Below are 72,089 nucleotides of genomic sequence, written 5' to 3' on the forward strand. Positions count from 1 at the left end.
TTAGCCAGGGGGAGTTTTGGTGGTTTATTTTGTTGTCATTTCTGTTGTCCAGGTTATTTTAGGGTTGTAATCCAGATATTGTCTTGTGACTCAAACCCTTCAATCCTCTTATTTTGCCTAGTTTGTTTAGTCTAGTAGCCTGCTTAGTGTTTTCTAGGTTTGTTCTAGGTTTGTAACCCCAATCCAGTTTGTCTGTTTTGTTGTCCAAACCCTTTCACTATCTGTCTAATGCAAGTTTCTGTTTTTTGTTATTTCTAGTCATTTTTGTTTAGTTCTTTTTTCCTTTTATAGTCCTTTTCATGTTGACTCTAGTGACGTGACATGCATGCGTTATTCTCAGCCTGGTTTTAAAAGTCAGTTTAATCATGAAGCAATAAAATAATGTTGAATATGTAAGGACATTTGAGGGAAATAAGTAAAGGCATTTTGAGATCACTTCAAGCCCGAATTGTGTGAAACTGGGGCAGATAGAACATAAAGAACCCCTATAAAAATGCATCCTGCCGCATCAATTTGAAGATAAAAGCAAGTTTGCCCCAAATTTGTAGGGGGTCGTTCGAGGTAATGAGAGTGAGAGTGTTGTCCAATGGTGCTTTGTAAATAACAAATGTAGAAGGTGAATGTGTGGGTACGGTCATCAAGTCTGGCGCAACCAAAAGATGTTACGAATGTTTTCCTTGATTTGTTTAATTGTGTTGTTTGTTGAAGGTTGGAATGATGAAGGCATTTTGTTCCGCTATCTAAACACTTTTTCCTTCGTTACCCTTTTTAAGCCTTATTTATTTTCTTTCATACCCCTCTTTCGGAATCAGTAGCGAATATCAGAAACACAAGCATGAAAGATAAGAAAAGGAAGAAAGAAAGAGAGAAAGAAAAGGAAAGAGAAAGAAAGAAAGAAAAAGAAAAAAAAAGATAAAAGAAGGAAAGAGAAAAGAAGAAGAAAAACAATAAAAGAAAAAGAAAAAAGCAAAAAAGAAAAGAGGAAAAAGGAAAAGAATAAAGAAAAAACAACAAAACAACAAAAGAGAAAAAGGAAGAAAGAAAAGAAGAAAAAGAAAAGAAAAATCATAACAACAGAGCAATTCCTATGTCATAAACTACGTTCGACCTGATTCCTTTAAAGGATACGTAGGCAGCCTCACGGTTCGGTCTCATCAAAATAAAAATCCAAAAGTCCCCAAGCAAGAAACTGGGGCGGAAGTTGTGATTGTTGTAAGAAATCTGATTCCGAAAGTTGTAATTTTGAACCCATGAGAATTATTTTTGAGCCTTTGACATCCTTTCTTTTTAACCCTATCCAAAAGCCCATGTTACGGTCCAAAGAAAGACCTTCCGATAAGTCTTCAAGTAATACCAAGTCAAGCAACAGGAGGTAATTCATATCGGGGGCAATACTCTGGCCCAAGCAGAAAATAATGAAAATAAGAGAGTCTTATTGGTGAAAACCCTCACGGGCACCGTAGAGCGACGGGAGCTGAGAGAAATCCAAAAATGAGAGAGTCTTATCGGTGAAAACCCTCGCGGGCACCATAAGGCGATGGTAAGTTGAGAGAAAGGACAGAATGAGAAAGGCTTGATGGTGAAAACCCTTCGGGCACTACAAGTCGAATAAGGATTGTGAATCAGATTGGATAATCGGAGCATTGAAGTCCAGTTTCATGGTTCAGGGGTATAACAAGAGTCGAAAATCAGACTTATTTGACATATTAGGCCACTTAATCAACATGTGCATGTCATGGTCATTAGAGTTGGTATCCACATATGATAGGTTTCTACTTTGTAGTTTTCGTGTTAGGAATCATCTCTTTCCTTTGTCCATTACTCTGTTCCTTTTGTCTTGCTTACTTCTTCTTCCTGAGTCGGTTTGGTCAAAATAAGTGAAAAATGACTTCAAAATTTGCCACCAGCTTTCCAATTGCACAAAACGGGATCTAGCCAGCACATCAGTGTCATAAGTCAGGAAAGAACAACAAACGCACTGAGTTGGTAACAATCAACATACTTTGGGGTCCATCAGAAACACAAAGATTTGGTATATTTCAATTCGTGAACAGTGCAACAGATAGAGGATGTAGGGTGAATGGGTCAAAGGTATTCTCTGTGATGTGACAAAGAAAGTGGTTAACTAGTGACAAGCGAGTTCTTCCAAACAGAAATCAAAGTTATCATGGCAAGTGAAGGAACAATAGACCTCAAGGCCAAGGCTAGTGATTTAAGTCAGGAAATACAGCATGCGCACTGAGTGGATGGAAATTAACGTGCTTTGGAATTCACGAGAAACACAAAGGTGCAGTATATGTCAACACAAGAGCACGATGCAACAGATGAAGGGTATTAGGTGGACGGATCAAAGGTATTTCTGGTAAAACACAAAGGTTGGTAAATGTCAGTTCATGAGCAGTGCAACAGATAGAAGGAATTGGGTCTGAACAGAGAAGGGGCATTTTCTATGATAAGGATGGCAGCGAAAGTGGCTAGTCCATAAGCAAGCAAGGTCCTCGAGGGGAAATCAGTTATCATGAGAAGTGAAGGAGCAACCGCCCTCAAAGTCAAGGCCACAAACAATCCACCACATTTTTAAACTGAGAAGATTTTTCTTTGATTTGAAACAGGGGCAGAAATCTCGTTTGTTTCGGAGAAACCCTCCGTGGAGAAAGATAGTTACCAAACAGGTTTGATTTTTGATTTTCAGGACCCTCTTGGAAAATGGGACCTAGTTTAAAGTTCAGAAAATAGCATAATCTAGCATAAATGTATCCCAAAAGAATATAAGTTGGTTTAGAAGTTTGCATGTTCGAGATAGGATTCAATTAGGAGTTTTCAGGACCCCCCTGAATAATGGGACTTAACTTTAAGATTTCGATTAGATAACAACATTTAGCGTTTCTGCTGTAGGGTAGTATAATTCAGCCATAAAAGTTGTCACTCTTAAGATAAAATTGGACTTTTGATTTTCAGGACTCTCCTGGATAATGGGGAGTAGTTTAAAGATCCTCTTAGATAGCAAGATTTAGCAGAAGTCACACCTGTAGAAGATATAACTTAGATTTTAAATTGTCCAAACCTTGCATCAGAATATCAAATGAAAATTCTAAATATTTTTCTGTGGTTCACTCTTTAGATTTTCTTCCTAAAAAATAGGAATCAAAAAATATCTCTCTCTTCTAGAGTTTTTCCTTAATAGAGTATTTGTTTCAAAGAAAAGATAAAAATACGTTAAGCTTGAGTTTAAAATAGGTTATAGAACATTAAGTCTAGAAAATTCAAAAAAAAAGAGATTTGTTTCTTTTATTTCCCTTTTCTCGTCAGAGTAGTCATTAGGGTAAAAAGAAAAATAATGTTAGTTTGTTTCCTTTATTCCTGATTTTCCAGAACTACACAAAGATCTGATTCATGCGGGGTCATGATATGTAGGCAACCTACATAGGGTTCGATCGAATTATTTTTTTTATTATTAAAAGAATATGAAAAAAGGGAAAAAGCGAAAAAAAGAGAGGTGAAATTGTGGGATGTGAGATATGAGAGAAAGAAAAGAGTGATGATGAAAAAAAAGGAAGGAGGAATGAAGAAAAATGGGCAAGCCAGCAAGTGCTAGAAAAGCAAAGAAAATAGAGGTTGAAATGAACAAATTGGTATGATGCCAACTGATCTTTATACCCTTGAAGTCATTTTAGAACCGATAACTGTGGCTAGGTGCATTGCACATAAAGTGAGATTATCTTATGTTAAATGCCCTAACGCTAACGTGATGATTTCATTTTGTTATATTCATATTAGAAGGGTGGATGGTTTGTGGTTTTAAAGTGGTGACTCTTCTCTACAACATAAGGTCAAAAGGCAATGACAGACGACAACAGAACTGAGTTGGTTGATACCGGTGCTCGAAAGTAGTTGGTTGAACAGAACAATGGGTTGGTTGAAGAGGTAAAGATGTTAAAACAACACATGGCTGACATGTATCAGACTTGGATGTCTGGGAAGGTACCACCCCCGCCACCACCTAGCCTCCTAGATGTCGTCCTTACCCAAGCTCCGAACACAATGCCAGATGATCCTCCGTACTCTCCAGATCTACCCGCTTATCACAGCTTTCCCAACCGTCTTAGTAGCTCCATCACTCATCTTCAAATTACCTTTCCCAAAATGGCCCTCCGGTCTTATCCACCATTCTCAACAATGAACACTTGTAAGCACGTGATTTTTGCTTCACGGACAATCGCTCCAAAAGAAAACAAAAATAGTGACAAATGACTCCGCTGTACAATTTTTCGATTTTTCGTGCCATGTGCTGTTAGTCATTTGTGGTTCGGTCCATGTTGCATTTGATCTTATCAATCAAAATAGAACTTATGTCTGTCATGGTAATCAAACCGTAATTCGGTCGTTGAAAGAAAATTCAAAAAATATATATATGCATCGTTCGTTCTAGGTTGTGATTTAACTTACTTAAACATTTTAATTTGGTGTGATAATTGTATTGAAGTGCTACATTGTGTTTATTTTTAATTTCATTTTTTCATTTTGTTTCATTTTTTTTAAAATTAGGGAAAACAAAAGAAAAGAAGTGATGAAAATCGGTTTGGGCCCAAGAAATAAAACAAAAATAGGCCCAAACCGGCACACAAGTCCAGTCCAAACATGAGCTGCCCAGGCACCTTCCGAAACGATGCCGCATCAGGCATCTGATCTGAGCAGTTCAACCACACCCATCCAACGGTCCACATCCGCACTCGTAACCCGACCTGTTTAGCCGGTCCAACCCAACCCCTCACTTAAATCCAAACGACCCCGTTTTAATGCAAAACGACCTCGTCTCACCCCTCACTAACAGATCCAAGACGTTGAGATCATCTGATCTAACGGCCCGGATCCAATCCTCTACTTCGTATATAAACCTTCCCTCACACCCCACGTCCCCTATCCGAACCCCCCTTCACTCATCTCCTTCACCAAGCCTTGAATCCCCGAAACCCTAGCAGCAGCCCTAGTTTCCTTTTCACCAGAACCCGGCGGCATGAACGCCGGTGACCTCCTCCTGAACACCCTAGGACCACCTCACTCTCCTGAACATGGATCTGTTACCCCCTAGCCTCGAATCACCTTCCTTCGTCTCGAATCTTCATTTGAAGATTCGAGTCGAACTCTGACCTATACCAAACCTCACCATCTTCATACCAGACACTCCCCTGACCTCCCTCGTGACCAAACCAGGCTTGGTTTGGTCCGAATCTACCCACAACTCTTAGAATCTCGAATCTGAGAATCCAAACCCTAGAACACGAGGACCTAAGGAATCCGGCCAGTCTTAACAGGGGTTTGAGGTCTAATAGACCTTAATCAAGGTGTTCTCGTTTGAGAACACCCTGATTAAAGTTTGTTCGGCCTCAAATGGTCAAAGTTGAGTCGGACTTGGGTCAATTTTGTTTGGACATTTTTTCGGTAAGTTTTTCTTTACTTTTCTGTTTTATTCGAGTGATAATTAAGTTGTTAGCATGCTTTGTTGTGATTGTTTGTTATTGTCTGGTATTTTTCTTAATTTCTTCCATCTCTGTCAAAGACCTTTTTATATGGTCGATTGTTTTCTGAGTATGTTTTGAACGTATCATGTGATAAACATGTTCGATTAGGACAGTCGTCGCATAATTAATTCATATAGGTTCCCAGTGATTGATCAAAAGTTGTCTGAAGCCCTTTGGGTCCCTATACGTATTTGTTTATATGAACGACTGATTGTTACTTGTTATAATTAGTATAGTCGACTTGATAAACATCGTCGATTAACTTCCTACGATTGAATGTTCAAATATTCTAATTTGTACAACTTCACGTAAGTGAACGAACCTGTTGACTGTTAATTGGATGCTCGACATTGCCTGAATTTAGCCTATAACTGCATTGTAAACAATTAAAAGAATTAGGCTATGGCAGTCTTGAATTTGAACTTCCAGAAGTTCAAAAGGCCCTGATACTGCAGTGATGCAAGACAGTAAAAATCGAGGGCTAACAGGGGTCTGGGGTTTGAAAAGAACAGAAAAAAGCTTAGTTTAAATGAGCTGACAAGTAGGGTACTAAATTAGGATTAAATTAATGCCAATGGGGAACAAGACACAAGAGTATGGGAATTAAAATGAATACTTAACTAAACCCATGACTCTTGATTAAAACAATAAGGCCAAGCGTGGGGAACAAAATGGCTGGCATCAAAAAGATGCTTAGGTATGGGATTTAATAGGTATGGACAGTCTGCAATTGGCAGAATCCAGGCAGCTTGGCTGCACTAGTTTGTTGGCTTATAAATAAACTGTTTTCAGAACTTAAGAGGGGATGGAAATTTTAGTCTTGAGAGGGGTCTTGTGAGTTGAAGAAAACTGGAAAAAAAAGCAGAAAGAAATTTCCAGAAATACTGTAACTGAACACTGTCCAAAAACTGCACAAAGAAACCAAGTTGGTTATCCTAACTGGGGCTGTTATTGTTCCATTAAGAGAAGTCTGTGTATCTTCAGCTGTGATTGCTACTGCACTGAGTTTCTGTGTGTTGTACATTGAGTTTTAGTTTCCCTGAGTGTTTGAAACTGTGTTGGTTGTTTGCTGAGCTTTGGTGGTTATTGAATTTCTGTGGCTATAGCACAAAATATTCTGGTTCTTTTCTCGATTGGTCTTGTTTCCCATCCTGTTTCCTGGGATTATTTGTCTGTTGCTCGACCAACGTGTGAACTCCATCTTTGTGGATGTTTGGTTGTTGCTGTGTTGGGCTGTATTATCTGCTGTTGTTGTGCTTGCTGCGTACCACTCAGCTGATCATTTTCTTCCTCTTTTTGTTCTCTATACCAGGTACATAAATATACTACCAGTGTAACTTGAAAGTTTGAGCATGAATGTAAAGGAGAAGATCTGCAGATGTTTATATATACATAGACTGTTACATTAAATATCATGAACTGTATAATAATTTTCATTCCTGTTTGGATAATAGAAGTAGCCTGCATGCTTAGTATATATAAATGTAGATTAGTTGAATGTTAGTTTCTATATGTATGCTGTTAGGTGAAAATATTCTCAATGCAATGGGTTGTATCTTAGACTTAGTTTAATTGTGTCGTATATTCTTTAATGTAGGCCAAGCATGAAAACTATCCACTACTAGTTAAGTTCCCTCCCTTCTGATAAATGGTCTCATATAACTGGTAAACCATACTTTAGAACAAAGAACACCAATCTTGCAATCTCAACCTCATGAAGGTCGAGCCCAGGTCAAAACAGACCAAGCAGGCCCGCATCAAGCTAGCAGTGGCCCAGGTCTGGCCCATCCCGCATAAACTGGATTTGGGCCGTAATGATCAATCAGTTGTCCGTGCGCGTAATCACGTTTGCTTATTCTGTAAAAGCATTTTGAATCCTGCTATAAATAAGCCTACAAGCATGTAATCAACTAGGACTATCTCTGTTTTCTACTAGTAAAGACAAACGCGACAAGAAACGTAGTTGCTATAGGATATCCTTTTAAAATAAGGACGAGATGAGCCTCGACAAAAATAAAGAAAAACGCACAAACCGCGGGGCCCTCGTTAGATGTATATATCAAAGTATCCAGTTTCCAAGGTGGGTCGTTTAACAAATCTCACGACCCTCCCGGAATAATAACGCGATAGCCTCTTTAAGCGCGTATTTAATAATTTTACCTTCTTAAATTCGGGTGCACATTTATGTGACTCAAATCCAAATCTCGACGGATTTGAGATGTGTTTCTAATCACGGGTACATTGATTGTGACGTGGTTCGAGATGCGTGTCCATGACGTCGCAAATTCCTTTAAAAAAAACAAGAATGAGACGAGCCTCGACAAACAAAAATACATAAAAGCTGCGGGGCCCTCTAAATGTATGTATATATTAAATTATTTAGAATTCGGGATGTGCCGGTTAACGAATCTTTACGACCTTCCCCAAAATAACAAGACGCTAGTTGCTTTTAGGCGCGCCTTTTACAATTTATTTTCCTTAATTCGGGTGCATATTTATGTGACCCAAATCCAAATCTCAACCGAGTCGAGATATGTCGATAACCACGGGTGCATCCACCGTTGAGCGATCGTGCTAGAACCACGGAACTCAGATAATCAAGCCGAATATAACAGTTGAGCGATCGTGCTAGAACCACGGAACTCGGGAATGCCTACCACCTTCTCCCGGGTTAACAGAATTCCTTATCAGGATTTCTGGTACGCAGACTGTAATATAGAGTCATTCTTTTCCTCGATTCGGGGTTAAAATTGGTGACTTGGGACACCCTAAATCTCCCAGGTGGCGACTCTGAAATAAATAAACCAATCCCGTTTCGATTGTCCTTTAATTGGAAAAAACTCCCCTGCACCTGTCGGGTGCGGAAAAAGGAGGTGTGACAGCTCTGGCGACTCTGCTGGGGATTCCTTTGACCCAGAACCATCGGTTCAGGGTTAAGAATTCGAGCTTAAAATAATCGTTATTATTTGGCTTTATTTATTATCTGATTTTATTACATGTTTTGTGCCTAATGTGCTAAATGATGTTTTTGTCGCTTTGATATTATTTGAACTGTAAATAAACTGTGCCGAAACCCTTCTCTTCTTACCTTTGGGGATGTGCTTACTGGTTGAGACTCCCTATTTTGTTAGTGTCGTACCCCAAATAAAAGAGGCTCGGAAAGTTTCTAAGCCGGCTGGCTTTTTGGTTCCCGGAAAGGAGCTCCTTCCTCAGCTCGAGTTGTCCGCTCGGGAACACTGTCTAGAACACCGACCCAGGTTTTGAACATAGAATAATGTGACTTCATGCCGGATCCCTAGTAGGAACGCTTATTTGCATCACGTTGCATTTGACTTAGGGGACTCAACACAGGGGTTGGGTCCGTCTAGGAATAGTAACCTGAAACAGAGAAGACCATCCTGATGCATTTTACCTGCTGCATACATATATTTGTTTCAAACCTGCATGTCGACCGATTCCTGAATCTTGGGAGTGTTGAAAAAAACAAAAAGAGACCTAACAGTTAAGGCACTAATTAATTCATTTTTGGAAAATCGTTTGTCGAAAAGAAAATGAAAAAAAAAAGTCTTTATTTTAGTTTGGAAAATAGGTTATTTTATCTTTTTTTGAAAAAATGAAGAGTTATTTTGCCTTGTTTTCAAAAATGGTTTGTCTTGCAATAAAAAATGGAAAAAGAGATGTTTGTTCATTTAAAACGTACCCGAACTACGCGGGTTTGATTCTCACCGGATGTGAGATACGTAGGCAACCCTCATCGGGTCCAACCCCGCCTTTTGATAAAAAGCCAAAAACAAATAAATAAAAAAAAAACATGTCAAATATTTTTAATTTTGTCGTAAATAAGTCTAGTGATGTAACTTCCCCCTTTTACAAAAAAAATAGCAAAAACAAATATGTCAAATTTTAATTGTCATAAAGAAGTCGGGTGTCGTTGTTTTATCAAGACATAGCCGAATGTTCCCGAAAGGGACGCCGGAAGGCTGACTTTGCATAAACAGCCACCTTTGGGTCATTTTTAAGACTTGGTCCAGTTGACCCACACATCCTTAAAAATCTTCGTCCCCGAGGCATTGAAAGGCCGTGTCTGTAATGTTGAATTTTCTATTTTTGAAAAAATGATAAAAGAGTCATAAACAAGTCCGGGTGATGCCGCTTATGTCAAAAATGGCCAAATGTTCCCGAAAGGAACTCCGGAAGGTTGCCTTGGTATAGACGGCCACCTCGTTTTTTTTCTCACACAACCTTAAAAATCTTCGTTCACGAAGTGTTGAGAGGTCGTGTTCAGAAATCCTTTTGAGAAAAATCGCATATATTTTTGTTTTTATCAGAATAAGTTTCGTTTGTTAAAGTCTTATTAATAAATGTGCAGAATGAACACGACTCCAAATGAACCCTTTTCAATCATGAATAAAATCCCCATCCAATTGCGGCTCTGGTGGAATGATTTAGGCAAAGAAGGGCATGACGAAATCAAGAAGTATCTGAAAGGCCTCACGAGTTTGTTGGATATCAGGCCACGGGGAGATATCATAAGGGCACTAGTCCCCCACTGGGATCCTGCGCACAATGTCTTTCATTTCTCGGACTTTGAACTTACCCCAACTTTAGAAGAAATAACAGGGTATATCGGCAGCGCTGAGACTCCTTTGAGGCACAAATATCTGATTGCTCCAAGAGCTGTAGCAATACACCGGTTTCTGGACTCCTTAAAGATAGTCAGAACAATTCATAACCCTGACTTGGCGAAAGGTTTTTGCAGCATGAGTTTCATATATCAAAGATATGGTCACATAGGAGGATTCGACAAGCCAGAAAACCAGTTATGCAGCAAAAGTAATCGTCAAAAGTGGGAAGAACATAGACGGATTGCTTTCATGATAACTTTCTTAGGACTCTTAGTATTCCCAAGAAAAGACGGGAATATTGACATAAAGATAGCAGGGGTCGTCAGTACGTTGCTTACACAGAAAGATAGTACGTTGGCGCCCATGATAGTATCTGATATGTTCCGGGCTCTCACGTCTTGCAAAGCTGGAGGAAGCTTTTTCGAGGGTTGCAATTTGTTGTTACAAATGTGGATGACCGAACACCTATGTCACCGAGCCCAGTTTCTGAGCCACGGATCAGCTGAAAAGACCTGCATAGAGGAGTTCTATACCAGAGTTAATGAGACCTACCTACCTGAAGGAGTCATAGCATGGATCTCATATCTCCGTACCCTCGACGCCAGTCAAATACAGTGGGCGCTAGGATGGTTACCGATCGACGAAGTCATATACATGCCAGCAGCCAGGCCCCATTTTCTCTTAATGGGACTTAAGATCATTCAACCATACGTGCTGCATCGGGTTTTAAGGCAACTGGGAAGGTGTCAGATAGTGTCGAAAGACGAGGATCTAAGCACCCAAGTGATTGAGATCAGTCCCGATGGCCAGTTTCCTGAAGCAAGGGTTCGCCAAATTTGGAGCCAATGTCAATACTTAGAAGCAAATACTTGTGTAATGAATCGGGCAAAAGGGGAAGTTTCGCCCGGGTATCAGGCCTGGTACAAAGGGGAGACATCATCTGGAAGGCCGACCAAAAGACCTCACCTGCAAGAATTTGCCAAATCTTCACAAGAGCAGTGGGGCTGGTTGGCCAAAGAGCGGGAATATCTTGCCGAAATAGGCAAACTGAAGCAACAAGTTCAAGATATGAAGTTTGAATGCCAATTACAGTCCGCTGCCCACAAGGGAGAAAAGAACAGATTAATCAGAGAAGGCGAGATCCTCAAAGCTCAGATCCGGAAAATGAAAAAAGAGGCCGATAACCAGCTGAGAAGCCGGGCGGATAAAAGATTGATAGCGCGGTTAAAGGATAAGGTTGCGGAATGCCAGGAAGATTTGGAAAGATCCAAAGCTAGCACAGCAAGATTGCGGACCAAGTGGGCAAAAGGTACAATGGCCTAGAGGCAGCGCCTGCAACAAGTCATAAGGGATTATGAACTGAGCATCGGGACATTAAGGGAAACGAATTCCACTCTTCAAGAGAGGATCTTCAAGCAAACACGAGATGCCCAAGCCGACAGAAGGCGATGTTACGATGCAATGACCAGAATGGAAAGACAAATGGAGATGTTCCAGGATCAACTTGCCAACAATGCGCAAACACTAGGATTGAAGAACCGACAGATAAGGCAGTTGTTCACAGAAAGGGACAACATTCGAGGAAGGATCGACGAGATTGGGCATTACATCTACATGAGATGCCTGGCATGCGAGCAAATGCCTCAGAAGACCCTCCTTGTTTCCATCATGGGTTGCGTCCACCGAATCATGAATGAGTTGAAAAGCCTGCAGAGGGACCTCACACCAAGGGCCGCGGAAAGGCTGAATGATGCCTCGCGGGCCCCTAAGTTGGAAAATTAATCTTTGGTTGAGTCTTGTTTATTTGACTTTGTTGCTTTTCCATATGTTGTTTTCTTTTCTTTTAGTCAAAACAGGTTAAGAACTGTGGAGTCTGTACTATTTCTATTCCTTATTTGAAGTAATTTGTAATAGCAAAATTTTGAGAATGAATTTAATGATTTCATAAGAATTTTGTGTTTCTTTACTTTAGGGCAGAACTACGCCTGGTCTGATTCGCGCAGGGACGTGATACGTAGGCAATCCCCATAAGATTCGACCGCTTTTAATAAAGAAAGAAAAGAAAATACAAATAAAATACAGGGTCTCCAAAATACTTTAAAAAGGGACAAATGAGCAAGCCGGGATGACGCATGTTGTTTGAAACAAAGCATGTAGAAACGGTTAACTGCCTAGGAGCATTGCATCCTCTATGTGTTGTGATCAAATCTGTTAAACACTAACGCTAACGAAGTTTGTTGTTGTCTGATCCAGACAGTTAGTTGTTAAAGTATTCTGGCAACACACTCTTACCAAACTAGATCCAAAGGACCGGTAGCAACAAGCATGACTACTTCAGAGAATAGTAACGAAGAAGAAAGGCCGATGGGCCAGTTGTTAAAAGAAGCGATGGAAAAGATTGAAAGGATGGGACTAGAGATGAATGCGATGCAGCTAGCCCTAGCCAAAGCAGAAAAGAGCCCTGAGCCACTGGGACACATGCCGGAATACCCTCACTCCGGCCCTTCCACAAGCCTCCTAAATCCCCGTTATCATCAAGAAAGAAGCCCTCATGATTCCCAAGCTCCACCACCCCATCAACCTCTCCCAACACCCAGTATTCCCACTTTTGTGGGACCCACATCAGCCCCCTTGCAAAGAACGACCAGTAAGCCATTGTTTCAGGCTCACGATACACAATACTATCCCTCCGAGCCTACGTTTCATGCTCCCGAGCCACATACCTACAATCTGCACTTGGAAGTACCGGCAGAGACTAAAAAGCTGGTTAAATCCCCTGAACAGGATGAGGTATTGAGAAAGTTCAAAAGCCTGGAGCAGTCCTTCAGGAACCTGCACGGACTGGGCAACCAAGTCAGCGTAGCTTACAAAGATCTATGTCCTTTCCCAGACGTCCAACTCCCGGCTGGGTTCAAGATGCCTAAGTTTGATTTATATGAAGGGCACGGTGATCCCATGGCACATTTGCGGGGATTCTATAGCAAAATGAGGGGGGCAGGCGGCAAGGATGAGCTGCTGATAGCTTATTTCGGCCAAAGTCTGAGCGGATCTGCACTAGAATGGTATACCAGGCAGGATTCCAGTAGGTGGTATACTTGGGACGATCTGGCGCAGGCTTTTGTAGGTCATTTCCAGTACAATCTTGAGATAGTCCCTGACCGTCTCACATTATTAAGAACTGGGAAGAAGCCCGGGGAAAGTTTTCGCGAATTCGGGTTCCGCTGGAGAGAGCAGGCAGCTAGAGTCGACCCTCCCATGAGAGAGGGAGAGATGGTGGACTATTTCTTACAAACATTGGATCCAACCTACTTTGGTCACTTGGTGACAACGGTTGGAAAATCCTTCAACGAGGTGGTCAAGATAGGGGTCATGATAGAAGAGGGCCTGAGGTCTGACAAAATCTTGAACTACTCGGCACTCAAGGTCACAACCCAGGCTATTCAGAGCGGCACGGGAGGTGCGCTGAGAAGAAAGAAAGAAGAGGTTGCCACGATCGAGGCAAGCAGTTGGTCCAGGGCTGGCAGGCCACACTACAACCAACCCAGACCTCACAGGTCAAACTACCTATACAACCCACCACAAAATTTCTATCCACCTCGAGAACCACATTGTTCCATACACTAGGCTCAAGCATACACTCAGCCTCCGGTTCGCCCGCAATGGCGCGCGCCGGCTCCCCAGAACATATACACGCCACCACAAAACACCTATCCTCCACCGAGGGCGTATAGAAACCCTCCAGGGGCAGGCTTTCGGGGAAATCCAGATGCTAGGAATGACAGATTGCGGAAACAGAGAACTTTCACGGAGTTGGGAGAAACCTACACCGCTTTGTTCCACAAGCTGAGGCAATTGGGTTTGGTTAGTCCTGTCCAGACTCGAGAACCAAATCCCCCACCTCAGAATTTGGATCGATTCATAAGTTGTGAATACTGTTCAGGGATGCTCGGGCATGATACCGAGAAGTGTTGGAAATTGAGGCATGCCATACAGGATCTTATTGACACCAATAAGATCAAGGTCCAGACACCGGAAGCTCCTAACATCAACCAGAACCCGCTGCCAGCGCACCACGAGACTCACATGATTGAGCTAGTGTATGAGGGAGGAGAGTTGAGAAAACCCTCACAAATAGTGATGATGATCCAGGCTGCCCCGAAAGAAGTCTCAACCAGCGGGGGAACGAGGGTACAAGCGCAGGGAGAAGGCGTCAAGCCAGTAGTGATATTGGGAAAGAGCCCGTCCGCCATAACAAGCAAACCCGAGCCAAACAAGTTGGTAATATTAGGGATTCCGCCCACACCTGCAGTTATGTTGAACGGGGCATATAGAGAACTGGTCACCATAAAGCCTGTAGTCCAGCTGCCGATGATTGATAGCAAGGCTGTGCCTTGGAAATATGAAAAGGCGGTGGTGATGTACAAAGTAAAACAGGTGGAAGAAGTCAGTTGTGAAGCGCAAGGGCTGACTCGATCAGGTCGATGTTTTGCTCTGGTGGAGCTAAGAAGAACCAACCCGGTTGCAACCAAGAAACCTGTGTCCGAAAAAGAGGCTGAGGAGTTCCTGAGAAAGATGAAAGTGCAGGACTACTCTGTGGTCGAACAGCTGAGGAAAACACCGGCCCAGATCTCGCTGCTGTCATTACTGATCCACTCTGAGGAGCATCGTCGGGCCCTGATGAAGATATTGAACGAAGCTCATGTGCCCAACGAGATTTCTGTAAACCACTTGGAAACCATTTCCAACAAGATTTTCGAGGTGAACAGGGTAACATTCTCAGATGATGACCTGCCGATGGAAGGTACGGAGCATAATAAAGCTCTATACCTAGCTGTTAAATGTGAAGACTCGGTGGTAACTCTAGTATTGGTGGATAACGGCTCAAGTGCTAATATTTGTCCGCTATCTACCCTGAATCAGTTAAAGATCGACCACGGCAGAATCCACAAGAACAGTATCTGTGTCCGAGGGTTCAACGGAAACGGAACAACCACTGTGGGGGATGTTGTACTGGAATTAACCATCGGTCCAGTCCTGTTTACCATGGAATTTCAGGTGTTAGATGCCACAGTATCTTATAACCTTCTATTAGGACGACCATGGATTCATGCAGCCAAAGCAGTACCCTCCACCCTACATCAGATGGTGAAGTTCGAGTGGGAAAGGCAAGAGGTCGTACTACACGGCGAGGACACGGCGTGCACCATGGGGGGCTCCATTGTACCTTTCATAGAGACCGATGATGACAAGTTCCTTGGGTCTACCAGATCTTCGATACAGTGTCGGCAAACAAAATTTCTGAAGGAGAAATCATCCCGCACCCTAGGGTAGCTGCCGCAACAGTCATGATGGTCTCGGAAATGCTGGGTAATGGATTTGTGCCGGGAAAAGGCCTGGGAGTCGAGCTTCAGGGGATTGTCCAACCTGTCACCCTGCCTAAAAATCTGGAAACTTTCGGATTGGGGTTCAAACCAACCGCAGCAGATAGGAAGCAAGCGCGAAAAATGAAGAAGAGGGTCTGGTTTCTGCCCAAACCGGTGCCACGTCTCTCAAGGTCATTTGTCAGAGCCAGTGCCAAGGGGTCGCCAGTCCCAAAGATTTTAGGACCATTGATTGGTATGGATGGGGACCTGAATTAGAGTTTCGAGAGGCTATTCGTTGATGTCAGTATGGTAGAAGCTGGAGAAGGTTCCAGCAAAACAGAGATACAGTTTGTGGGGCCTGAGGCCAAAACCAACAATTGGACTGTTACTCCTCTTCCTGTCCGAAGGGAGTCTTGGTAGTAGGCTTTGATTTATGTTTTGTTTGTTCTGTTTTGTTCGGATTATTCCAGGGTGTAATCCAAATTTTACTTTTGTCTTGTAAAAGTGTGAACCCTTTTATCCCGCAAGTTTAATAAAGTTCTCTCTTTTGTCCCATTTTAATTTTTGTTTTGTTCTTTTTCTTTCTGAACAGTTCTCTTTTTACTGGTTCTAATGACATGACATGCACAACGGATCTTCGACCTAGTCTAATAAATCAATCTGAATCCGAGTCAATGATGCAAGAGGTCGTTTGTAACGATGAATCTGAATGTGACGAGGATGAAGCCTTCGAAGAGATAAACCGAGAACTGTGCCAATTTGAGGAAAAACCCAAACCCAACCTAAATGACACTGAGGCTGTGAATCTAGGAGACGCTGATAACGTCCAAGAAACCAAAATCAGCATCCATATTGAGCCGAATGTCAGGGAAGAATTGGTCAAAACCCTCATGGAATTCAAAGATGTTTTTGCATGGTCATATGATGATATGCCTGGATTAAGCACCAATTTAGTGGTTCATAAATTGCCCACTGACCCGGCATACCCTCCGGTCAAGCAAAAACTAAGGAAGTTTAAAATAGAAATGAGTGTAAAGATCAAAGAAAAAGTGATTAAGCAGTTGCAGGCGAAGGTCATTCGGGTCACTCGATACCCCGAGTGGTTGGCCAATGTGGTACCAGTTCCAAAGAAGTATGGGAAAATCAGGGTGTGCGTCGACTACCGCAACCTCAACAAAGCAAGTCCCAAGGACAATTTTCCGTTACCCAATATTCATATCCTGATCGATAACTGCGCTGGGCGCGAGATCGGATCCTTTGGAGATTGCTATGTGGGTTATCATCAGATCCTAATGGACGAGGAGGATGAGGAAAAAACAGCATTTATTACGCCATGGGGAACTTACTGCTATCGGGTAATGCCGTTCGGATAGAAGAACGTCGGGGCAACGTACATGCAAGCAATGACTGCTGTGTTTCATGACATGATACATAAAGAAATTGAGGTGTACGTCGATGACGTGATCATAAAGTCTTGGCGTCAGGAGGACCATGCAGCAGACCTAAGGAGATTTTTCCAAAGACTCTGAAGGTATGATATCAAGCTCAACCCGGCCAAATGCGCATTCGGGGTTCCATCAGGAAAGTTGCTAGGTTTCATCGTCAGTCGACGAGGGGTTGAGTTAGACCCATCCAAAATTGAATCCATCCGAGATTTGCCACCGCCAAGGAACAAAACAGAGGTAATGAGTTTGCTGGGTAGACTCAATTACATCAGCAGGTTCATCGCTCAACTCACAGCAACTTGTGAGCCCATATTTCGGCTGTTGAGAAAGGATGCTGCGGTAGGTTGGACGGCAGAGTGTCAGGAGGCCTTTGACCAAATCAAAGGGTATCTGTCTAATCCACCCGTATTGGTCCCGCCTAAGCCTGGGAAGCCCTTAATTCTTTACCTGACGGTCCTGGAAAATTCATTTGGTTGTGTACTGGGGCAACATGATGACACGGGAAGGAAGGAGCAGGCCATCTACTATCTTAGCAAGAAATTCATAGTACATGAGGTCAAGTACACTCAACTCGAGAAAACATGTTGCGCCCTAACTTGGGTAGCTCAGAAGCTGAAGCACTACTTGTCTTCGTATACTACTTATCTCATATCCCGTTTGGACCCATTGAAGTATATCTTTCAGAAACCTATGCCTACAGGAAGGTTGGCAAAATGGCAAATTCTACTCACAGAGTTTGATATCGTCTATGTGATGAGGATAGCCATGAAAGCCCAGGCGCTGGCCGACCATCTGGCAGAGAACCCCGTTGATGAAAAATACGAGCCCTTGAGAATGTATTTTCCCGACGAAGAGGTAATGCATACAAATGAGCTGGAGTTACTCGAAGAACCGGGTTGGAAGCTTTTCTTCGATGGAGCTGCAAATGCGAAAGGGGTTGGAATAGGAGCAGTACTCACTTCTGAAACAGGACGCCATTATCCTGTTACGGCTCAACTACGCTTCTATTGCACCAACAATATGGCCGAGTACGAAGCTTGCATTTTGGGTCTGCGATTGGCTGCGGGCATGGATGTCCAAGACGTCTTGGTCTTGGGAGACTCGGACCTCTTGGTACATCAGATTCAGGGTGAATGGGAAACGCGAGATCTAAAGCTCATACCATACCGACAATGCTTGCATGATTTGAGCAAGCGATTTCGATCGGTGAAGTTCAAACATATCCCGAGAGTTCATAATGAGGTTGCGGATGCCTTGGCCACTTTAGCATCAATGTTGCACCACCCTAACAAAATGTATGTTGATCCTCTGCACATCCAGGTCTGTGATCAGCACGCTTATTGTAACGCCATAGAAGAGGAACCAGATGGCGAACCCTGGTTTCATGATATCAAGGAATACCTCAGAATGGGGACATATCCAGAACAGGCCACTGGAGACCAAAAAAGAGCCCTTCGGCATTTGTCGAATGGTTTCTTCCTCAGCGGAGGAGTGTTGTACAAAAGAACCCCGGATTTGGGATTGTTGAGATGCATATATGCCGGTCAAGCCACGACAGTTATGGCAGAGGTACATGCTGGAGTTTGTGGGCCACACATGAGCGGATATGTATTGGCAAGGAAGATCCTTCGAACAGGGTGTTATTGGCTCACCATGGAACACGACTGTATCACTTTCGTAAGGAAATGACATCAGTGCCAGATACATGGAGATTTGATTCATTCTCCACCAACGGAGTTACATACGATGTCAGCACCCTAGCCGTTTGTGGCATGGGGCATGGATGTCATTGGACCTATTGAGCCGGCAGCATCCAACGGTCATAGGTTCATTCTAGTGACCATTGATTACTTCACCAAATGGGTTGAGGCTAAAACCTTCAAGTCGGTAACCAAAAAGGCAGTGGTGGATTTTGTTCACTCCCATGTCATCTGCAGATTTGGAATCCCAAAAGTGATCATCACGGATAACGGTGCGAATCTTAATAGCAGCCTGATGAGAGAGGTATGCCAACAATTCAAGATTACACACCGCAATTTCACCCCATATCGTCCCAAGGCGAATGGAGCGGTCGAAGCAGCCAATAAGAACATCAAGAAGATACTGCGAAAGATGGTGGAAGGATCGAGACAATGGCACGAGAGATTACCCTTTGCTCTGTTGGGTTACCGCACTACCGTCCGGACTTTTATAGGTACAACTCCTTATTTGTTGGTGTACGGAACTAAGGCCGTAATACCAGTGGAGGTCCAAATTCCATCCCTTCTGATTGTCGCTGAAGCTGAGATTGATGATGAGGAATGGGTCAAAGCTCGATTGGAACAGTTGAGCTTGATAGATGAGAAAAGATTGGCAGCGGTGTGCCATGGTCAGCTATACCAGAAGAGAATGGCGAGAACATATAATAAGAAGGTACGCCCCAGGAAGTTTGAAGTAGGGCAGCAGGTATTGAAGAAGATCCTCCCACATCAGGTCGAGGCAAAAGGCAAATTTGCCCCAAATTGGCAAGGGCCTTATATCGTGACCAGAGTATTGTCCAATGGTGCTTTGTGTTTGACAGATATCAGGGGAGATGTGTCGACATGGCTATCAATTCTGATGCAGTCAAGAGATATTATGCATAATTTCTTTAATTATGGCAATTATTGGTTCGTTTGTTTGTATTTGGCATTTATTGGATAATGAGATAACGGAGGCAATTCTTTCTTCTATCCAAACACTTTTAACCCTTGCTTCCCCTTATGAGCCTTAAGTTATTCTTTCATACCCCTCTTTTGGAATCACTAATGGAAAAGACATGGGAAAAAAGGAAAAAAAAAGAAAAAGAAAAAAATCTTTAAAGGAAAATGAGAAGAAGGAGAAAGAAAAGAAAAAAGAAGATAAAATCATAAGAAATACAAAACCGCGGGAACTACGTTTGACCTGATTCCTCGAAGAGGATACGTAGGCGCCTCACGGCTCGGTCATAGTGTGCATCATAGTGTATATAGGATGCATAATATACATAGTGTGCATAATAGGCACAATGTGCGTAACGCACGTAGCTCAACATAAGTATAAGAAATAAAATTCCCCAAGCAAGAAAACTGGGGCAGAAGTTATGTTTTAAGTTCCAACAAAGGTTTGATTCCAAAAGTTGTAGAAGATCACCCATCAAATTATTTCATTTTTGATAGCCTCTCTTTAGCCCCACACCAAAACCAACATCGACGTCCAAAAGACCTCCCGATCAATATCCAAGAGATGCCAAGTTAGGCAAATAAAGCAGAGAATAACACACTGATCCCCAGCAAAGAAGAGGATCATAAGACTGGGAATGAATTGATGGTCAAAGGAATCTCCAGAAGATGGGGTCGTATCGACAACACCCCGAGTCCTCGAAAGAAATAAAATGAGAGAGTCTTATCGGTGAAAACCTTCACAGGCACCGAAAGGCGACGTAAGATGAGAGATATAAAATGAGAGAGTCTTATTGGTGAAAACTTTCACAGGCACCATAAGGCGCCGGGAGTTGAGAGAATAGAGAGAGTCCCATTAGTGAAAACCCCTCGAAGGGCACTATGAGGCGACAAGACAGATCAACAAAAAGCGACCACATTCGCAACGAAATGGACACTCATTTATCATCCCCAGCAAGTCAGACCATCGGGCAAATCGATTGATACAAATAGACTGGGTCGGGAATCTATGGTGCACGTCATGATCACAGGGACCAGTCATGTCCTCTAGATAAGTTCTTCTGAATTTCTTCTCCCACCAAATATTGGTTCAGAAAGATTCTCCTTTTTTCTGTCTTTTATTTCTCTTCCTAAAAATTTGTCTTGAAAGAGATTTTTCAAAGATTACTACCAGAGACCGAAGGGGGATTCATCCAATGCAGGATAACCCCAACAGTCCTAAAGGCTGGCCCTAGGCAATGCAATGTTGTGCCCTGCGGTTTTGGAGGAAGTAAACTCCTAAAGGGAATGGTTTCGGGAGTAAAAGCAGACTCCCACAGCATGTACTGTAAAGAGAAAGCAGAAAAGGGGATAAATTGAAAACCAATCCCCAGCAGGCCGGGAACCCCCAGCAAGCGATTTTGTCCACCAACCAGTTATGGGGGCACATAGCAAGAAAAGGAAAGAGAAGGAAAAGCATCCACCGGAAAGGCACCTCTTCCCACCATAAGTGAAACTGGCTAAATCCTTTTGTCTGCTGCAGGAAGATAAACATTGACGATGGCAGCAAGACGCAATGCCAGGGAAATCACCAAAACCGGGGCAAAATATTTTCTGCCAATTGTCAAAAATCTTCTCGGAAGAACGAGGAAACAATTTCAATATATTTAAGTTCTAGGTCGCCCACCAATAAAATGCGGGAATACATTTAAGTTCTAGGTCGCCCACCAGTAAAATGCGGGAATACATTTAAGTTCTAGGTCGCCCACCAGTAAAATGCGGGAATACTTTTAAGTTCTAGGTCGCCCACCAGTAAAATGCGGGAATACATTTAAGTTCTAGGTCGCCCACCAGTAAAATGCGGGAATACATTTAAGTTCTAGGTCGCCCACCAGTAAAATGCGGGAATACTTTTAAGTTCTAGGTCGCCCACCAGTAAAATGCGGGAATACTTTTAAGTTCTAGGTCGCCCACCAGTAAAATGCGGGAATACATTTAAGTTCTAGGTCGCCCACCAGTAAAATGCGGGAATACTTTTAAGTTCTAGGTCGCCCACCAGTAAAATGCGGGAATACATTTAAGTTCTAGGTCGCCCACCAGTAAAATGCGGGAATACTTTTAAGTTCTAGGTCGCCCACCAGTAAAATGCGGGAATACATTTAAGTTCTAGGTCGCCCACCAGTAAAATGCGGGAATACTTTTAAGTTCTAGGTCGCCCACCAGTAAAATGCGGGAATACTTTTAAGTTCTAGGTCGCCCACCAGTAAAATGCGGGAAGACATTTAAGTTCTAGGTCGCCCACCAGTAAAATGCGGGAATACATTTAAGTTCTAGGTCGCCCACCAATAAAATGCGGGAATACTTTTAAGTTCTAGGTCGCCCACCAGTAAAATGCGGGAATACATTTAGGTTCTAGGTCGCCCACCAGTAAAATGCGGGAATGCATTTCATAATTTTGCGTTTAAGCAACTTTTGGTCTTATATTACAGATTCTGGAATCAGTAAACCCTTCTGAAGGCGGAAGGTTACAACAGAGATCCCCAAGCAGGAAACAACAAAATCCCCAGCACTAAGAAGCGGAAGGCTACAAAAGCAAGCACGCGATTCAGAAGGAAGAAGGAACGCGTCTCGAAAGAAGCAGCTTGGGAACGTTATAGCATGCCCAGCATAACAATTGTGATGAAGAGAGTCATACCACTGAAGAAACCACTGAAAGGTTTAAAGAAGAGGGCCATGTTCCCAGCAGATCAAGCAAAATGATGAAACTGGCATTCAGAAAAGGCGAAGGACCAGTATCATCCCCCAAGTTCACAAAATAAAGGCATCGGAGGAAAGTGCTAGCCGACAAGAAAGCAAGGCAACAAGAACAAGTTGAAGATAGATGAGACCTCATGATCCATAGTCTAGCTTAGCTTCTTGTTTTTCCTTTCAAAACAATGTAACAAGGAGATCGGTGAGCGGTAGCATCCTGCAGCAGCATGCAACAGCACACAACAGCAGCGAGCACTACAGTCACACGGTAGTCCCAGCTACCAAAATTTCCCGAACTACATTGACCTGATTACTATTCAGCCCAGGATATGTAGGAAACCTCTGAAGCAAAGGTTCGGTCAAGTTTTTTTTTCAAAAAAATGCTTCACACGGAGTACTCGGACGAGCAAAAATTGCCCGCTTTATCTTTGCGCGAAAACCCTTCGTGTCTTCGGGCAAAGAGGGGCAGCTGTAAGCACGTGATTTTTGCTTCACGGACAATCGCTCCAAAAGAAAACAAAAATAGTGACAAATGACTCCGCTGTACAATTTTTCGATTTTTCGTGCCATGTGCTGTTAGTCATTTGTGGTTCGGTCCATGTTGCATTTGATCTTATCAATCAAAATAGAACTTATGTCTGTCATGGTAATCAAACCGTAATTCGGTCATTGAAAGAAAATTCAAAAAATATATATATGCATCGTTCGTTCTAGGTTGTGATTTAACTTACTTAAACATTTTAATTTGGTGTGATAATTGTATTGAAGTGCTACATTGTGTTTATTTTAATTTCATTTTTTCATTTTGTTTCATTTTTTTTTAAAATTAGGGAAAACAAAAGAAAAGAAGTGATGAAAATCGGTTTGGTCCCAAGAAATAAAACAAAAATAGGCCCAAACCGGCACACAAGTCCAGTCCAAACATGAGCTGCCCAGGAACCTCCCGAAACGACGCCGCATCAGGCGTCTGTGAGCCGTTCAACCACACCCATCCACGGTCCACATCCGCACCCGTAACCCGACCTGTTTAGCCGGTCCAACCCAACCCCTCACTTAAATCCAAACGACCCCGTTTTAATGCCAAACGACCTCGTCTCACCCCTCACCAACAGATCCAAGCCGTTGAGATCATCTGATCTAACGGCCCGGATCCAATCCTCTACTTCGTATATAAACCTTCCCTCACACCCCACGCCCCCTATACGAACCCCCCCTTCACTCATCTCCTTCACCAAGCCCTGAATCCCCGAAACCCTAGCAGCCGCCCTAGTTTCCCTTTCACCAGAACCCGGCGGCATGAACGCCGGTGACCTCCTCCTGAACACCCTAGGACCACCTCACTCTCCTGAACATGGATCTGTTACCCCCTAGCCTCGAATCACCTTCCTTCGTCTCGAATCTTCATTTGAAGATTCGAGTCGAACTCTGACCTATACCAAACCTCACCATCTTCATACCAGACACTCCCTTGACCTCCCTCGTGACCAAACCAGGCTTGGTTTGGTCCGAATCTACCCACAACTCTTAGAATCTCGAATCTGAGAATCCAAACCCTAGAACACGAGGACCTAAGGAATCCGGCCAGTCTTAACAGGGGTTTGAGGTCTAATAGACCTTAATCAAGGTGTTCTCGTTTGAGAACACCCTGATTAAAGTTTGTTCGGCCTCAAATGGTCAAAGTTGAGTCGGACTTGGGTCAATTTTGTTTGGACATTTTTTCGGTAAGTTTTTCTTTACTTTTCTGTTTTATTCGAGTGATAATTAAGTTGTTAGCATGCTTTGTTATGATTGTTTGTTATTGTCTGGTATTTTTCTTAATTTCTTCCATCTCTGTCAAAGACCTTTTTATTTGGTCGATTGTTTTCTGAGTATGTTTTGAACGTATCCTGTGATAAACATGTTCGATTAGGACAGTCATCGCATAATTAATTCATATAGGTTCTCAGTGATTGATCAAAAGTTGTCCGAAGCCCTTTGGGTCCCTGTACGTATTTGTTTATATGAAAGACTGATTGTTACTTGTTATAATTGGTATAGTCGACTTGATAAACGTCGTCGATTAACTTCCTACGATTGAATGTTCAAATATTCTAATTCGTACAACTTCACGTAAGTGAACGAACCTGTTGACTGTTAATTGGATGCTCGACAGTGCCTGAATTTAGCCTATAACTGCATTGTAAACAATTAAAAGAATCAGTCTAGGGCAGTCTTGAATTTGAACTTCCAGAAGTTAAAAAGGCCCTGATACTGCAGTGATGCAAGACAGTAATAATCGAGGGCTAACAGGGGTCTGGGGTTTGAAAAGAACAGAAAAAAGCTTAGTTTAAATGAGCTGACAAGTAGGGTACTAAATTAGGATTAAATTAATGCCAATGGGGAACAAGACACAAGAGCATGGGAATTAAAATGAATACTTAACTAAACCCATGACTCTTGATTAAAACAATAAGGCCAAGCGTGGGGAACAAAATGGCTGGCATCAAAAAGATGCTTAGGAATGGGATTTAATAGGTATGGACAGTCTGCAATTGGCAGAATCCAGGCAGCTTGGCTGCACTAGTTTGTTGGCTTATAAATAAACTGTTTTCAGAACTTAAGAGGGGATGGAAATTTTAGTCTTGAGAGGGGTCTTGTGAGTTGAAGAAAACTGGAAAAAAAAGCAGAAAGAAATTTCCAGAAATACTGTAACTGAACACTGTCCAAAAACTGCACAAAGAAACCAAGTTGGTTATCCTAACTGGGGCTGTTATTGTTCCATTAAGAGAAGTCCGTGTATCTTCAGCTGTGATTGCTACTGCACTGAGTTTCTGTGTGTTGTACATTGAGTTTTAGTTTCCCTGAGTGTTTGAAACTGTGTTGGTTGTTTGCTGAGCTTTGGTGGTTATTGAATTTCTGTGGCTATAGCACAAAATATTCTGGTTCTTTTCTCGATTGGTCTTGTTTCCCATCCTGTTTCCTGGGATTATTTGTCTGTTGCTCGACCAACGTGTGAACTCCATCTTTGTGGTTGTTTGGTTGTTGCTGTGTTGGGCTGTATTATCTGCTGTTGCTGTGCTTGCTGCGTACCACTCAGCTGATCATTTTCTTCCACCTTTTGTTCTCTATACCAGGTACACAAATATACTACCAGTGTAACTTGAAAGTTTGAGCATGAATGTAAAGGAGAAGATCTGCAGATGTTTATATATACATAGATTGTTACATTAAATATCATGAACTGTATAATAATTTTCATTCCTGTTTTGGATAATAGAAGTAGCCTGCATGCTTAGTATATATCAATGTAGATTAGTTGAATGTTAGTTTCTATATGTATGCTGTTAGGTGAAAATATTCTCAATGCAATGGGTTGTATCTTAGACTTAGTTTAATTTTGTCGTATATTCTTTAATGTAGGCCAAGCATGAAAACTATCCACTACTAGTTAAGTTCCCTCCCTTCTGATAAATGGTCTCATATAACTGGTAAACCATACTTTAGAACAAAGAACACCAAGCTTTCAATCTCAACCTCATGAAGGTCGAGCCCAGGTCAAAACAGACCAAGCAGGCCCGCATCAAACTAGCAGTGGCCCAGGTCTGGCCCATCCCGCATAAGCTGGATTTGGGCCGTAATGATCAATCAGCTGTCCGTGCGCGTAATCACGTTTGCTTATTCTGTAAAAGCATTTTGAATCCTGCTATAAATAAGCCTACAAGCATGTAATCAACTAGGACTATCTCTGTTTTCTACTAGTAAAGACAAACGCGACAAGAAACGTAGTTGCTATAGGATATCCTTTTAAAATAAGGACGAGATGAGCCTCGACAAAAATAAAGAAAAACGCACAAACCGCGGGGCCCTCGTTAGATGTATATATCAAAGTATCCAGTTTCCAAGGTGGGTCGTTTAGCAAATCTCACGACCCTCCCGGAATAATAACGCGATAGCCTCTTTAAGCACGTATTTAATAATTTTACCTTCTTAAATTCGGGTGCACATTTATGTGACTCAAATCCAAATCTCGACGGATTCGAGATGTGTTTCTAATCACGGGTACATTGATTGTGACGTGGTTCGAGATGCGTGTCCATGACGTCGCAAATTCCTTTTTAAAAAACAAGAATGAGACGAGCCTCGACAAACAAAAATACACAAAAGCTGTGGGGCCCTCTAAATGTATGTATATATTAAAGTATTTAGAATTCGGGATGTGCCGGTTAACGAATCTTTACGACCTTCCCCAAAATAACAAGACGCTAGTTGCTTTTAGGCGCACCTTTAACAATTTATTTTCCTTAATTCGGGTGCACATTTATGTGACCCAAATCCAAATCTCAACCGAGTCGAGATATGTCGATAACCACGGGTGCATCGATGTAACGTGGTTCGAGATATGTTTTCATGACATTGCAATTCTTGTAAAACAATAATAACGACAAAAGCAGTTAAAAGTTAAAATTCGCATATATGTTCAATTTGTATGAAATCAGATAATCAAGTCGAATATAACAGTTGAGCGACCGTGCTAGAACCACGGAACTCGGGAAGGCCTAACACCTTCTCCCGGGTTAACAAAATTCCTTATCCGGATTTCTGGTACGCAGACTATAATATAGAGTCATTCTTTTCCTCGATTCGGGGTTAAAATTGGTGACTTGGGACACCCTAAATCTCCCAGGTGGCGACTCTGAAATAAATAAACCAATCCCGTTTCGATTGTCCTTTAATTGGAAAAAACTCCCCTGTACCTGTCGGGTGCGGAAAAAGGAGGTGCAATGAGCACTCACTCAAAGCTCATGATGCCCGATATTACCCCTCAGAGGTTGCCCATAAGGTTTCCAACTTATACAAGCAGGGTCCGCGGGATGGGCCTCATGTTGTAAATGAAGAGTTCACAGGAAGAAAAGGGCAAGATGGGATACCTAGGAGGATGAAAGGCGTAGAACAATCCTTAAAGAACAAACAAGGAAGGGGGACCAGGGTAGCATGGCTTACAAAGAACTGTCTGTGTTCCCTGACGTTCGCCTACCCGCGGGGTTTAAAGTGCCAAAGTTTAACTTGTATGATGGGTGTGGAGATCCGGTAGCCCATTTGAGGGATTATTGCAGTGAAATAAGAAATGTTGGTGAGAAAGATGATTTGTTGATGGCGTACTTCAGTGAGCCTGACTTGGGCAGCTTTGAAATGGCATAATCGTCAAGATGTTGGTAATTGGCCTACATTGGGTGACATGGATCGAGATTTTGTTCGATACTTTCAATACAGATCGGGTTTTACCCCATACCGCTCCTCCCTATCTAAAATGGAAAAGAAGCCGGAGGAAAACTTTAGGGAGTTTGGGCTCAGGTGGAGGGAGCAAGCTGCTCGAGTCAATACCCCGATTAGTGAAGAAAAAATGGTTGAGCTTTTCCTACAAGCCCAGGGGCCCACCTACTTCAGTCGTTTGATTCCGGCCTTGGGAAGGCCTTCCAAAGATGTGTTAAAAGTGGGGGTGCTAGTAGAAGAGGGAATCAAGTCAGGCAAAATCATGAGTTGTTCGAAAGACATTCAAAACATCCCAGTAAGCTTGGGTGGAAGAAAGAGAAACAGAAAAGATGATCCGATGGGCTTTCCCGATCAACACTTCCAGCCTCGACATCGTCCCCATGGATATCCTGATGCACCAGATGATCCTCCCCAATGCCACTTCTCCACACAGAACTCCCAAAATCGTACATCACTCTCTCAGTACCCAGCTCCACAAAATGCCTATCTACCCCCACGAGCCTATCGAAAACTCCCTGGATCAGGTTTCTGGCCCAATCAAGCATTTACGAATGAGAGGTTGCTGAAGAAAGAAAAGGCTTTCACCCCATTGGGAGTGTCATACGCCAGTTTGTTCCAAAAGTTGAAGCAATTGAACATGTTGAAGCCGATCCAGATAAAAATGCCAAATCCTCTTCCAAAGAAGTTTGATTTTTCTCAAAGGTGCGTATATTGCTCAGATGCCCCGGGGCATGACATAGAGAAGTGTTGGAATCTGAAGAAAGCAATTCAGAAGCTTATTGATGCCGGTGACATTGTCGTGCAAAATCCAGATGCAGCAGACACTAGCCAAAGTCCATCGCCTGAGACGCATATGGTGAGTATGATTTGTTTTGAAAAGGAATATAAAAATTCTTCTGAGATCCTTGGAGGTCCACGTGCTACTAAGCATTCAGTGCTATCAGAGGTTGATCTTAAGAACCAGCCAGCAAAGGGAACCCAAAAGCAATTTGTTAAGAACAATGTTATGGAAATTTGTGAAGGTCCTAGTAATATTGATGCAGAATTCAGTGGCTAAGATGCCGAGCTTGGCAATTGGAAAGACGCTCCTGTCTTGGTTAGCCAGGGGAGTTTTGGTGGTTTATTTTGTTGTCATTTCTGATGTCCGAGTTATTTTAGGGTTGTAATCCAGATATTGTCTTGTGACTCAAACCCTTCAATCCTCTTATTTTGACTAGTTTGTTTAGTCTAGTAGTCTGCTTAGTGTTTTCTAGGTTTGTTCTAGGTTTGTAACCCCAGTCCATTTTGTCTATTTTGTTGTCCAAACCCTTTCACCATCTATCTAATGCAAGTTTCTGTTTTCTGTTATTTCTAGTCATTTTTGTTTAGTTCACTTTTCCTTTTATAGTCCTTTTCCTGTTGACTCTAGTGACGTGACATGCACGCGTAATTCTCAGCCTGGTTTTAAAAGTCAGTTTAATCACGAAGCAATGAAATAATGTTGAAGATGTAAGGACATTTGAGGGAAATAAGTAAAGGCATTTTGAGATCACTTCAAGCCCGAATTGTGTGAAACTGGGGCAGATAGAACATAAAGAACCCCTATTGAAACGCATCATGCCGCATCAATTTGAAGATAAAAGCAAGTTTGCCCCAAATTTGTAGGGGGCCGTTCGCGGTAATGAGAGTGAGAGTGTTGTCCAGTGGTTCTTTGTATATAACAAATGTAGAAGGGGAATGTGTGGGTACGGTCATCAAGTATGGCGCAACCAAAAGATGTTACGAATGTTTTCCTTGATTTGTTTAATTGTGTTGTTTGTTGAAGGTTAGAATGACGAAGACATTTTGTTCCGCTATCTAAACACTTTATCCCTCGTCACCTCTTTTGAGCCTTATTTATTTTCTTTCATACCCCTCTTTCGGAATTAGTAGCGAATATCGGAAACACAAGCATGAAAGATAAGAAAAGGAAGAAAGAAAGAGAGAAAGAAAAGGAAAGAGAAAGAAAGAAAGAAAAAAAAGAAGGAAAGAGAAAAGAAGAAGAAAAACAATAAAAGAAAAAGAGAAAAGCAGAAAAGAAAAAAAGAAAAAGAAAAAAAACGGAAAAGAAGAAAGAAAAAACAACAAAACAACAAAAGAGAAAAAAGGATGAAAGAAAAGAAAAGAAGAAAAGAAAAAGAAAAGAAAAATCACAACAACACAGCAATTCCTATGTCATGAACTACGTTCGACCTGATTCCTTTTAAGGATACGTAGGCAGCTTCACGGTTCGGTCTCATCAAAATAAAAATCCAAAAGTTCCCAAGCAAGAAACTGGGGCGGAAGTTGTGGTTGTTGTAAGAAATCTGATTCCGAAAGTTGTAATTTTGAACCCATGAGAATTGTTTTTGAGCCTTTGACATCCTTTCTTTTTAACCCTATCCAAAAGCCCACGTTACGGTCCAAAGAAAGACCTTCCAATCAGTCTTCGAGAGATGTCAAGTCAAGCAAGAGGAGGAAATTCATATCAGGGGCAATACTCTGGCCCAAGCATAAAATAATAAAAATGAGAGAGTCTTATTGGTGAAAACCTCACGGGCACCGTAGGCCGACGAGAGCTGAGAGAAATCCAAAAATGAGAGAGTCTTATTGGTGAAAACCCTCGCGGGCACCATAAGGCGACGGTAAGTTGAGAGAAAGAACAGAATGAGAGAGGCTTGATAGTGAAAACCCTTTGGGCACTACAAGTCGAATAAGGATTGTGAATCAGATCGGATAATCGGAGCATTGATGTCCAGTTTCATGGTTCAGGGGTATAACAAGAGTTGAACATCAGACTTGTTTGAGATATTAGGCCACTTAATTAACATGTGCATGTCATGGTCATTAGAGTTGGTATCCACATCTGATTGGTTTCTACTTTGTAGTTTTCTTGTTAGGAATCATCTATTTCCTTTGTCCTTTATTCTGTTCCTTTTGTCTTGCTTACTTCTTCTTCCTGAGTCGGTTTGGTCAAAATAAGTGAAAAATGACTACAAAATTTTCCACCAGCTTCCCAATTGCACAAAATGGGATCTAGCCAGCACATCAGTGTCATAAGTCAGGAAAGAACAACAAGTGCACTGAGTTGGTAACAATCAACATGCTTTGGGGTCCATTAGAAACACAAAGATTTGGTATATTTCAATTCGTGAATAGTGCAACAGATAGAGGATGTTGGGTGAACAGGTCAAAGGTATTCTCTGTGATGAGACAAAGAAAGTGGTTAACTAGTGACAAGCGAGGTCTTCCAAGCAGAAATCAAAGTTATCATGACAAGTGAAGGAGCAATAGACCTCAAGGCCAAGTCCAGTGATTTAAGTCAGGAAAAATAGCATGCGCACTGAGTGGATGGAAATTAACGTGCTTTGGAATTCACGAGAAACACAAATGTGCAGTATACGTCAACATAAGAGCACGATGCAGCAGACGAAGGGTATTAGGTGGACGGATCAAAGGTATTTTCGGTAAAACACAAAGGTTGGTAAATGTCAGTTCATGAGCAATGCAACAGATAGAAGGAATTGGGTCTGAATAGAGAAGGGGCATTTTCTATGATAATGATGGCAGAGAGAGTGGCTAGTCCATAAGCAAGCAAGGTCCTCGAGGGGAAATCAGTCATCATGAGAAGTGAAGGAGCAACTGCCCTCAAAGTCAAGGCCACAAACCATCCACCACATTTTTAAACTGATAAGATTTTTCTTTGATTTGAAACAGGGGCAGAAATCTCGTTTGTTTCGGAGAAACCCTCCGTGGAGAAAGATAGTCACCAAACAGGTTTGATTTTTGATTTTCAGGACCCTCTTGGAAAATGGGACCTAGTTTAAAGTTCAGAAAATAGCATAATCTAGCATAAATGTATCCCAAAAGAATATAAGTTGGTTTAGAAGTTTGCATGTTCGAGATAGGATTCAATTAAGAGTTTTCAAGACCCCCCTGAATAATGGGACTTAACGTTAAGATTTTGATTAGATAACAACATTTAGCGTAGACTCTGCTGTATGGTAGTATAATTCAGCCATAATAGTTGTCACTCTTAAGATAAAATTGGACTTTGGATTTTCAGGACCCTCCTGGATAATGGGGAGTAGTTTAAAGATCCTCTTAGATAGCAAGATTTAGCAGAAGTCACACCTGTAGAAGATATAACTTAGATTTTAAATTGTCGTTTAGTTAAAAGTTGTCAGGACCCCCCTGAATAATGGGACCTACCTTTCAAATCCTTAGTAATACTTGGTAATATGATTTAGTTTTACAATCACGTGTGTCCCCAGCCACCAAATTGGGGCAGAAAATTTTCTTTGTTTTTGTCTGTTTTGTTGAAGTGAGGAGCCCGCCTGGACAGCAGGGAATACCTTTCAAGCTGAAGTCAGGAGCCTACCTATAGAGCAGGGAATACATTTCAAGTTGAAGTCAGGAGCCCGCCTGGATAGTAGGGAATACTTTCAAGCGCAGCAGTTAGGATCCTGCCTGAAGAACAAGGGAGTACAATTTAAATTTTAGCTTTCAAATTTTCTTTGTTTTGTCTGTTTTGTTGAAGTCAGGAGACCGCCTGGAGAGCAGGGAATACATTCAAGTACAATAGTCAGAAATCCGCCTGGAGAATAAGGGAATACATTTCCAGTCAGAAGTCAGGAGACCGCCTGGAGAGCAGGGAATACATTTCATGTTGAAGTCAGGAGCCCGCCTGGAGAGCAGGGAATACTTTCAAATGCAGCAGTCAGGAGCCCACCTGGAGAGCAGGGAATACATTCAAGCGCAGCAGTCAGGAGCCCGCCTGGAGAACAAGGAAGTACAATTTAAGTTTTAGCTTTTAAATTCTTTGTTTTGTCTTTTTTGAAGTTAGGAGCCCGGCTGGAGAGCAGAGAATACATTTCAAGTTGAAGTCAGGAGCCCGCCTGGAGAGCAGGGAATACATTCAAGTTAAAGTCAGGAGCCCGCCTGGAGAGCAGGGAATACTTTCAAATGCAGCAGTCAGGAGCCCGCCTGGAGAGCAGGGAATACATTCAAGCGCAGCAGTCAGGAGCCCGCCTGGAGAACAAGGGAGTACCATTTAAGTTTTAGCTTTCAAATTCTTTGCTTTGTTTATTTTGAAGTCAGGAGCCCGCCTGAAGAGTTTTGTCTATTTTGTTGAAGTCAGGAGCCCGCCTGGAGAGCAGGGAATACATTTCAAGTTAGTAGTCAGGAGCCCGCCTGGAGAGCAGGGAATACATTCAAGTTTAGCAGTCAGGAGCCCGCCTGGAGAGCATGGAATACATTTTAAGTTCAGCGGTCAAGAGCCCGCCTGGAGAGCAGAGAATACATTTCAAGTTAGCAGCCAGGGAGCCCTGCCTGGAGAATAGGGTCAGTTTTTACTTTAGTCAAGCTTAGTTTATAGTTTTCCTAGTCTATTCTTTAGTTTAACTTCATCACTGCATCAATAGTACAAGTGTTTACGATTTTTCTAACAACCCACAAATCTTCCTAGTGCAAACTGGGGCAGAAAATATCTTTGTTTTGTCTATTTTGTTGTAATCAGGCGCCCACCTGGAGAACAAGGGGAAACAACTCGAGTTTCAAGGGAAAGCAGTTTCGAAGGAAGACAGTTCAAGTTTCAGGGGAAAATGGTTCAAGGTGCAAAGGAAAATAGTGTCAAGTAACAAGAGAAGACGGTTCTAGTTCAACAGTCAGGCGTCCACCTGAAGAAAAGGAAAAGCATCTCAGATTGCAATTCAAGTCAGCAACCAAAGAATCTCGCGACAAGAATGCGAGTCAACAGTCCGAGGTGATCAACAAAAGTTAGTCACAATAAAGAAAAGAGAGAAAGGCAAGAAGTGAATCCAAATGCAGAAGTTGATGAAAGATGTGAACTGCTTAAGACGTGGTGGAAGTCACTAGCTCTACATGTCCGATCCTGACCCAAAAGCTGTAGAAGAACGAGCTAGCACCTGCAGCTAACAAGCACCAAGGTTCAAATCTAAAGTCTGCATGAAGAACCATTCAAGACTCAAGATCAAGTTTCAGAAGACTATAGATAGGAATCTTGTAACTCGTAGTTGATAGGCTTAGCTAGTCTTTTTCATGTTTTGATTTTGATGTAATAGCAGGACTGCGGACCGAAACCTCGACGGAATGACACCTCAACCGGCTCTCCATCTCGGTATACTCTATCACCTCACTCATCTCTGAACTACATATGACCTGATTTCTTTATAGCCAAGGATATATAGGCAACCCAGATACCAGGGCTCGGACACACTCCCTTCTCTCTTAGCTTTAGTCTCTCCAAATAAGGGTCGGGTCAAAAACCTGTCTAGTCAGTCTTTGTCTGAAAACTCTGTACGTTTCCAGTCACAGAGGGGCAACTGTAGACATGTGATTTTTGACCCTCCCCAAGATTTTTTATATATTAGCGTAAAATATTTAATTTAGGCATAATATAGATATTTTAAGTAATTTTGACTCTTTTACTTTATTTTATTACAAGAAAACAAAAAAAATTCACAAAAATAGGTTCATTAATGTTTTGTAGTCATTTTTAATCTAAAAAAAAATCTTAAAAAATATATACAACAATAGTATCGTATTTTTATTTTAATATGATATTTGAAAATACCAAAAATAGATTTGTTTTAATGGTTAGTTTTATTTTAACAATTATTTGAATAGTAGGAATAATTAACAAATGGGCCCGCATTTTTAATCTCGTTCGCAGCGAAAGAATAGAGCTTGGGCTCGAGCAACCCATCTTTAGGCCTAATTTTGGACATAGCCCACAATTGTCAAGCCCATAATTCTTAGGCCCATACCCCTTAACCTAAAACCCTACCAAAAACCTAGACTATAAAAATAAAAGAACGGACAAAAGGCAAAAAAAAAAAAAAACTGTGCAGCTTTTGGAAAAAGACCCCACCCCCCCTGCGTCGTCTTTTTCACCTCCCCCTGCGCGTCGTTTGTTTCAACAGAGACCCCTCATGCCTGCCCATCATCTTCTCCAAACGACCCAGCTCTCTACATCGACCAAACCAATGACCCCTACCCCTGAAACCTCATCTCCTTCATTCCACTCCAGCAACCAGAACACAAATGACCCCCGCCCTGTTGAGTCGTCTGCTTTAACAGCAACAGCCGCCGAAACAAAAAACAAAAGCTGAAATGATGCACACAGCCACACACACGCACAGAAACGAGAAATAGTTGGACGCACATACAGATGGAACCAAATCTGACCGAAATGTTTGATTCTGACGACTTGCCATACAATCCGGCGAACCGGGTTCGAACCCAGCGGTAAACCTAGCTCCAAAACTCCCTGAAACTAACCCAAATCAGTGCAAAAGTCAGCTCGAAAATGCTACCCAAATCCAGGTTGAGTGAATCTGTTCAATTCCATCGAGGTGTTCATTGATACGTTGTCCGAGATTCCGTCTGTTTTAAATTTCCGTCGAGGTTCCGGTGCTGCTACATTTTGTTCGAGTCCGTGTCTGTTATTCGAGCGTCGAAACAGTGCTAGTGTGTGAAGCTGTGTTTCATCGAAAGTTCAGGTTCATATTTCTCAATTCGTTTCTTCTGTCCACCTGATTAATCTTAATTTAGTGTTCAGATGATATGGATTTGGTGTTTGAATGAAATGTGAGCTATGTCCAGATTCTTATTTATGGTTTTAAATATCATCCAGTTGTGGCCTGGCTGTCATAACTTGATTGCTATCATTTTGAAGTTGCATTGTATTTGCAACCATGATGTTAGTAATTATCACATATTATCATCTGGATGTTTGGATTATTTTGAAACTCTACTCTTTTGAGTCTAGTTACATATTTGTTTGAAAATTTTCTATTACATGGCATCACAAATAGTTGTTTGCAACCTGTTGGAAACGGCCTTGGCCATGTGGTGGAATCTTTTATTCATTGCAGATTCGTTTAGCAAGCGTGAAGGCTTGTTCTGCTTCTCGGTTTTCTTTGTAGCAAGCAACACAGATTGCTCTTTGCCTCTAGCTGGATAGTCACAGTTTCGTTGTAATTTCGAATTTGCCCGCTTAGTTATTTGCTCGTATGTTTACTCGAATTGGTTATAGCTGAACACGATGTTGTCACAATATAGATATTGGGTTGTTATTCATCAACTGAACTACGTCAAATTAGATTAAAGGGGCTTGGGTGTGCATTTCATGTGACCCTACCATAATTTTGAATATTAAAAAGTAAACATGCTAAAATCCGGGGGTGCATTTCATGTGACCCGATTCTAATGACAACAAGGTTAAATAGAGCGTGTCGTGAACCACGGGTGCATTTCATGTAGCGTGGCTTGCGATATATTTTAAATAACTTTGAATTAATTCTTTAAATAAGCAAAAGCGGTTTTCAAAGGTTAAAACGAACATAGGTGCAAAAGTGTTTTAAAATCAAATAATTAGGCCAATAATAACAGTTGAACGACCGTGCTAAAAACACGGAACTCGAAAATGCCTAACACCTTCTCCCGGGTGAACAGAATTCCTTACTCGGATTTCTGGTTCGCGGACTGTTAAACAGAGTTATATTTTTCTCGATTCGGGATTCAACCGGTTACTTGGGACACCATAAATCCCCCAAGTGGAGACTCTGAATCTTTATAATAAATTCCGTTTCGATTGTCCTTTAATTGGAAAACCTCCTTTATTTACACACCCTTCCGGGGGTGTAGGCAAAAAGGGGAGGTGTGACAGATAGGAAAATTAAGAGGGGCGTCCGATTTTCAGAAAAAAATGAGGGGTCTGGCTGTTGCCGCTGCTGGAGTTGGAATTAGCCTTAGGGTTTGAGGTAGGTTAAGATTTTATGTGATTAGGAGAATTGATATGGACTATTGGATGAGAAATAATGGGTGGTTGAGATTTAAAAATAGAAAATAGACGGGTGAGGGGTTAAAACGGGTCTGGCGGGTCAACACGGTATGGGTTAAGGGATCGGGCTTAGGGTTGCGATTTGGGCTAGGGAAGTATCCAAAATTGGGCTGAAATTGGCTATATTTGCCTCTAACATTGGTTTTTCCTTCAAAAATAAAATAATATAGAAACGAAATTAAATTTAAATAATTAAAATTGACTAAATTATAATGTGAAATTACTTTTGGTATTTTTAAAGATTATATTAGAATAAAAAAAAGTAAGGAAAAGTAGACTAAAAGTCATGATAAAGCTAAATTAATATCACTATCGAAGTACTAATGACCTTATACTAACAATAAAAAATATAATACGATGAGAAATATTATAAATAAAACTATTTTTATATTTTTAATTTTTAAATACTAAAATAATAAAAATAAAAGTAAAAATAATATAAATTAAAATTCTAGGAAGAATAAACTTAATTAAACATGTATAAAATATTAGAATAGCTTGAGAACGTAACGGTCAAAAATTACATACTTACCGAGAAGTCACTAAGCTAACATAACTACTCGTCACGAATTAGTTTAACTCCATTGCTATTTGCCGGATAATTTTGTGATATTATAAAGATATTCATCAAAAGCGTATAATTTTGTTTTTTCATTGATTGATCAAAGTGGTCTCCTTGACAAAGTTTTAGAAGATAGTAGGGTTGTTAACAATACCATATGTTTCTGCTAGGAGAGAAGGGGCCAAATCCCGCACGTGAAAATGCAGTTAAAAATCTACTCCGCACGTTCCTATGAACCCACGTTTTGTGGTGTTTGGCCTTTAGTTCTCACTGTATACCTAAGCATATATATAATATAATATATATTATAAAATAGAGACATACTTGGTCTTTGGACCCACTCAGATCTCTCGAGTCTGTAGATTCTTTCAACTTTATTTATTAAGGATTACTCCCTCAGCTTTCCGTTTTTGGCACATAAATCCCAATTCTCAAATGTATGATGTTCTTAAAGTTTATGAGCCATCTCTTTCTATAGAAATTTGAAAGCGAAGATAATACAACAAAAATACAATATATCCTACTCCTTCTATTACATATAAGATCCGTCAAGTGCTCCCTTGGTTTTTTCTTCTTTTTTGTATTTTATTTGTCATCTTTGTACTTTGTCCTTTGTCCTTCTCCTTTTTTTTTTGTTGGTCTTTGAGCCCGTTTGGACATAAGAAATTTTTTACTTTTTCCCAAAATCAGCATTTGTTCATAAAATTTTCAATTTTCACTTGAAGATGCATTTTGAAAATTTTCGAAAATTTAAAAAATTCCAAAAGGCTGTTTTTCAAAATTTTCATTCAAATCACTCACAAAACTTCAAAAACAATCCAAAATTATATTCATGTCCAAACACAACTCTAAATTTCACATATCATTTTCACGAATTTATTTTCTCCATTTTTTAAAATTTTACAATTCTTATGTCCAAATGCCCACTTGGTTTCTATTTTCTACCAACATATATCAAATTGCATTTTGCTTCTAAGTTGATAAAACATGGGCAAACCTTCATTTTTTTCACTTCACCCTTTTCTAGTTTCATTCTTTTTTCTATTTTCTTCGTTTTATTTCTCCTTTATCTATTTTCTTTTTTCGATCTTTTCTATATTAACAATTAAAGGATATTACATAATTTACTATTCTAGAAGGAAAGAAGGCAAAAATATTATTCACAAATAAATTAATTAGTGCTTCAATTATTTTAAATTGAAGTTCTCTATTCCTTTTTATGTCGTATCAAAGAAGTGTTTGATTTCATATAAAAAAAATCTAGCACATATACTTGTTAAGTATCAGTTAATAAAAATAAACAGTACTAGGAGAACTTATAAATTTCTAATATAATGTCTTCCGTATAAGTTTCTAGTAAACTTTGTTCTCCCTTGCTATCCATCCAACATATTATTCTTTTTTAATTGAAGATCAAATCAAGAAAAATTAAAATAATAAAAGTAAAAGAAGAATATGAGTCCGGATAGGAAAAAAAAGTTCGGATAGAAGAGCGCTAGTCATTTCACTTTAGTTCAAAACTTTGCAGGCGTTATGTCAACCATTTTGAAAAGGTGAAGGAGCTTTTTGTATCACAAATGACAAATTATGGTGTAATCCGTAATTTAAACTTTTTAAATCTCTCCACGACTCCAGGATCGACGCGGGGGGGGGGGGGGGGGGGGGGTAGTGTGTAGGGTTTAGGGTTAACTGTGCTCGCTATCACTTAACTAGTTAACTTCCCATAAATGCATCTTTTTCGTGTGTGACGGAGAAAGAGAGGGACCAAAAATATCTGTATACATCTCTCTCTTTCCACCTGTCTCCCGGAGTTTGAATCAAATGGCCGACGAACCTGCGTTGACTCGCTGGTCCTTCCCGGTAATTAAATTTAATCTTTCAAGGCCCTCATTTGAAAATACAGCTTTTTTTTGTTGAATTTTGATGTAATTTTTGAATTTCTGTTTTCTTTTTTCCGGTTGATTTTTGATTTTCGAGCTAAGTTTAAATGATCTGTGTGTGATGTACATTGTTTGGATACATGCACGTGGTAATGATTGAAGTATCGGAACATGAAGAGATTTTGTGTTGTTACGAAATTGACATTTTTGATCGATTCGTGCATTTTTGGCTTTGATTTAGAATTTCATATTTACTTTATCTTCTTACTTTGATTTCGAAATGCCGATTTTGCTGAAATTAGAGGTACTTTTCGGATGAAATTTGGAGTTTAAAGTGAATTTTTGACTTTTGAAGGACTGTGTGAGCTTAATGTATTACCGATCCATGCATGAGATTATGATTGACAAAGGAAGAGACATTTTTGTGTTAGTTTGAGATTCTTAAAATTTAATTTTGTTTCGTTTTCAGCTTTACTTCAAGTTTTTTGTACGGGTTTTCTTCTTCGTCCTCTTTATTGTTTTTAAGATTTCTTAGTTTTTCTTCTGTGGCGAATATGCAGTTTTTGTGTGCGACACATTGTACTGATTCATGCATGTGGTGATGGTTGAGGGTATAAAAGGAAGAGATCTTTCTGGTTTGTTGACTTGATTTTTTTTTAAAATAATTACAAAAGAATATTTCTGATTTATTTTGTGAAATCTCGACTTTATTTCAAAGTGAAGTTTGGTGTAGACTATGCTTGACATTATTTTATGTTCCGTGTTAATTTAGGAAATCTCTGACAGGAAATATTGTTATGATGTTAGATTTACATTGCTTAATAAACTTTTTAACTTTTTCGGCCTTGATTTGGATGTTTCTTACCTAAATTTGGCTGCTGTTCTTCCAGAAAATGTGAAAGGAGACTGAGATGTAGTCCTTAGGCAAGGAATTATAATATCCCCTTTTAATTAGTGACTAAATGTTAAAATTAATAGGTTATATATGACATTTTTTTGATTGTATGTGATGTTTGCCCTGCTCAGGTTTTGATTTGACTAGTTGCTCTCTATCAAAACACACAGAAGTATAGTCTTCCTAGCAACACGGAACTGAATAATAACAAGCTGCAAAGTGATGAATTGTTTGATAAGTAGACACAAGTGTTGTTGAAGTTGAAAAAGAGTGACTTGTTTTGTTAATGCTGAAAATAAAAGAGAGAATTTCAAATGTGCTTGACCTTGAGTAGATTACTTCATGTATAGATAATTGTTAACTTTGTGCTAACTTCCGAGAAAAATTCGAATTTGAATAGATGAGGAAGTAGGCGAAGACTTTTCCAATGAAGTTGGGTTGTTTAGCTTTTAATCTTGTTCTCACTTTGTGTCATAATATTGTCTTCCAAAGAATTTGGAACTGAGCAGAAAAGAAGACACACAATCAGTAGTTCATGGCTTAGTTTTTTAAAGTTCTACAGTTAATTAAAGGAAATTGAAGGGGAAACAGAGTAAACACGTATAGTTTGTTGAACCACATTGTTAGTTCTGTTCACAGGAGTTGCGAATTGCTGAACGAATCATAAGTTGGATGTGTCTCTTGATGAAATGAATAAATCAAGAATAGGGACATTGAGTATTTATATACAATACTTGTTTTTGGTGTCCGTATTTAGGATTTTAAGTTGTTTTATGATATGAAGTTTGGGAGGAAGAAGGCTCCTGCAACTGAGAATGGTGATGCTGTACAAAATGGAAATTCTTTGACGGTGACTGCAAATGGAAATGGACATGTGCGGAACACTGCAGAATTGTCCATTTACGAGCAATATAATCAGGTATTGCCGATGATGAATAAGATGATCATAAATCCTATTGACAATCTGCATGCTTAATCTTTTCTTCTGATTTAGGCTAATGGAGGTGCAGCACACTCTAATGGAGTTAATGGAGTTCAGTCTGTTGGAAAACCGTATGACACAGAAACTAATGCCCTTAAATTTTGTGTTTGATCTCCCAGAGATATTGGAAGTCTAACAAACATTTGATACTCATATATATTATAACAACTTTCAACTACCAGAGCTTCATTTCCTCTTCCTGCAGAAGTTCTTCTTTTTTGGGGTTAATTCTTCCTGAAGAAGTTTAGTAAGGTTAAATGTTCATTTTTCAGGCAAAGATCTCTACTTCCCCCTTTCGAGTCTGCAGAAATGCGTGCTTTAGGAGAAAGTTTAAGCAGGTAGTTAACGACAAAATGACCTGAACACTATGAGCAATTGCTGTTACTGAACCTGGTTTTCTCTCTCCCTCACACACTATCATTGTTAGGCATGGAAACTAGTCTTGCTAATTTCTGTCTGTTTTATATTTCCAGGGATATTCTTCGTGGTAATCCAGATGTAAAGTGGGAGAGCATTAAAGGATTGGAGACTGCCAAGCGTCTACTAAAAGAAGCAGTTGTAATGCCGATTAAATATCCAAAGTAGGTTACAATACTTTGTTATGTGCTGCTTGTCTAACAAGTTGAATAGAGAGGTTATAATCTTTGCACTGTTGTGCCACTGGCCCTAGTGGACTTCTCCATTATGAACCTTTTTATTTTTTATTTTTGTATTCTTGTGGTGCAAGCTAATGAATGTAAGATTTAGTGTCAAATATCCAATCCAATATATCTTCTGACGTTTTACTTGTAATTTTTCATGAACTCTTTCTTTTTGAGCAAACATGATATTCTAAGTTCTCATTACTGAGCCAAGATCTACTTTTTCTCTCTCTTCTAGGTACTTTAAAGGTCTTCTAACTCCATGGAAAGGTATCCTCCTTTTTGGCCCTCCAGGAACAGGAAAGGTTTGTACTCATGTTTTCTTCTGTGCAAAAGGTTATTTTTCATTCATACCCTGTATCCTTCAGCTCTGTATATAAACTCTCCCATTGATTTCCTTCCATTGGTACTTCTATTGGTGATCTGTCCAGTTTCATATTCATGTTATTGGAATTCTGCATCCTGACATTTCTTTTCTTTATACATAAAGCTTAATATCTTGATATGAGAGGAAATATCTATTTATCTTGTTAAAACTTTTACTCTGTTAATTTGTAGACGATGCTTGCGAAGGCAGTTGCAACTGAATGCAATACCACATTTTTCAATATCTCAGCATCATCAGTTGTCAGCAAATGGCGTGGTATGATTTCCTCTGCAATTTACTAAAATGTTCTTTCCTACTTATCAGCTTGAGGGTTTTAATTCATTTGGCAAAGTTATAATGATTACAGTTAGAAGGGGATATCGAGTCAAACATTTTCTAAAAAAGGAAACTAAATCCAAACTTGTATGATATTAAAAGATAAATTTCAGATGACTGATAGCACCATCCTATATATAGTCAATGATTTAGACAACCAAAAGTAGACACCATCCAATTTGAAGTGAAGTCACACATTGTAGCTTGGTTTGTTCACCGAAGAAAAAGAAAGGGCAGCGTGGTGCACAAAGCACCCCGCAGTATCCGGGGAAGGGCGGCACCCCTAGGGGTATGATGTAGACAGCCTACCATAATGCAAGCTTTAGTGGCTGCTTCCACGGCTCGAATCCGTGACCTATAGGGTCCGGGTTTGTTAGCTGAAGGTTTATGCTATAGCACACTCTAATATTAGCTGTTGTTTTAGCTTAATCTATTTCTTGGCCTTAAAGTTGGCCTGTATTTTTTCAAGCAATCTGATGGAACAATGTAATATTGTAATATCTCATGATTTTAGAAATTTCTAAGCTAAGGTAAGTCAACCTGGGTCACAGGAGCTGAGGATAAATCATATATATCAACTGTGTGTAGTAAATACCAAAGGCATGTTCTGAGTTGTTATGCAATTTTTACTGCGGTATGTAGTTCTATTTGTCTTACTGAGTTCCAGACAGCTTTTTTGTGTGTTATCAACGTTGAGGGAAGCTAGCACCTAATGTGGCTGACTTATTAAGCAACGGTTTATGGGGTTCAGCTTTTTTGAACATATCAGCAGTTATGATTTCTGTCTTTTTTATTACAATGTGAAAGAACATTATAGCATTTAAATCATCTAACTCATCTAACTCAAACAAGATCATTCTAGTGTATCTCATCAGCTTTCAGATGGATAAAGTATTAGATACGTCAGTTGAGAATAGTTCTTCAATTAGTGCATTGTGTGCTCCTTAGAAGTTTCTTGTGTGATACAGGTGATTCTGAGAAATTGATAAAAGTGTTATTCGAGCTCGCCAGGCATCATGCACCTTCAACTATCTTTCTAGATGAAATTGATGCAATTATCAGTCAACGTGGGGAAGCACGTAGTGAGCATGAATCTAGTAGGCGTTTAAAAACAGAACTGCTCATACAGGTGAAGCTTGATATTTAGAAGTGTATGTATGACATGTGAAAAACTATGTTTTTGCAGTGCAACGCAATTAATAAGTCAATAGTCAATTACTGCCCCAGGGAATGATGATCATTTTATTCTATGTATCTTTCTTTTCCCCCTCGCACATCACCTTTTTGTGGTCTCATGTTGGGTGGGTTGGGGAGATTGAAGCACTTGAGGCTGTATGACAAAGTAATTCCTCTTAGAAAAATAAATGAGACCATGAATTTCTGCAAGTTCACAGAATCTCTGCTGGTTAGGCACCTTCTGAACTACTAAGCGTAACAATTGGAATCTGGAATTTTCTCTTTTCCTGATATTGTTGTTAATCTAGAGATTTTTCAAACCGCTTTTAGTTAGGTTATCACATGCTCTGTGAAATTTGGATGGTGTGCTGTAGTACAGTCCGTGAGAAGTACGTTAAGTGACTATGGTAACCATTGGAACTTAAAGAAAGGTCACTTGACACTGGAGAGGATTTTAAACTTTATGCCATTTAAGTATAAATGAAGGAAATGTTTTTGACCCATCTTTTTAGGCTTAGCTAATAATCATGCAGCACCAGGTAAATGGTAAAGATAAAAGAAAGCCTTTAACTTGTACAGTTTGCTTTATATCAGATCTTGCTGTTTCTTCTCTTTGATATTAATGAAGACATTAGTATGGGTTTATCTGAACTATATCGCTAGGTAATGGTTGAAATAAACTGCAGATGGACGGTTTGAATCGGACAGATGAACTTGTATTTGTTCTGGCAGCAACAAATCTTCCCTGGGAACTGGATGCAGCAATGCTCCGTCGTCTTGAGAAGCGGGTAGTCTTTCATGTGGTCTTGAAACATACTTTGCTTGATAATAAGACAATTTGCTAGAAAGAAATGAATTAGAGCAAAAGTATATTTTATTTTTAGTTATGTTTAGCTCCGCGATGATCTATTTCTTTGTCAGTATCTCCTAGTAAATCATGTCAAACATTTAATAGTTTTAGTGGATGGAGACTTTTTTGCCTTGTAAAAGCGTGTGGAATTTGAAGCCAATAAGCATTACTCCAGATAGTAAAATAGGGGTTTGATGCTTTAGCTCAAGAGTTTCATGGTTTGATTCCCATAAATGCTTTTCCGTTGCAGGTCTGGTTGTTAAATGATCTTTCGTCTTTTAGTTGATTTATTACATACTGGATTTTTATAGTAATTTCCCTCTTTTCTTATTTTTAAGGGGCTGGGGTTGTCTGGGGTTACCTTTTTACATGTTTAATATTTGCTTAAGTGAGTAATAGAAGACTTGGCTGAACAAAGGAGGAAAAGAAGAGAATGCACTCAGGCTTAGTCTGGTTTCATTCACCAGTATAATCCACACCTGAGGTTTTATAAGTCATGCTTGTAACTATTTAGTTCGCCTTATGACTGTAACCGCAGATCCTTGTGCCCCTTCCGGAGCCAGAAGCAAGGTGCGCCATGTTTGAAGAATTACTACCATCACTGCCTGAAGAGGAGTCACTTCCATATGATTTATTGGTAGAAAAGACAGAAGGTTTTTCCGGTTCTGATATTCGGTTGTTGTGCAAGGAGGCTGCCATGCAACCATTAAGACGTTTAATGGCAAAACTTGAAGAGAAAGAAGAAGTGGTGCCTGAGGATGGTATGCCATATTTTATCCACTACTTTGTTGGGTTGGACGGGGTAATAATTATATGTCGGGATATAAGGGGCTCAGTGTTTCTGGATTGCTACTGTGGCAATTGGGTATATGCTTACTACATTATAGCCCTCTTTTCTATCTCATCCTACCAGGTGACTCGATTATTTGTCAATTCTGCCACATGCATACTGTTGGTTTATATTGATATTTTAATTATGACAATGTCTGTTAATGTGTCTTCCAACAAATTCCGGTTTTAAGCTCTAAGATTTGCGTCTGTCCCATGAATTACTGCTTTCATCAAACTACCTAGAGAAGTCAATGAAAGTTAAATGCTGTCAGAATGAAACTTGATACACATGCGTATGTATGTGTATTTCATTACAAATCTTTACCTGTTCTAATTACAAGAACTTGGCATGATTCTAATACCTGAATTAATGTATACCAGTAGAAACACTCTTGTGCTTTACCCATTGGGTGACTTCGTTGTCATTGAAACTATTGTTAGCTTTGTACTCGTGTGAAGAATTTTATTGAGGCACTTCTTTAGGTGTGTTTCATTCCTTTGTACTGATTTCTTGTATCAATGTGCAGAGTTGCCCAACGTTGGACCAATAACTGTGAGAGATATTGAGATGGCATTGAAGAACACTAGACCATCTGCACACCTTCATGCGCCGAGGTATGACAAGTTCAACTCGGATTATGGTAGCCAAGTGCTCCAGTGAAGGCACCAGTTCTATCCTCTTTCATTCTTGTTATTCCTTTACTGTTTTCCTCTGAGCTATGCAGCAGTATGCCAGCGCAGATGTTAATTTGTTGAACTTGTCGTATTTAACTTATCACTATGTGGTACTTTGAGCATTTAGCTTCACTACATCCCTCTCCAATAAAAGTAGTCTGCTCAATTTTCATTTTGGTTTTTCTTCTCTCTCTCTCTCTCTCTCTCGTGGTTGAGGATGGCCAGAAATAAATTATTAAATGCTAAATTTAACAAATGAAAAGCAACAGTGAGATAGAAATGACTTGTGACATTTTGTTCTGGTTTAGTTCGATCTCAAAAGTTGAGTATTGTTCAAATCTTGTTTTACTTGCACACAAGAAACTAGTAATTTTGACGTCACTAGCGAATATATGGTTTTTACTCGAGCACTAGATGGTTTTAACTCACTCAAGATTCCACATTGTGGTGGATGGTTTTAACTCACTCACCACCCAATTATTATAACTTTCACTGGCACAGGTTATTTTTTTCCCAGAGGACTTCACAGTTTCTTTTCATAAAATATAATTTATACAAAGTATTTGCAGAAAATGTGGATGAACACAAACTTACAAAGAATATAGAAAGATAACGAGAGATTTAAGCCCCCCCCCCCTCCCCCACCCAACCAGCGAGCAGACTGCTGTAAGGGGCATCTTAGTATTAAGTTTAAGTATTATGTAATGATTGTATAAAAAATATTCACACAATTTAAATTAACTAAAAGGTGGGCAACCCTTTCGAACCCCCACCGCCAACCCCACCCAACCCCCACCCAACCCCCACCCAACCAGCGAGGAGACTGTTGTAAGGGGCATAAGGGGCATCTTCTTATTAAGTTTAAGTTGTATGTATTGATTGTATAAAAAATATTCACACAATTTAAATTAACTAAAAGGTATTTGCGGGTGTTGAGTATTGAAGTTTTGACGATTAACAAAGCATGACTAAATGTTCAAAGAACCAGGTTCTCAATATAGCTGCTTAATTGTTCTGAAGAACCAGCTCCTCAGGAGAAAGGATCAGCTCCTCATGTTGATACTTGTACGTCTGTACAAGACAGTAACTTATCTCAAAATTACTCAGGTCTGAGTTTGGTGGAAAAAGGCAGCTATAAGTAATAAGGGTCGTTGCTCAAGAAGATACGGATAATTCAGCCAGAGACAAAAGTCCAAAAGCTTATGGAATCCTTGGAACATTAGAAGTCCTATCAAAGAGGAAAACTGACTAGGAATAGGATTCCTAGAAGATCTCAAATTGAAACGTTTAAATGTGATCAACTTTGGACTTCTTGTCACACCCTTTTTTTTACAAACCTCTACTAACCCCCTTAAAAATAAAAGGATTTTTGAAGCTCAAAAGGGTTTTCAATTTTGAAAGTGACAAAAGATCATGTTCAAAAGGATTAACTCAGAGTCGCCACCTGACATTGATTTTGGTGTGCCAGGTCACTATTTTTTTTTAAAAAAAATAATTTTTCCTTTAAAACACTTTGGACTTCAAAACTAAGTCTGCACTAGAGATTCGGGTAAGGGGGTTCATTTGACTCGGAGAGAAGGTGTTAGGCACTCCCCAAGTCCCGTGAAGGTCACGATTGCGTATGATCAAGTTGGCTTTTAAAATATTTAAATTGATGTAAAATCACAGAAAAGGAAAATAAACACAAAAGAGGCTCGAGGTCGTCCCTACCTAAATGAAAGAAAATTAAAGTTCTAAATTATCCTACGCTACTTCTACTACGATATTCGCCACGACCGCCAATTACAAAATACAACGGGGTATTCCCCAGAATAAAATATGTACAAATCCTTCGGGGCATTCCCTGGATAAATTTAACCAAAGAAATGACCTCTCGCCTCAAAACTAACAAAAATCCTAAAGTTGGCCTACCCATGTGTTGCCAGCCTAAGCATGCTTCTAGCGACTTTAAAATAAATAAAGTTAAAACAACAAAAACTATTTTAAGGCCAGAACACTTTTAATTTTGTTTGCCCCAAATCCCACGACACATTCATCTTGTTTTGCACCTTCTCTATTTTTTTAATAGATTTTATCAACAATAATAGATAATCGAGAGAATTAATCCAAACTACTAAAATTTTAGATTCATGGCATCAAAGTACTTTAAATAACCAACAACAGATAACACATTCAATGTCAAGTTATAAGATCAGATAGCAAGCCAAAAAGATTAGAGAAAACAGAGCAGGAGACAACCTCGAACTTGAACCGTGACTTTGGCGGACGACAACGAGCTCAAAACAACCTCAACTTAACTCTACTTTAGCCAAATTTCATAAATTCCCATTGAAATCAGAAAAAAATAAAAGAGATTTGAAATATTTTGTTAATTCTCTTCTTCTTCTTTTTTCGGAAGTTGAAATCGAACGCAGTAGATGGTGAACCCCTCAAATTCTCCAAACTCTCGATCTACTTCTCCAATTTATGTCCAAAAACCTCTTTAAAATTACTGTTCTCCTCACCTTTTTCTGTTTGTGCGTGTGTTTGGGATTGAGAGGTGAGAGGGTTGCTAGTTCTGTGAAGGGGAAATAGGTTTAAGAAGAAGGAGGAGGTCCACTGGTTTGGTGAGAGGTGAAGAAGCAGCGACGGCTATGGAGGAGGGGGGTCATTGCCGATGGTTGACTCGATGGTGGTCAATTCCGGCGAGGCAACAATCTCGAGTGAGAGAGATGGCAGAGGCAGGTGAGGAGATTGGTCATGGGGTGTTGAGTTCTCTGCTGAAGGGTCTTCGATGGAGGAGGTCGTGGGCGGCGGGTCTGTTGGTGGCTGCTGTGAGAGCTGACGGCGGCTGGTTTTTGTTGAAGGGGAGTGGTGGGCGGCTCTAAGGGTTCAGGGGTATTCTATAGGGTTAGGTTTTAGGTTGTAATTAGGTAGATATATGTGGGTGGGGATTAGTTTCGACCATTGGATGAAAGGGAATGAATGACTAAGATTAAATTAAAAAGAGCTGATGGGTTAAAGGGTCTTGAGCTTCATATTTGGGTCTTAAAATTGGACTAAAAGAAAAATGTCCAAACCTTATCTAAATATCTTTTAATATAAGGTAAATATACTACATATTGCAAGAAATTATCTAATTAATTAAACTAAATTTTATATAAAATATGAAACTATTTTTTTATATTTTTCAAATGTCAAACTAAAATAATAACAAGATTATATTAAAATCATCGTAAAATTAAGATAATACTACTACCCAAAACACTAATATCCTTTAAAATAAAGTGTAACTATTTTTGTATTTTTGAATTTTATGTAAGGTAGATAACTAAAAGTAACAAGATAAAATATCAATAACCTAAATAAAAGAAAATATTTTTGTAATTTTTGTTTTTGTGACAAAATAAAGTAAAATAGTTAAAACTAGGTAAAATAACGATATTTGGCCTAAACTAAATATCTAAAATCTAAAATGAGTAAAAATTCGGGGAGGGTCAAAAATTACATGTCTACAGCTGCCCTCTTTGACCGGAAATATGATGTATTTTCAGACAAAGAACGACTAGACATGTTTTTTGACCTGACCCTTATTTAGGGAGACCAAAAACTAAGAGAAAGGAAGAGAATGTGACCGAGCCCTGGTATCTGAGCTGCCTACATATCCTTGGCTATAAAGGAATCAGACCATATATAGTTCAGAAATGAATGAGGTGATGGAGTATACTGAGGTGGAGAGTCGGTCGAGGTGTCGTTCTTTCGAGGTTCCGGTCCGCGGTCCTGTTATTTACATCAAAATCAAAAAATGAAAAAGACTAACTAAGCCTGTCAACTATGAGTTACAAGATTCCTATCCATAAGTCTTCTGAAGCTTGATCTTGAGTCTTGAATGGTTCTTCATGCAGACTTTAGATTTGAACCTTGACGCTTGCTAGTTGCAGGTGCTAGTTCATTCTTCTTCAACTTTTCAGATCGAAATTGGACACACCATGCTTGTGACTTTAGTCATGTCTTGAGCAATCCACCTCTTGTCTCAGCTTCTGCATTTTGGATTCACTTCCCTTTTTTTTTCTTGGTTTTGTTTTTCTTTTTTATTCTGGATTGAGAGTACCTCTGTTGATCATCTCGGACTGTTGACTCGCATTCTTGCCGCGAGCTTCTGCTACTTCTAACTTGACTTGGATTCTAAAATGACTTCCCTCGTTCTTCAGGTGGGCGCCTGCTACTGACTTGAAATTTAAAGTGGCTTTGAAAGGAACTCACTCGTTCTCCAGGTGCGTGCCTGCAATCAAAACAACAAAACAAACAAAATTTTCTGCCCCAGTTTGCACTAGGAGGATTTGTGAGTTATTAGCAAAACTATAAATTATCTATGCTATTAATGCAATGATGAGAGTAAAACTAAAGACTTGACTAGGATGTGCGTCTCATGTGAGTAAAACCAAGAATATTTGACTAGAAAGTGCGTCTGCTAAGAATAAAACTTGAATGACCCAGACTAGGAAGTGTGTCTACTAGATTTAAGATTGAGCTTACGGTAAACTATAAACTAAGCTTGACTAAAGTAAAAACCGACCCTATTCTCCAGGCTGGGACCCCTGATTTCAAGAAAACTAAAGATTAATAACTTAAGAAAACTAAAAATCTATCCTAGGAGAAAATTCATCAGACTAGGTTTTTTATATTTGGAGAAAGATTCATCAGATTAAACAATTAGGTCTAGTACCTAGATAGTGGTTGCTCAAGACATATGATTGGAGAAAAGAAAAACTTTCTCTCACTGATAGCCTTCCAAGGAGGGAGTGTATCATTTGGAAATGGGAAAAAGGGCCAGATAATAGGTATTGGCAAGTCAATCTTTTATGTTATAGAAGATGTGTATTATGTGATAGGTCTTAAGTACAATCTTCTTAGCATCTATCAAATGTACGACAAAGGAAATGAGGTAAAAGTTAATTCTAAAATTTGCTCTGTCACTAAGCTTGATACTAATGAAACTGTGTTAAAGGGTAAGAGATATAACAATGTCTACAAGATATCGATTATATCACTTCTCCAGAGTGAGAACACATGTTTGAGTATAGTAGAAGATGATCCACTAGTATGGCATAGAAGAATATGCCATGCCAATCTCTCCCAACTCAACAAGTTGGCAGCAAAGGACTTGGTCCTTGGCCTACCTTAAAGTTGAGTTCACCTCTGACAAGGTGCATGATGCCTGTGTTAGAGGGAAACATGTAAGGTCATCCTTTAAATCTAAAAAGTTTGTAAGTACTTCTAAACCTCTAGAACTTCTTCACATGGACCTATGTGGACCAATGAGAATAAGAAGCAGATGAGGTAAGAGGTATGTGTTTGTGATTGTTGATGACTTCTCCAGGTATACTTGGACTTTATTTTTGGGATCCAAAGATGAAACCTTTGATGTTTTCAATGTATTTATTAGAACAATTCAACAAAAGCTAAGGTGCAATGTATTAAGTATAATAACTGACCATGGACCTGAATTTGAAAATTCAAAATTCCTTGAGTTTTGTGGCTCGCATGGTATTGACCATAATTTCTATGCACTTAGAACTCTACAACAAAATAAGGTCGTAGAAAAAAAAAGAATAGATCCTTAGAAGACATAAGGAGGACCATATTGATTGCTAGTGGATTGCCTAAGAGTTTCTGGGATGATGCAATCAATACTGCTTGCTATCTACTAAATAGATGCATGGTCAGATCTATTCTTGAGAAAACTCTCTATGAGTTACTTCGAGGAAGAAAACCCAACATTACTCACCTGAGAGCCATTGGGTGCAAATGTTTTGTGCATATTAATGGGAAAGAAGCTTTAGGTAAGTTTGATGTCAAAAATGATGAGGGAATTTTCTTGGGTTACTCTCCACATAGTAAGGACTATAAGGTTTTTAATAAAAAGGTTATGTGTGTGAAAGAAAACATTCATGTTATTTTTGATGAATCTAATAATTTGGCTAAGAAAGGTCTACAGGATGAAGATTATGACATATGATTCACTAGTGATGGAGATACAAAGAAATCAAAAACTCAGTATGAAGATAGATATGAAAACCACAAGGAAATTGACAGTAATCATAAGGAACAAGTAGAATAAAGAACTATTCTAACTGCTGACCAGACTAATGAAGCCACACCTACTAAACCTGCTCCTTTGGGTCACTCCTCAGGTAAATATTCTCTGTGTATACAGATCAGACTATGAAAGCATCAAAGCTCACATCCTCTTGAGAATATCATATCTGATCCAAATGCAGGGGTGCAAACCAGGTCTTCTTTAAGAAATCTATGCGCACTCACAACATTCCGCTCACAGGTTGAACCAAAGACTATCAAAGAATATCTATAGGATCTAGACTTGATCATAGCCATGCAAGAGGAGCTAAATCAGTTTGAGAGAAGCACGGTCTATCACCTGGTACAGAAACCCAATAATAGAACTATCATAGGTACAAATGGGTGTTCAGAAACAGGGTGGATGAACGAGGAACTATCACAAAGAACAAGGCTAGACCGGTGGTTCAGGGATACAATCAAGAGGTGTGCATTGACTATGATAAGACGTTTGCACCTGTAGCTAGAATGGAGACTATAAGAATGTTGATAGCCCTTGCTACCCACATGGAATTCACTTTATAACATATGCATGTAAAGAGTGCCTTTTTGAATGGTTACCTAAAGAAGGAAGTGTTTGTCAAACAAGTGAAGAATTTTCTGACTATGTGTTCAAACTAGATAAAGCTCTTTATGGACTAAAACATGCTCCGAGAGCTTGGTATGAAAGGCTCTCAAAATTCCTCTTAGCCAACAACTTTGTAAGAGGAAAGGTGGACAACACTCTATTTCTAAGAAGTAGAGAGAAGAATATTCTGATTGTGCAAGTATTTGTGGATGACATTATCTTTGGGGCTACCAATAAGCAGTGTGCAAGGAATTTGCTGAGAATATAGGAAATGAGTTTGCAATGAGTACGATGGATGAATTGAACTTCTTTCCGGGGTTGCAAATCAAGCAAACACCTATTGGAACCATGATATATAAATAGAATTTTATCAAAGAACTACTGGAAAAGTTCAACATGGATTCCTTTAAGTCCATTGACACATGTATTGCAATTGCAAAAAAGTTGGACCTTGATGAAGAAGGGAAAAGTGTGGAACATAAACTATATAGAGGAATGATTGGGTCACTGTTGTACCTCACAGCAAGCAGGTGTCATACCTCCTTTTTACTACACCCCGTAAAGGGTATAAATATAAGGGAGTTTTTCCAATTAAAGGACAATCGAAACGTGATTGTTTATTTATTTAAAAATCAGAGTCGCCACTTGGGAGATTTATGGTGTCACAAGTCACCGATTCAAATCTCGAGTTGAGGAAAAGATTGACTCTGTATTACAGTCTGCGAACCAGAATTCTGAGTAAGGAACTCTGTTAACCCGGGAGAAGGTGTTAGGCATTCCCGAGTTCCGTGGTTCTAGCACGGTCGCTTTGATCATACTTGGCTTATTAAAATTATTTAGTTACTGACTTTAGACCTTATGTTCATTTATCCTTTACCGCTTTTTAATTAAGAAAATTATCTCGAAACGGGTCACGCGTACATGTACCCATTTGTTTGGCGCGTCAAAAATTCATGTCACGCGAACGTGTCCACAATTAATAACACTTTATTATTATAAAAAAAGGGAAAGGTTTGGCCAAAGTTGCGCGTGTCTAAAGCAAACTACGAACATTTGTCATTTTGTATGATTAAATGGTAGACGGCGCACCTCGGACTATATGAGCTAATTTAATTAATAACCTACGAAAACCCATTTTTATTATTAAGAAGGTTTGTTCGAAGTTGCGTGAACGCATACTCCGAATTGGTTTTTAGAATTGTAATCATGTCACGCGAACGTGTACACAATCACAATTGTATTTTAAACGTCCCTAAAGGTTTCTCTACGAATATTTGCTATTTTACATCTACATTGTGAAATTAACACAAGAGCCATTTGTTACTAAGTGTCTAACTATGGCTTGTCTCAAATTTATTTGGCGGAATCCAGTTAATTAAGCACTAATGGAATTTGAACCCTTACTATCGAATGAGTGACTTAATCCGAGCTCGTTCGACTACAAGGCTGTCACCAAAATAACACTCATTCAATTAATAAGAGATCCCAAATAAGACAGGCACAATTACTTAAGTGGCGCGTCCGTTCAGGATTAAAGAGGAACAAATGGGCTCTAATCATGAGCCCACAAAAACTGTGAATACAAGTCATCCCCCTTTTGTCTCAACATGGGTTCGAAATCCAAACCACAAGGCAAAGTAGAATTTCTTTTAAAACAAACTGACACAAGGCCAAACAAGACCCGAGATCTTGGACATCAGACCATCACATTCAAACAAATCAGCCCTTCAGCTAATTCAACAAAAAGCAATTACGCGAGACCTTACACCTGATTAAACCATTTCAATAACAAATTACACCTCATGAGACTGTTAAGTAAGTGAATCTGAACTTGAACAATTGACACATATTTAACATGTTTACAGATAATCAAGGTAATTCTATATACGTCTCACCCTGAAGTGACGAGCCGAAACATTTTCTTGTCCAATACACTATAAAACTGAATACGAAACATTTTTCTTGATGTCTAAGTACATCAAGCCTGCCATGATAGTTCAAATAAATTACGCAGCAAAAGAAGCTTTCATACAGTCTACATTACTCGATTTGCATGATTGATGGTAAGGCACAACTACTGATTCGACTAAACAAATTGTTCATCAAGCTTCTATGATAGTCCAGGATCAGATTCAGGAATAGGAGTTCAACATGCCCAAAACCAACATGTAGCTATGGGATATTTGATAGAAAATGGAGTCACCCACCAATTATAAACAAATTCAGCTCTCAAAAGGATACTATCAGCAACCAACAGAATACAATGCACTATATGATTCCAAAATAAGGCAATTATAACAAAATAAAGCTAAATCTATGAGCAAACAATGGTGACATTATGCTCAAATTCCAGATTTTCATTTCATCTTTGAATCAGGCCTCACATTAGATAGAACTCAGAGATCATGTACCTGGGAATAAGGGGAAAGCAAAAAGGAGAAAAGATCAGTAGGCAGCAGCAACAGAACAAAATCTCAAACTCAGCAGCAGTAGTAAGCTCAAAAATGACCAATGAAACCAGCCTTGGACCCAACTTTAAAACAGTAGAAATAACCACTGATACCCATCGATCAAAAACGAACAGCCAAAATTTGAACCAAACTTTTGAAAACCAACCAAGCTCAAACCATTTTATCCCTCGATTGTTCAGAGATCATTTCAGAAGTGAGGCCTCAAGAATTATAGAAAGACTTTCAATGGAACAGTGGTTTTTGTTTTTTCCATTTGTTCTGATTTCTCCTATATTTTCAGCCTTTTTGGTCTCTCTAAGGTGTAAAACAAAATTGTCTTGAATGAGAAGAAGGCTTCCTTTTAAAGGCTGAGGGTCTGCTGTGTGCCTTCCAAGGCAAGACAGTTAGATTTTTCCCAAAATATCCTCATAGGGCCTCTTTTAAAACTGATTTTTGGACAGCTGTCCATTTCCTTCAGATATTTTCAATTTACAGCCTATTTTCCCTAACCATTTTGGGCAGCTATCCATTTAGGAAGCTTCCCATCAATTATTAAAGATTCTTCAAGTTGAAACAATCTCCAAAATCACCCCCTAAAGTTCCTCATTATTCACTTACCCCCCTTAAATTCTGAATGCTCAAAATCACAATAACAGTAAACAAACGGGCTGACACTTTCAAACAAATTGAAATTCAAAATAACTATTGAAATTATGAGAAAACTAGCTTGAATATCCTTCACCCATAAACGTGAATTCAGAAAATGTTCTTGAAACAAGAATTAATGCGAACAATGAACTATACTTGACTAATCTTAATGCTTCAGTTCCAAAATTAATTCACAAATGTGAAATAAAACCTAGCGTAAAGAAGAAAATCTCATGAATTGAAACCAAATTAAAATCAAACCTTATGAAGCTAATTGTCATTGACAATTACGCGAACAAGCTAACTAACAAACTTACAACTAGAACATAATACAATTAAGCAAGAAACGAAAATTTTGAAGGACGAAAACTGGAAAAACAAACAACCAAGCAAACAAACAGAAGAGATCAAAAGGAAACCTATCGACGTAAAGGAAATTCTCCTAAACTTGCGTTGGCAAGAACTGCATGAACTCGAACAACCTTGGAGAAGAAAGTGAACCTTTGACGGTCATTAATCGGTTGTCCTTAACAAAAGACAAATGATTAATGGTGGTTTTGGGTTCACTTGACCTTGCTAAGCCAGAAAGGAACCCAGGGAGAGACTTGGTTATCCGGCCCTCTGCTCTACCACTGACATGCCATTTTGAAATGAAACAAACACGTATTTGAGGCAGGAAGGAGATGAGGGGTTGCATTGTGTGATTTTGGGTGGATCTGGGAATTTTTAGGGTTTCAGGCGCTAACCTCAGATCTGAGATTCGAGGCGATGGAGTGGGATTTGAGAGGAACTATTTGGAGATTTGGGATGGGGAGGTGGAAGGGAGTTCATGACGTTAATTCGGTGGCGATTGGATGTCGGCGCCGGACGGTGGGGAATTTTGGGGCGGCTACTAGGGTTTTGGGGGCAAGTTTCTGAAGTTGGGGGTGTTGGGACGATGAACCGAGGGAGGGGTGTGCGTTCGGACATATATATACTCCCCAGGCTTTAGTTTCGAGCCGTTCGATCAAGTGGAGATCAACGGCTTAGATCGACACTGATCGAAACGACATCGTTTCGTTTGAGGGGGAATCCGGACCGGGTCAGGCGGGTTTGGGAAGGAATTGTACAAATCTGGGGGCAATTGGGCTGAAGGAGATTTAATGGCCCAAATCCGAATTTCCCTTTGTTTTTGAATCTTTTTTTCTTTTCCAATTTCCAAATTTCTTTTCTTTTAAAAATTAGAAATAAAACCTAAATTAATTATTAAAACTAATATTATCCTATCAAATTGAACTAATTAAACTCTAAAAATAATTACCATAACTAATTACATACCACATTAAAGAAAGCTAACAAAATTCGAGAAATTAAAATTAAAGTGCAAAAATGAACTATTTTTGTGATTTTTCCATTTTATAAAACACTAAATTACTAATTATTTCAAACATCCAAAAAATTAAATCCTAAATTCAAATGCAGCATATTTTGTATTTTTCATTAATTAACAAACGAAATGCACAGACAAAAATGCAAATAATTAACATCAAATGCCACAAAATCCACAAAATTGCAAATAATGAAACGAAATTACTTTGTTTTGAATTTATGGGAGTATTTCATGTAGGGCAAAAATACGTGCTCACAGTTGCCCCTCTTTGTTTGAAAACACGAAGAGTTTTTGTGCAAAGATAAAGTGAGCGGATACGAGCGAGAGATCAACGGCTTAGATCGACACTGATCGAAACGACATCGTTTCGTTTGAGGGGGAATCCGGACCGGGTCAGGCGGGTTTGGGAAGGAATTGTACAAATCTGGGGGCAATTGGGCTGAAGGAGATTTAATGGCCCAAATCCGAATTTCCCTTTGTTTTTGAATCTTTTTTTCTTTTCCAATTTCCAAATTTCTTTTCTTTTAAAAATTAGAAATAAAACCTAAATTAATTATTAAAACTAATATTATCCTATCAAATTGAACTAATTAAACTCTAAAAATAATTACCATAACTAATTACATACCACATTAAAGAAAGCTAACAAAATTCGAGAAATTAAAATTAAAGTGCAAAAATGAACTATTTTTGTGATTTTTCCATTTTATAAAACACTAAATTACTAATTATTTCAAACATCCAAAAAATTAAATCCTAAATTCAAATGCAGCATATTTTGTATTTTTCATTAATTAACAAACGAAATGCACAGACAAAAATGCAAATAATTAACATCAAATGCCACAAAATCCACAAAATTGCAAATAATAAAACGAAATTACTTTGTTTTGAATTTATGGGAGTATTTCATGTAGGGCAAAAATACGTGCTCACAGTTGCCCCTCTTTGTTTGAAAACACGAAGAGTTTTTGTGCAAAGATAAAGTGAGCGGATACGAGCGATTTTTGCCCGTTTGAATACTCTGTGGGAAGCTTTTTTGAAAGATTTGACCGCACCCTGCCTCTGAGGTTGCCTACATATCCTTGTCTAAAAAGGAATCATGTCAGTGTAGTTCGGGAAGTTTTGGTTGCTGGGACTACCATGAAGTTGTGATTTCACTATTGATGTTGTTGCTGCTACTGCTTACTGAACCTCCTTATTACACCATGTCAAAATAAAACAAGAAGCTATACTAGACTATGATATATGGATTACAAAAGTACTATCTATATCTTCAAACTTGATCTTGTGCTTCTTGTTGCCTTGTTATTCTCCATTCTTTCGGAGACATCCGTTTGTTGCCACCATGAATGGTAAACTGAGATGTTTTCCCCTTCTTCAGGTGGGTGCCTAGCTGCTGAACTTAATATGTATTCCCTGCTCTCCAGGCGGTCTCCTGACTGCTGACTTGAAAGTATTCCCTGCTCTCCAGGCGGGCTCCTGACTTCAACATAGACAAAACAAAGAATTTAAAAGCTCTAACATATATTGTACTCCCTTGTTCTCCAGGCGGGCTCCTGATTGTTGTCTTGAAAGTATTCCCTGCTTTCCAGGCGGGCTCCTGACTTCAACTTGAAATGTATTCCCTGCTCTCCAGGCGGGCTCCTGCCTTCAAAATAAACAAAGCAAAGAATTTGAAAACTAAAACTTTAAATTGTACTCCCTGGTTCTCCAGGCGGGCTCCTGACTGCTACGCTTGAAAGTATTCCCTGCTCTCCAGGCGGGCTCCAGACTTCAACTTGAAATGTTTTCCCTACTCTCCAGGCGGGCTCCTGACTTCAAAATAAACAAAGCAAAGAATTTGAAAACTAAAACTTTAAATTGTACTCCCTTGTTCTCCAGGCGGGCTCCTGACTGCTATGCTTGAGAGTATTCCCTACTCTCTAGGCGGGATCATGACTTCAATAAAACAGACAAAAACAAAGAAAATTTCCCCTCTATTTCAACCAAAGAAAATTTTGTTAGTTTAAAGTGGTGGTTAGCTGATGGCAGTCTTGCTGAAGGTCTTTCTGCTGCAATGCTTGTTCTGACTGGCTTCTCCGAACTGGCCCTGAACCGCTTTGACTTTCTGACCTGACTTTCAAACCCCATGACTTTTGACGAGCCGAGCGTTCTATACTCACGCTATTCTTTACCTTTGACCCCTTTATCTGAACCTTTGCATCCCACATGACATTACCAGTCCCTTCCACCAATGAGACTTCCGGTGATTCCTTGTACCCTCCCCTTACATCATGTTATCCTTAGTATGCTTTGACCACTCCGTGCTTTGCAATTTTGGAAGTTGGTAGTGAGCTTTGAAATCCTTTTCACTCAATTTGAACAAGACTGACATTGAAACATCTTTAGATAAATACCCAAAAGAAAGTGAAATGCAATAACTTTGCGGGTTAAGGATAAGAAGAATCCAAAACCAGATGACTGCTACCGAAGGAGAAGGAAAAAGAAACTTATCTGGGTGGAATAGCTGGTACCATGATCATGACATGCATTTTGGATTAATCGGCCCAATCTGTCCAACCAATCAACTTTCAGTTGTCATACTTTGTTGCCCCAGAATTTCCATGACTTGATTACTTTACCCAAACCTCGGCCTTGTTCATCCTGCGGTTCCTTGAAACAGTTTTCCCACCAATAGACCTTTCTCACTTGTTGACTTTTCAACCCACTTTCGCCTTAAGGTGCCCGTGAGGGTTTTCACCAATAAGACTCTCTCATTTTTACTTTTCTCAACTCACATCGCCTTACGGAGCCTGTGAAGGTTTTCACCAATAAGACTCTCTCATTTTTATTTTTCTCAACTTTCATCGCCTTACGGTGCCTATGAAGGTTTCCACCAATAAGACTCTCACATTTTTATTTTTCTGCTTGAACCAGAGTGTTTCTCCTGACATGAATTACCTTTACCTGCTTGACTTGGCATTTCTCAAAGACTGATCAGAAGGTCTTTCTTTGGACTGTAATGTGGGCTTTTGGACAGGGTTAAGAATAAAGGATATCAAAGGCTCAAAACAATTCAAATGGGTTCAAAATTACAACTTTCGGAATCGGATTTCTGACAACAACCATAGCTTCTGCCCCAGTTTCTTGTTTGGGGACTTTTGGATTTTATTTTGATGGGACCGAACCGTGAGGCTGCCTACGTATCCTTAAAAGGAATCAGGTCGAACGTAGTTCATGTCATAGAAATTACTTTGTTGTTGTGATCTTTCTTTTCTTCCTTTCTTTTCTTTCTCTCTCTCGTTTTTCTTCTGTTATTCTTCTTTTCTTCTTTTTCTTTTTCTCTCTTTTTCTCTTTTTGCCTTTCTATTTCCTTTCTTTTCTTTCTTTCTTCTCTCTTTTCATTTTTCTTCTCCTTTTCCTTTCTTGTTCGTTCTTTACTTTCTTTTCACTTACTTACTCTCCGCACTTGCGTTTCTGAATTGTGTCGTTGATCCCGAAAGAGGGGTATGAAAGAAAATAAATAAGTCTCAAAGGGGTGACAAGGGATAAAGTGTCTAGATATCAGAACAAAATGCCTTTGTCATTTCAATCTTTAAAAATAAGCCAAATACAAACAAGTACAATCAAACAAAGAAATCATACATAGTATCTTTTGACTGTGTCGGAATTGATAGCCATTTCTACACATTTGCCTTCTATATCTGTCAAATACAACGCGCCATTGGACAACACTCTAGATACAACAAATGCCCCCGCCAGTTTGGGGCGAACTTTCTTTTTGCTTCAGCCTGATGAGGCAAAATACGTTTCAACACTAACTGACCCACTTCGAACTTCCATAGACGTACCTTCTTGTTATATGCCCTCGCCATTCTTTGTTGGTACAATTAGCCGTGACATACTGCTGCCAATCTCTTTTCATCAATTAGACTTAATTATTCCAAGCGGGTTTTGACCCATTCAACGTCATCGATTTCTGCCTCAGCAACAATCCGAAGGGATGTGATTTCACTTTCTGCGGGTATCACCGCCTCCGTGCCATACACCAACAAATAAGGAGTGACCCCTATTGAAGTGCGAATAGTAGTGCGATAACCCAACAGGGCAAAAGGTAACTTCTCGTACCATTGTCTGGACCCTTCCACCATTTTCTACAGTATCTTCTTTATGTTCTTATTGGCTGCCTCGACTGCTCCATTCGCTTTAGGGCGATATGGGGTGGAATTGCGATGTATAATCTTAAACTGCTGACATGTCTCCATCATCAGATGACTATTGAGATTGGCACCATTGTCCGTGATGATTACCTTCGGAATCCCGAACCAACAGATGATATTTGAATGCACAAAATCGACCACTGCTTTCTTGGTGACAGATTTGAAAGTTTTTGCTTCAACCCACTTGGTGAAATAATCAATGGCTACCAGAATAAACCTGTGTCCGTTTGATGCTGCTGGCTTGATTGGCCCAATGACATCCATGCCCCAGTCAACAAAGGGCCATGGTGCCGACATTGTATGCAATTCAAATGGTGGGGAATGAATCAAATCTCCGTGCACCTGGCATTGATGGCACTTGCACACAAAACTGATGCAATCTCGCTCCATAGTGAGCCAGTAATAACCTGCTCGGAGAATCTTCTTTGCCAGAACGTACCCACTTATATGCGGTCCACAAACTTCGTAGTGTACCTCAGTCATGATTACTGTGGCCTGTCTTGCGTCTATGCATCTTAACAATCCAAGATCGGAGTTCTTTTGTATAACACCCCTCCGTTGAAGAAAAATCCTCTTGCCAATCATTGAATTGTTCTTTTCTGATCACCTGTGGCCTGTACCGAATATAATCCCATCCAGAGGTATTCTTTGATATCATGGAACCATGGCTCCCCATCAAGTTCTTCTTCTACCATATTACAGTAAGCATGCTGATCATGGACCTGAATCTGCAAAGGGTCTACATAAGCCTTATCTGGATGATGTAACATTGACGCCAGAGTGGACAAAGCATCGGCGACTTCATTATGTATTCTTGGGATATGCCTGAACTCTATTGACTAAAATCGTTGACAAAGATCATGCAAACACTGTCTGTACGGTATGAGTTTCAAATCCTGTGTTTCCCATTCTCCCTGAATTTGGTGCACCAGGAGGTCCGAGTCACCCAATACCAAGACTTCCTAGACAACCATATCCACAGCTAACCTCAAACCCAAAATACATGCCTCGTACTCAGCCATGTTGTTGGTACAGTAAAAACGAAGCTGAGCCGTAACAAGGTAGTGTTGCCCTGTTTCAGAAATAAGTACTGCTCCTATCCCCACGCCCTTTATGTTTGCGGATCCATCAAAGAAAAGTTTCCATCCAAGCTTCTCGACTTGTTCTAACTCATCAATGTGCATCACCTCTTCATCAGGGAAATAAGTTTTCAAAGGTTCATAATCTTCATCAACCGGGTTCTCGGCCAAATGGTCCGCCAAGGCCTGTGCTTTCATTGCAGTTCGGGTCACGTAGACAATGTCAAACTCAGTGAGCAGGTTCTGCCACTTTGCAAGTCTCCCTGTAGGCATAGGCTTCTGAAGATATACTTCAATGGATCCAAGCGAGATGTGAGATAGGTAGTGTAAGATGACATATAGTGTTTCAGCTTCTGCGCCACCCAGGTTAGGGCGCAACATGTCCTCTCGAGCTGAATGTACTTGACCTCGTACGGTGTGAATTTCTTGCTGAGATAATATATGGCCTGCTCCTTCCTGCCAGTGATATCATGTTGACCCAATACATAACCGAATGAATTATCTAATACCGTCAAATATAGAATCAAAGGTCGCCCTAGTTCTGGTGGGACCAACACGTGTGGATTTGAAAAATACCCGTTTATCCTATCAAAAGCCTCCTGACATTCATCTGTCCACCTGACCGCAGCGTCTTCTTTAATAGCTTGAAGATGGGCTCACAAGTTGTCGTGAGCTGAGCGATGAACCTACTGATATAATTTAATCTCCCCAACAAACTCATCACCTCGGTCTTGTTCTTCGGAGGTGGCAATTCCTGGATGGCCTTAACTTTTGATGGGTCCAATTCAATACCCCGGCGGCTGACTACGAACCCCAGCAACTTTCCAGACGGCACCCCAAAAGCACACTTTGCAGGATTAAGCTTGAGATTGTACCTGCGAAGCCTTCAGAAGAACTTCTTCAGATCCCTGACATGGTCAGACTGCTTCCTAGACTTCACGATCACATCATCCACATACACCTCGATTTCCTAGTGTATCATATCATGGATTATTGTTGTCATTGCCCTCATGTAGGTTGCCCCAACATTTTTCAAACCGAATGGCATGACCCGATAGCAGTACGTTCCCCATGGCGTGATGAATACCGTCTTTTCAGCATCTTCCTCGTCCATTAAGATCTGATGATAACCCGCGTAACAATCCACAAAATAACCAATCTCATGTTTGGCACAATTGTCAATCAATATATGGATGTTTGGAAGGGGAAAATTATCCTTCGGACTTGCTTTGTTGAGATCCCGATAATCAACACACACCCTGGTCTTGCCATCCTTCTTTGGCACAGGCACAACATTGGCTAACCAGGTGAGATACCGCGTGACCCGAATAACTTTTGCATCGAACTTCTTGGTGACCTCTTCTTTGATCTTTACACTCATATCCATTTTGAACTTTCTCAGCTTCTCTTTGACAGGAGGAAATGCCGGGTCAGTGGGCAACTTGTGAACCACTAAATCAGTGCTTAGATACTTATCCCTGAGTTGAGGTTCCAGATGGACACTTATTTTAGTTTCATGGATATTTTCTTGGTCCCCTAAATTAACTGCTTTTGTATTGTTCAAATTAGATTTGGGCTTTTCCTCAAAATGACTTAGTTCCTTACTAATTTCTTCGTAGGCCTCATCATCATCAAATTCCAACTCGTCATCACACTTAATTTCTTGTGTTATTACTTCAGAGTTAGATTGGCTTTTAAAACTGGGCCGAAGATTCCTCATGCATGTCATTGCATTGATACCAGCATAAAAAGAACTATACAAAAGAAGAAAACAAAAATAGAATTAGAAGAAATGAATGAAAAGGAACAATTGCATTTCATTGAATATAAAGATAACACGGTTTTAACACATCCAACTGGACGGAACATAATATCTGAATTGCAGACCCTGGAATAATCCAGACAAGTAAAAGAAAATCAAAACCCACTACCAAGACTCCCTCCGGATAGGAAGCGGAGTAGCTTCCCAGTTAGTGACTTTTGCATGTGGTCCCACAAATTGCATATCTGCCTTGCTGGACCCTTCCCCGGCCTGAACCATATTGACCTCAGCGAATAACCTTTTGAACCCCTTCTCCAAATCTCCATCGGCTCCAATAAGTGGTCCAGGGATCCTTGACAACAGTTTCTTTCTGGGACCCGGCCTGACGAATGACCTAGACAGACGCGAGACTGGCTGCACAATACCTTGCAGAGATGTACCCAAATCTTTGCCCGGTATGAAACCGTTTTTCAACATTTCGACAGCTACCATGACTGATGTCACAACCATTTTTGGAGTTGGCACGCACTTTCCTTCCAGAATTTTCTCTACCGATACTGTGTCGGAAACCTAATAAACCTATGGTCCCTTGCCATCATCAACCTCTATGAACGGCGCAATGGCACCATTGGGCACACATAAATTATTTTCGCCATGTACAACAATTTCTTGTCGATCCCATTCAAACTTGACCATTTGATGCAGAGTAGACGAGACTGCTTTGGCAGCATGGATCCAGGGTCGTCCCAACAACAGATTGTACGAAACAGCCACATCGAGCACCTGGAATTCCATAGTAAATTCAACTAGCCCTATTGTGAGCTCAAGCACTATGTCCCCGACTGAATCCTTTCCTCCACCGTCGAATCGCCGAACGCAAATACTGTTCTTGTGAATTCTTTCATCGTCCACTTGCAGCTTGTTCAATGTGGCGAGAGGACAGATATTTGCGCTAGACCCGTTGTCAACCAGTACCCTAGTAACCACGGAGTCTTCGCATTTCACTGTCAGATAGAGGGCTCTATTGTGCTCGGTGCCCTCCACGGGCAACTCATCATCGGAAACGGTGACTCAGTTTACCTCAAATATCTTGTTAGCTATCTTTTCCAAGTGGTTTACTGAGATTTTGTTAGGATTGTGGGCTTCGTTTAAGATCTTCATTAAATCTCGACGGTGCTCGTCGGAATGGATCAGTAATGACAAAAGCGAGATCTGAGCTGGTGTTTTCCTCAATTGCTCCACAATGGAATAGTCCTGTACTTTTATCTTTTTAAAAAATTCCTCTGCTTCTTCCTCGGACACAGCTTTCTTCACCAACACTAGATTGTCTTTGGAAGTTTTAGCTTTTCTCAACTCTTCGGGGGCAAAGCATCTCCCCGATCGAGTCAAACCATGGGTCTCACACACTTCTTCTCTAACCTTTTTCCCCTGGTAAGTTACTGTCACTCGTTCATAATTCCATGGGACTGCCTTGCTGCTAATCACTGGAAGCTAAGTTACTAGTTTTATAATAACAGGCTATGTGCGAGCACCATTCACGACCACGACAGGTTTACTTGTAACCCCTAGTACCACCACTTTAGCTTTCGCTGGTTTCACTAAAACAGTACTTGACGACCCTTTCTCGGCTACCACATCTGGCTTGTTGTCTACCTCTTTCCGCTGGACCACTGATTTCCTACTGGTTACCTTTTCCTTTGAATTAGTTTCACTGGAGAGGATCATCATTACCGTATGCGAGGGTTTCTTAGCCTCCCCTAATTTGTGTGTAAACTCAATCATATGGGTCTCATGGTGAGCTGGTAGCGGATTCTGGTTGATGTTTGGTGTTTCTGGGGCCCGAACCTCGATCCGATGAGTATCAATGAGCTCTTATACATCTGTTTTTAGTTTCCAGCATTTCTCTGTCTTATGGCCCAGGGCCCCTGAACAATACTCACAATTTACCGAGGGATCAAGATTTCTGGGAAAGGTATTCAACATTTTAGCCTCGATCGGATTCAACATGCCCAACTGTCTCAATCTGTGGAATAGGCTGGTATATGATTCTCCCAATGGAGTGAAAGTCTTCTGCTTCTGCACCCTTTCATTCTTAAAGGCTTGATTGGGTCGAAAACCTGTTCCAGGGGCTTTCATAGGCTTTTGGGGGTGGATGGGTATTTTGTGGAGCTTGGTAGGGACTCTGTGGAGCTGGCGCACGCCATTGTGCGTGAGTGGGAGGTTGGGTATAGGTTTGTGCGTGATAGACAGAAAAATGGGGATCTGGCGGTGGGTAGTAGTGTTGTGGTGGGCTATATGGAGTGTGGGGGTATGTTTTGGTATAGGGTCGAGGCTGGTTGTAGAGTGGTGGAAGGTTCCTGGATCCACCCCAAGTTGCCGACTCGATCGTTGCAACATCCTCTTTTTTCTTCTTTTCGAGCACACCCCCAGTACCGTTTTGAATGGCCTGAGTGGTTGCTTTGATTGCTAAATAACTCATAATCTTATTGCACTTGAGTCCCTCCTCAAACATGTCTCCCATCTTCACAACTTCATTAAAGGACTTGCCCACTGCTGACACCAAATGACCAAAATAAGTGGGCTCCAAAGCCTGTAAGAAATAATCAACCATCTCGCTTTCTTTCATCGGGGGGTCAACCCTCGCTGCTTGCTCTCTCCACCGGAACCCATATTCTCGGAAACTCTCACCGGGCTTCTTCTCAATCTTCGTCAATGACAGATGATCTGGGATGATTTCGAGATTATACTGAAAATGACAGGCGAAGGCTTGGGCCAAATCGTCCCATATGTACCACCTGCTATGATCTTGTGTGGTGTACCATTCTAGCGCTGACCCACTCAAACTTTAGCTGAAATATGCCAATAGCAATTCGTCTCTTCCACCTGCCCCTCTCATCTTGCTATAAAATCCTCTTAAGTGTGCTACCGGGTCGCCATGCCCATCGTACAGATCAAACATGGGCATTTTAAACCCTGCTGGCAAATGAACATCTGGGAACAAGCCCAAATCCTTATAGGCCACACTCATTTGGCCTCCCAACCCCTTCATATCTCGGAACGATTGCTCTAAGCCTTTGACCTTTCTGATCATCTCTTCATGCTCGGGATTTTTGGGTGGTTTCTTGGTCTCTACCGGGATATCAAGATAAGGAGTGTAAGGATATGGTTCTGGAACTTTAAAGGTGGGTTCAGGGGGATAGTACTGGTTGTCGTGAGTTTGAAACAGCGGTTCACTGGAAGATCTATGTAATGTAGCAGGTGGGGGTGCCACAAAAACAAGTGTAATTGGTGGGAGAGGGTACGAAACTTGTTTGGGTGCTGGAGCTTGAGAAGTATGGGAAGTGGTGCCTTGACATTGTTGGTAGAGGGGGAAGGCTGGAGATGAGTTCACATTGGGAGGCTCCAGATGTTGGGCTGATGGTGGGATATAAGCAGGATTGGCGGGATAAACCGGTGGTGGATGCCCTTTCGCCCAAGCTTGGTACATTTCAGCCATCTACTGTTTCAGCTTATACATTTCTTCCCTCATTGCATTAACGTCCATTTCTTCCATCTCTTTCGATGGATCGACAATACTGGTTTCCGGTTCTTGGTCGACCATATTCAGCCTGTCTTTCGATCGAGTGTTGTAGGAGTGAGTTGCCAGAATGCCAGTCAACTAACCACCTACCTGAACTTAATGTATCAAACAAATAACCTTGTTAGCGATTAGGCTTTAACAGATTGGCAATCGCACATTGGGCATGAATGCACCTAAACAGTTAACCGTCTCTATTATGTATTTGATCAGTTGCATGCGTCATCCCGGCCTTTTCTTTCTTTTAATTGCGAACATCCCCTTTTCTTTTCTTTTCTTTCCTTTCCTTTCATTCTGGCCTCTGTTCTCTCTTTGTTTTTACTCTCTCTTATTTTCTCTTTTTCTTTCTTGTTTTTCCGCTCTTTCCTTTTCTTTACTCTCTTGTTTTTCCTCTTATTTTCTTTCCCTCTTTTCCTCTCTTTTTTTTGGTTGCGGTCGAATCCTATGGAGATTGCCTACGTATCATGACCCCGTACGAATCAGACCAAGCGTAGTTCTTGTGGATAAGTGTAAAATAAAGTAAAAACATTTGGTATTTTAAATTTTCATATAAAAACGCTATTACAAAGACTGAAACTAACAGGCTCGAAAGAAACTAATTGACTCGAGATACAGACTCAAAAACAAATAACCCGCATGCTCTGATAACAGAAATACAGACTCCAAAACAACTGGCAGACTTTAACAGAAAGAAAACACAGACTCAAGAAATCACGAATACATCATTGCCTCAATTGTCCCTAGGACTCGCGGGGCGTCATTCGGCCTTGTTGCGGGCCAACTTGATAAATCCTCCTTAAGGTGGTAGAGATCTTCCATTACCCGGCGAACAAAAATCATCACAGTGGCGAAGAACATAGATCTCGTCATATCCTCACAGCTACTGCACTTCATTGCGATATAGTTGGCAACCCTTTTGACTCGCTCTCTTATGACGCCCTTCTCTTGCAACAAACGCCCAATTTGTTCGGTTCTGGTTTCCAAAGTTCGTTTGGCTACCTAGTTCTGCTCTTGGAGTTGTTGCAAGTCCCTTTCTAGCCATGCCATTAAGGCGTAACAATGTTATCTTTCAGCCTTAAATATTTTGGCTTGTTTAGCCATCTCACCCTCGAGGTTGTCGATTGCCTTTTCCCAACCTTGGACCCCTCTTTCATATCTTTCTTTCATCTGTTGAACGAAAGTTGCACGCCCTTCGGCGCTTTTGGCCAACCTTTCCCGTGCTTTTGCTAGTTCAAACTCAGCTTTCTGCAGGTCATCTTCGTAGTCACGTACCTTTTGAGTGAGGTTGTAAATGAGCCTCTCATCTTTCCTGCTTCGGCCTGGGTTCTCGGCTTCAATTTTTAACAGTCGAACCTGAGCTCTGAGGGCCTCGTTTTCTCGCACCAATCTTCTCCTTCCACCTTTGGCCTCTTGTGCCTGCAAATCATTGTTGAAGGTGACATTTCTCAATGCTTCTCGCAAACCGTGGATAATGGCCTTATATTCCTTGTCCTTCTCCCCCCAAGCTAACCTCTCTTGAATTTTATCATCAAAGGCTTGAACATGAGGCCTTTTGGCGGGCCTCTCGGGCTTTGGCTCGTTGTTTACATAAGACATTTCCTCAAACCAAGCAGCATAATTTGGATCTACTTCCCCCTTGGCAACGTCTGGTACCTGGGTGCCGTTTTTGAGATACCGGCAGCTATTCCAATCCTGCTGAACTACAGCCTCAGGCAATGCGGCTTATGGATGCAACTCTATGACCTGGATGCTTAGATCTTCATCTTCAGGCACAATCTAATACCTCCCCAATTGCCTCAATACCCTCTGCGGTGCTTATGGCTGAATACTCCTTACGCCCATTATCCTCAGGTATCCTTTGATAGCAGTCATATAGATGGCTTCTGTCCTCGGGAGCCATCCTATAGTCCACTCAACCTGACCTGCGTCAAGAGCTTTCAAATGAGAAACCCATGCTCCAAATCCTTCTGGTGTGTTGTAATCTTTTATCCTCTCCTCGTAACTAATGATGAAGTTGTTTGGGCTCGAACCGTAACTCATGAATATGGGATGATGGCGAAGATGCTCGATCAACCACATTTGCAGAATGATACTGCAACCCTTAAAAAACTGAGCCCCTGCTTTGCATACAGTCAATGCACGATAGATATCTGATAGCACCAACGGGGCAAGTGTATGATCTTCCTTGGTAGTGAGGATTTGTGCAATTTTAGCCATATGAATATCCACAGTTCCTTTCTCATTTGGAAAAACCATGATCCACAAGAATGCCACAATAAATGCCAACCGACGATGGATTTGCCAAAGGCCCTTGTTTTGTTTGTTGCTCTGGCCCTTTTCATGCATTTCAAAACCAGAGGAATGCCTGAACTTGAAGTATAAGAAATTGAAAGCACAACACCCGTTGCTCACACGTTCCTTATTTGTCTGTTTACTAATATTCAAGAGGTCAAAGAACTTGTGCACCGATGGAGCCCTTGGAAATATAAGTTGTTGCTTCCTCAAGTCCCGTCCGAATTCAATGTACCCGGCTATCTCCTCGAAAGTAGGGGTGATCTCGAAATCTGAGAAACGAAAAACATTGTGGACATGATCACAAAACATTACCAAAGCTTTGATCAGATCTTCCCGTGGTTTGATTTCAAAGATGTATATAAGAGCACCCAAGTGCTTTTTCACCCATTTCTGACCATCTTCGTCTAGATCATTCCACCACATACACAAGTGTAGCCGAGCCTATTTCCTGACCACTTTTGGCGGTTCTTGGATGGTACTCATTGTTCCTGTGGAGGATTAAGGTTAGGGTTTGACCCGAGTTGACCCTTTTGTAAATAGTTTTTCGAAGAAGAAAAGAAAAAGAACAAATAAAAGAAGAAAAGAACCATAATCTCTTCCCTTGTATGCCAACTTTAGCCAAATGGTTGTTTTTGCAAATGCGACCCCTTCCTAATTTCACGCGAATTTTGAGGCCGAGGGAATTATTTTATGACCCCTCACAAGCTTGTCCATTCTTTTACGAAAATATCCTTTCGACAACTGAAAAGTACTCTGAGGCTACCTCGGCAAGAACGGTTTTAGACATATCTGAAGCTGGATCGGCTTATTTTGACCAAAATCAAGATTGCATTCATTCGACCACCGACTCTCTTTTCTTGTTTTTCTTTTCTCTTATTTTCAAAAATAAGGCCGAACCTTATGTAGGTTGCCTATGTATCCCACATCCGGTGAGAATTAGACCTTCGTAGTTTGGTCAGTTTTGACACATTTGAAAGAACACAGTGTTTGACTCTTTTAAAAATAACCCCCCTTTTTTTTTGAAATTTTTTGGGCAGAGTTGCAGGACGCTTTTCAAATATCGGGATGTTTTAGAACCGGGTTTTATTTCCTTCCCTATATCACTCTTGGTTTTCTTCTCTTCTTTTTTTTTCGATTTATTTTCCCTAGCCGGTCAGCATGCAAGCCAAAACAAATAAATGTTCACATATCACATAGGATGCATCAAGATGGTCTGTTATTTCGGGTACACCTTTCCTAGACAGACCCAACCCCTGTGTTGAGTCCCCTAAGTCAAATGCACATGATGCAAACAAACGTTCCTACTAGGGATCCAGTATGGGGCTGTGTTTTTCTAGGTTTAAATCATGGGGTTTTGGTCTAGACTTGGGGTGCCCGAGCGGACAACTGGGGCCGAGGAGGGGGTGACGTACCGGGAGCACTGAAGTCTACCTGGCCTTGTCACTTGCCCATCCTCGTTCTTTTTGGTATAATTTCTATAGAAAAAGCGGGCTACGCGAACGTATGCACCATTTCAAGAAGACTCAGATCGTGTGGCGTAAGAAGACAGTTATATATAATTTAAATAATATTAAAGCGGTAAACAGACAACATTTAGCACAAAAGGTTCACATAATACAGTAATATCAACAATAAATAAAGTCAAATAAAAATCATGGTAACAAGCTCAAATTCTTGAACCCTGATAAATATAAGGGAGTTCTTGAACCCTGGTAACAAGCTCAAAACTCCCTTATAAATATAAGGGAGTTTTTCCAATTAAAGGACAATCGAAACGGGATTGCTTATTTATTTAAAAATCAGAGTCACCACTTGGAATATTTATGGTGTCCCAAGTCACCGGTTCAAATCCCGAGTCGAGGAAAAGATTGACTCTGTATTACAGTCTGCGAACCAGAACTCCGAGTAAGGAATTTTGTTAACTCGGGAGAAGGTGTTAGGCATTCCCGAGTTCCGTGGTTCTAGCACGGTCGCTTTGATCATACTTGGCTTATTAAAATTGTTTAATTACTAACTTTAGACCCTATGTGCATTCATCCTTTACCACTTTTTAATTAAGAAAATTATCTCGAAACGGGTCACGCGTACGTGTACCCATTTGTTTGGCGCGTCAAAAAATCATGTCACGCGAACGTGTCCACAATTAATAACACTTTATTATTATAAAAAAAGAGAAAGGTTTGGCCAAAGTTGCGCGTGTCTAAAGCAAACTACGAACATTTGTCATTTTGTATGATTAAATGGCAGACGGCGCACCTCGAACTATATGAGCTAATTTAATTAATAACCTACCAAAACCCATTTTTATTATTAAGAAGGTTTGTTCGAATTTGCGCGAACGCATACTCCGAATT

General features: G+C 40.3%; 1 protein-coding gene across 2 annotated transcripts; it reads left to right on the plus strand.

Annotated features, from left to right (window-relative positions):
* The first annotated feature begins 38,738 nt into the window (after positions 1-38,738).
* Positions 38,739-45,840, plus strand: LOC107825935 (uncharacterized). Of its 2 annotated transcripts, none has more exons than XM_016652868.2 (11): positions 38,739-38,895; positions 40,595-40,729; positions 40,805-40,863; positions 41,065-41,130; positions 41,266-41,373; positions 41,672-41,738; positions 41,992-42,076; positions 43,105-43,265; positions 43,999-44,100; positions 44,701-44,923; positions 45,521-45,840. In XM_016652868.2, exons 1-11 carry the CDS (start codon positions 38,857-38,859, stop codon positions 45,652-45,654), a joined length of 1,179 nt encoding a protein of 392 aa, XP_016508354.2. In that variant the 5' UTR covers positions 38,739-38,856; the 3' UTR covers positions 45,655-45,840. The 2 variants fall into 2 exon arrangements, with proteins under 2 accessions (XP_016508354.2, XP_016508353.2); XM_016652867.2 differs by having other exon boundaries at positions 38,748-38,895; positions 40,568-40,729.
* The last annotated feature ends 26,249 nt before the right edge of the window (positions 45,841-72,089 follow it).

This window comes from Nicotiana tabacum, chromosome 3 (genome assembly GCF_000715075.1).
Source record: "Nicotiana tabacum cultivar K326 chromosome 3, ASM71507v2, whole genome shotgun sequence".
Classification (NCBI taxonomy): domain Eukaryota; kingdom Viridiplantae; phylum Streptophyta; class Magnoliopsida; order Solanales; family Solanaceae; genus Nicotiana; species Nicotiana tabacum.

Excerpts from the sequence above, each read along its gene's own strand:
- LOC107825935 (XM_016652867.2), top strand. The coding sequence starts at position 38,857 with ATGGCCGACGAACCTGCGTTGACTCGCTGGTCCTTCCCG. Across the intron at positions 38,896-40,567 it reads TGACTCGCTGGTCCTTCCCG|GATTTTAAGTTGTTTTATGA; the intron begins GTAATTAAATTT and ends GTCCGTATTTAG. Across the intron at positions 44,924-45,520 it reads AGAAGTGGTGCCTGAGGATG|AGTTGCCCAACGTTGGACCA; the intron begins GTATGCCATATT and ends ATCAATGTGCAG.